This window comes from Dysidea avara, chromosome 2 (assembly GCF_963678975.1).
Source record: "Dysidea avara chromosome 2, odDysAvar1.4, whole genome shotgun sequence".
NCBI lineage: Eukaryota > Metazoa > Porifera > Demospongiae > Dictyoceratida > Dysideidae > Dysidea > Dysidea avara.
Window position 1 is genome coordinate 23,370,927 of NC_089273.1, and position 72,089 is coordinate 23,443,015.

The 72,089-nt window shown below is 38.5% G+C and overlaps 3 protein-coding genes and 6 long non-coding RNA genes across 18 annotated transcripts; 6 read left to right on the top strand and 3 right to left on the bottom strand.

The window, feature by feature from the left end:
- Nucleotides 1–243: 243 nt before the first annotated feature.
- Nucleotides 244–1,037, bottom strand: LOC136243713 (uncharacterized). Its single transcript, XR_010694976.1, has 6 exons — nt 899–1,037; nt 764–846; nt 651–703; nt 460–601; nt 363–410; nt 244–311 (listed from the first exon to the last, which is right to left on the bottom strand). It is a non-coding gene; the product is annotated as an uncharacterized lncRNA (long non-coding RNA).
- A 10,205-nt stretch (nt 1,038–11,242) lies between these two features.
- LOC136246890 (uncharacterized) lies at nt 11,243–14,633 on the top strand. 2 transcript variants are annotated; one of them, XR_010696898.1, is made up of 3 exons: nt 11,245–12,467; nt 13,744–13,815; nt 14,330–14,633. It is a non-coding gene; the product is annotated as an uncharacterized lncRNA (long non-coding RNA). The 2 variants fall into 2 exon arrangements; XR_010696897.1 differs by having other exon boundaries at nt 11,243–12,467; nt 13,744–14,633.
- Nucleotides 14,634–19,924: 5,291 nt separating this feature from the next.
- LOC136243719 (uncharacterized) lies at nt 19,925–23,217 on the top strand. The gene is made up of 3 exons (XR_010694977.1): nt 19,925–20,040; nt 22,924–22,985; nt 23,038–23,217. It is a non-coding gene; the product is annotated as an uncharacterized lncRNA (long non-coding RNA).
- Nucleotides 23,218–26,314: 3,097 nt separating this feature from the next.
- LOC136246891 (uncharacterized) lies at nt 26,315–30,841 on the top strand. 4 transcript variants are annotated; one of them, XM_066038488.1, is made up of 14 exons: nt 26,315–26,915; nt 27,573–27,765; nt 27,811–27,897; nt 27,948–28,062; nt 28,110–28,223; nt 28,281–28,327; nt 28,376–28,414; nt 28,467–28,841; nt 28,887–28,949; nt 28,996–29,493; nt 29,553–29,878; nt 29,923–30,091; nt 30,154–30,358; nt 30,423–30,841. In XM_066038488.1, exons 10-14 carry the CDS (start codon nt 29,260–29,262, stop codon nt 30,743–30,745), a joined length of 1,257 nt encoding a protein of 418 aa, XP_065894560.1. In that variant the 5' UTR covers nt 26,315–26,915; nt 27,573–27,765; nt 27,811–27,897; nt 27,948–28,062; nt 28,110–28,223; nt 28,281–28,327; nt 28,376–28,414; nt 28,467–28,841; nt 28,887–28,949; nt 28,996–29,259; the 3' UTR covers nt 30,746–30,841. The 4 variants fall into 4 exon arrangements, with proteins under 4 accessions (XP_065894560.1, XP_065894563.1, XP_065894562.1 ...); XM_066038491.1 differs by having other exon boundaries at nt 28,467–28,949; nt 29,944–30,091; XM_066038490.1 differs by having other exon boundaries at nt 27,829–27,897; nt 28,467–28,949.
- Nucleotides 30,842–31,366: 525 nt separating this feature from the next.
- Nucleotides 31,367–37,238, top strand: LOC136246892 (uncharacterized). Its single transcript, XM_066038492.1, has 3 exons — nt 31,367–31,507; nt 31,561–32,020; nt 36,220–37,238. The coding sequence occupies exons 1-3, from the start codon at nt 31,373–31,375 to the stop codon at nt 36,732–36,734; spliced, it is 1,110 nt and encodes a 369-aa protein (XP_065894564.1). The 5' UTR covers nt 31,367–31,372; the 3' UTR covers nt 36,735–37,238.
- Nucleotides 36,745–47,635, bottom strand: LOC136246893 (uncharacterized). Of its 2 annotated transcripts, XR_010696899.1 has the most exons (6): nt 47,530–47,635; nt 44,238–44,304; nt 43,775–43,844; nt 39,285–39,383; nt 39,126–39,229; nt 36,745–39,077 (listed from the first exon to the last, which is right to left on the bottom strand). It is a non-coding gene; the product is annotated as an uncharacterized lncRNA (long non-coding RNA). The 2 variants fall into 2 exon arrangements; XR_010696900.1 differs by lacking the exon at nt 39,285–39,383.
- Nucleotides 47,636–49,902: 2,267 nt separating this feature from the next.
- On the top strand, nt 49,903–52,723 carry LOC136246895 (uncharacterized). 5 transcript variants are annotated; one of them, XR_010696902.1, is made up of 8 exons: nt 49,903–49,997; nt 50,057–50,153; nt 50,860–51,080; nt 51,130–51,221; nt 51,627–51,764; nt 51,813–51,901; nt 51,958–52,047; nt 52,282–52,723. It is a non-coding gene; the product is annotated as an uncharacterized lncRNA (long non-coding RNA). The 5 variants fall into 5 exon arrangements; XR_010696901.1 differs by having other exon boundaries at nt 49,960–50,153; nt 52,282–52,722; XR_010696903.1 differs by having other exon boundaries at nt 49,961–50,153; nt 51,677–51,764; nt 52,282–52,722.
- Nucleotides 52,724–54,548: 1,825 nt separating this feature from the next.
- On the bottom strand, nt 54,549–56,934 carry LOC136246896 (uncharacterized). The gene is made up of 2 exons (XR_010696906.1): nt 56,779–56,934; nt 54,549–54,957 (listed from the first exon to the last, which is right to left on the bottom strand). It is a non-coding gene; the product is annotated as an uncharacterized lncRNA (long non-coding RNA).
- Nucleotides 56,935–68,442: 11,508 nt separating this feature from the next.
- On the top strand, nt 68,443–69,165 carry LOC136247940 (uncharacterized). Its single transcript, XM_066039759.1, has one exon. The coding sequence runs from the start codon at nt 68,443–68,445 to the stop codon at nt 69,163–69,165; it is 723 nt and encodes a 240-aa protein (XP_065895831.1).
- Nucleotides 69,166–72,089: the final 2,924 nt, after the last annotated feature.

Consider the following 72,089-nt stretch of genomic DNA (forward strand, 5'->3'; position numbering starts at 1 on the left):
GTATAAAGCATTGAATACATTGGGTGAAATATTTGCATACACTGTTAAAACAGTTGGTTGGAAGGTCATCCCAAAACAGGGATAAAGTGGCTGACACATATAGCATACTAAATCCAGGGATAACGGTTATCCCAACTCTCAATAGTATGACCTTTATCCCGTATAGGTAGGATAAAGGTTATCCCTATGCTATTATAAAGGTTATACCCAATTGTTATTTAGTATTTAAATAATTATTAATGTATCAAATGCTGTTCAAATAGTTAACTCCAACTTCTGAAGTGCTCGTGAGATGTTACGACCAGCATGATCTGCAGCATTGACAAGCAATATAGTTACAGTTATTCAAGCATACACCATACCTTAATATTGTAAACAGCTAACAACACTTCATATGCAGTCCACAGAACCTGCCAAAATGTTATATTTACATAACAATCTGGTACACTCTATGCTTACAATTTGTCGTCGATCTGCATTGCAGCAGGGAATTCCACCTGGGCATTAACAGCAAGACAGATGCTACTATAATTTTCAAGTAACAGGAATAGCTGCCGGGCAATCAATATCCATTACAGTGTGTTATCAAAAGGCAACACCACTAGAATGTTAAGTCGTATTATTAGTATCACAGTTGCTGTAATACTTACATTTTGTATACAACATGATGGAGATGAAATATCAGGAGCATACACACTACAACCTGTAATAATAACATGTGAGATGACGGCAATTCTTATTCAACTATCTACCACGTCCATACCTTGGCTAAATGTCAAGACTCAGTGCAGAAAGCATGTTGATGCTACAACAAGCCAGTCATTAATCAATTACCAGACACAATACCTGCATGGTGTACCTGCATGTATGTAACTGATAATAGGAATGTGTAACTAACCTGTCGGGCTGTCTCCTAGGTTACTTGGCTGCCACCGTGCACATAGCAGAACGTAATCATATCAGCATGCACACTACACTCAGCGGGTAGGATCGGCATGATGTCAGCTGTTCTGTAAAGGGTACATAATGGCAGCTATTCGGGCCACTGTAAACACTCACACTTTGCTGTAACAGCTGGCAAACTGAGGTTAGATACATAGCTTCGTCACCTGGCTGAGTTAGGCATTAAACTTGGCATTAAAGAGATTCAACTATCTGAAATTTCACTATTTGATGTACCAGTCATTTTGAAGCAGCCATGAGACTGTAACTTTAGCACCGTCTTGGCCACTAAGTCCGTCAGCCAGTGGTTCCACAGCACTGTAAATAAACTGTTTGCTGCACTTTCCATATCTAAATTACAAATTACTTTACACCAAGTTGAATATTGCTAGTAGAAACGTTATCTTCGTATTCTTCAGTAGGTCATCTGTTTCAGTCAGTTGCGAACGGCCTTCATGTTTATTAAACGCATTGCAAAACCCTCCCGCTTAGTAAAGCTGCCTGTTCGTGTAGACACAATAAATCACAATTTTTCAAATATCTTCTTTGTCAAAACCAGTTTATTTTATGAACAAACTGAACGAACTTTCAGAGGAATTTTCAGTAATATTCGTTACCACGGTAACTTTCGTCGTTAAGTAACGTACGTAAATGCTACGTCACGGGGAGTGAATATTAAATGGCAAAAATGAAATTATCTCATTGCATCAGTGGTTGCATGCTGCCAGCGGGAGACTCTAAGCAAAGTAAGGTTATAAATACTACAGAGCATTATCTCATCCTGTACTTTTGTAGATCAGAATCATCGAAAATGTTCAGTTGAGTATATGGGTCACCGTTCCTCAACTTCTTCTCCTACTCCATTAGTAATCTACTATGACTAACGCAGTAAAACTGAAAGTGAGACATAAATACTATATTAGTGTTTTTTGATCATGTACAATCAGGGGCGTAGCTAGCCAGAAGGTGATGGAGGGGCAGGCATACCCCACGAAACACCCAAAACCATTCATGATTGCAAAAAAGGCTAATGACCCAATGGTGGGCTAGCCAACATACGGTGTTGTATTATTACAGCTTAAAGAACTAGCTACGTAACTATTTCAGTACTGACTGCTTCCAATCGAGGTAGCTATATTCGTCGAGCAACATCGCACGTGCCACAACTGTACTCCAACAAATTCATCCACAGTCCGGTAGAGCTAATACTTTAGTGTAAATACAGGTTACTTTACGTTAGCCACAGTCTGTGCTGCAGTCCTAGTACACTGCTGACAGGATGACGTATTCACTTACTTCACTCGGCGAAATTGAAATGCCATATATTGCACGAAATCCCACCTGTCTTGCTAGCAGAACTTGTAAGCTTGACTGATCCACCTGACTGACTGACTGACAAAGTAAAAACAAACTGCACTTCCGTACGTACAAAAGTCCAGTGTGATCGACTCGATAAAATAAACTTGGTACATTTATTTAGCTAACACTTTATCACCTCGTAGGCAGTAGGTTCGTAGCGTCATCTGGTCTCCTTTGTCACTTGTGACTCCTGCCGCGGAGAAGCGGGTCACTCTTTTTAGATTCAAAAATGTTCTATCACGCGAGAAATCTAAGCTAAATATAGAAGTATGTCTCTAATATTTTCGTTCGATGGATTCACGAGCGAGTTGAATGTTGTGTGTACGCATTCACTAGCAACCCCGGGTGATACCGCGTAGTAGTGTACATAATTTACAGTCATTTGCATGTCAGTTTAATACTGGTAAACTTGTGACGAAGGTTTTAAAAAATCATTTAGTGATGGGGGGCAAATGCCCCCCTTTCCCCCCCTTAGCTACGCCTCTTTGTACAATCGATTTCAGATTACTTTCTGCATGCAATTGAACAATTTACAATGTGATTGTTCGAACATATGAGCGAATTGTTTGCAACCTAGCTCCTTTACTTATACAACTAAATACTAGTGCTAGCACAATAAATACTCACCCCTTTAATGTTAAACAATGCCAGGAGTGTACATGTAAATACTGCAAGTAGACATTCATATTATCACATTTGCAAGTCGTGTGTGAATTATTCAAAAGCAATCTGAAATCAACTGTGCTAGTACTACCTGAGTGTGTACTGGAGTCTGTTCTGACAGTGTTGTCACAGTGCTTGCTACAATTTGTAACCACAAACAAAGTAATTACAATAGTTGCTTATTTTAAGTTCATCAATTCCAGGGGCGTATCCAGGATATTTCCAAAGTGGCTTCCAGATTTATCAGTGAGGTACAGAGGTCTGGGGCTGTGCTCCCAGTCACTGACAGATTTAGAGAGTGCTTCAAATTTACTAGATTTTTGATTTCATGAATAATAACTATTTCAATTTGTACTTGGTTCCTCATGATTTGTGGCTGGTCAGATATATATTGCAGTGACCAAATACATTTCCAATTATAGGTACTTTAAATTTCAACATTTTTTAACACCCATTTTTAAAATTGTATTCTGTTATGAATATTGTATTAGAGTACTTTTGACTGCTCTATTAGAGTACGTCAGACTTTTCTGTTAGAGTATCTCCATTTTCTCTAAAGGTTTTTCAATACATAGCCTTAATCCACGTTTGAGGACTAATTGTAAGTTTCCTATTAAACTGTAGCTATATTGCATGTTCATTAATAACACATTGGTAACTATTAAACTGTGTACGTGCGTGTGTGCTTGTGTGGCTCACTACTGATAGGCTGGAGTGCTGCACCAGCATAATGGTAGCATATTAGGTGGATGTTATGAATACTACTGATACTCTCTAATAGAGCAGTCAGTGGAAAATGCAATCAGGCACTCCAATGCATTGTCCAAAGCTTACTCTCTAATAGAACAGTCACTTTGTAGTCAATTACTCTAATTGAGCAATCACTGATTAAAACTTTGAAAGATAATTGTAAGAAATGTTTTTGAGCACATTGGGAACACTGAAGAGCATAACAGGCAAAAATTTCATGAAATTTTACCCAGCCCTCAATCCAGGTCAGTCCTTAAAATGGGTCAGATCTGGATTACCTGCCCAAGTGACCCACTGAGCTCAGACAAGATGTGACGTAGATGACCTTATTTCAACCATGTGTGTATATGCTGTGCACGCATGTAGTATGTAGAACTGAGCCAATAATTTCCAAAACATTTGATTATGTGTCATACACTGTTCCTAATCAGGGACGAAACTAGCACTTTAGTGATGCTAGTATACCCAAAGTGTCCTAATTTTATAGGTCTAAATAACTACAAATGAAACTATTAACCGTGTAAAGGTACATGTCCTGATTTCAAGTACTGTATCGTCAATTATGGCCCGGACACTTATTATGTTCAGGCAAGTGTTTACCCTAGCCACAAGACTGGTGACTATAATTTACAAGACCAAAAATCATATTCCTTGGGATCAACTTGAGATATTCTCTTCTTGATATATTCCACATAGATTTCAAGTTTAAAGGAATGCTGTAAAATGCTTTTGCTTCACTGTTTTGTACTAGGAGTTCCTGTGAAACCGGCATTTATTTCTGTTGTACGACTCTATACCGTATCTAGCAACTACAGTGTGTATGATATAATTATATGGGACTGGCCGTAGTGCACCATTAGGGAAAATATGAGTATTATTTTATCATTAAATTTCATGATTTACTTTCTTGTTTGTTTAGCGTCAAACTATGTTCAGCCAATGTAATAGCACTGAGAGAGGTATGGACTATTTCGTATATTTCTTGGATTTAAATGTATATTTTCTTATTCACAAGCATTCTGAGAAACTGAAATCAAGATATTGGGCCAGGGGCTGAGGGGTGCATAAGAACTGTGAAGGAAGAGAACATTTAAGTAATATCCAACTGTCACTAGATGATAATAATACTCCATAATGTGTCCGTGGTTGGACAAAAGTTGTGATAATGTATGTGCTTGTGTAGACTATAACTGACCAAACATGCATGTCATATTACATTACATTGTCAAGCAGCATCATGATGAATCATTTACATACACAAAGTGTGGAACTCTCAAGTTGTTCGTAGATCACCACTGGTTCCCTTTAGGAATTGTATTTACAAAAGGTATTGCTAGTGTACCAAATAGCCCTTGGTCGTTGAAATACAAACTCAATCAAGTACAAGTAACACAAACACTAGTTATGCTATAACATTGTGATCACAAGTAATGTTGTTCATTGAATTATGCAATAATATTTCAGTTGGGTTCCTTGCTTGTGAATAGTTTTCACAACTGCTTGACATGTAGGTGATGAGTTACAAACTTTGATCAGACTCTAGAGTCAGGTATGTTCAATCCAGTTGGTAGTAACAAGCTGCTCGCCTCATTTACCCTGCAACATTACTAATAAGTACACTACTAATAAGTACAAGTACACAAATATTGGCTTTCGCTGATAGTGAGGAAGATGATATAACATGATATGCCTTTAGTAATGTTTGACATTGTTTGTATTTTGTACAAGCAATGCTTCCTTTTTATCATGTCACCTTACAGGACATACACAGTAATTTTGAAAAGAGTTTTCTCTACAGCTAAGTGACTTATATTAGAGTATTATAATTACTTGACTGCTTTATTAGAGTTTCTCACCAAAAAATATTCTTCAGAACAAGCATTGCTATTGTACGACAAACATTATTTACAAGGCAAAGGCTCCTGTTTCATGAAAGATCCATGATTTCTGTATACCTGCGGTTTGAATTTTTGTAAAGGGGTTTCCTGAAACTTGCCCCTGCCTTGGAAGTACAAAACTCATGTAACCTAGTAGATATTTTCTGTTACATACAAGATTGTGTGTAAGAAACTAAAAGTATGCACTGGTCACTCTGAACTATTTAGCTTTATTTCACTTTTAAACCATCAATCATACATGTATATGCAAGGGAGTATCATGCTGGCCTGTGTTGCACACTACATTTGAACCCTCCGTATGCCTTGAGATTTTGACTCATTGCTACTAGTAACAATATTGTGTAGTCTCAAGTCTCATCTTGATTGTATATTGACTTTGGTAGACCATGCAGCAAGTTAGTCTCGTACCATCCACCCCTTCGCAAAAGTAAGTGTCTACAACTGGTGAAATACAGATACTAAATAATCTCAAAAGGAATTCAATTAGACAGTGTATGTAATTGCTAGTTATGTCAGATGATTACCCTTCAAAAGCATTGCATTGCCAAGGTGATTTGTGTGTGAACGTGATTGGCACACACTACTAAATCTGAGTGGTAGAATCATTTAGTATCTGTATTTCACTTTTTGCGAAGGAGGAGGCTGTGGCATCTCCTTGTGCATGTGTGTGTACATGCATGCAAAGTTTTAATAGTTGTCCAACTCACTTTTACATTAATCAAAATATTACTCCATTTTATAGCTGCCACAAAATTTCACAGATGCATATCGACAGGAGTAATATAATGTACAATTGTAAAGGACCGGTTGTATCATATTTCTACCGCTCTTAATCCTCTTACATCTCTGCCCAGTGATCCGCGGCGATCCAAGGGTAGCTGGGTACCCGGGCAGCTGACAAACCACTTAGGTATCCCGTATTTGCTGGTGTTCCACATTATCTCTCTGTACTTGAATCCATTCCAGATCATTAAGTAGATAAATCGTGACACTGGTCCGCTAAAGTACTCGTGCGGAAGCATAGTAACGAATCATATAATAAGCGCCGCATAAAGATGACGCTGAAATCAAGATATTGGGCCAGGGGCTGAGGGGTGCATAAGAACTGTGAAGGAAGAGAACATTAAGTAATATCTAACTGTCACTAGATGATAATAATACTCCATAATGTGTCCGTGGTTGGACAAAAGTTGTAATAATGTATGTGCTTATCATCTGCAAGGCAGATGGATGTGTAGACTATAACTGACCGAACATGCATGTTGTATTACAGTACATTGTCAAGCAGCATCATATTATTTACATACACAAAGTGTGGAACTCTCAAGTTGTTCGTATATAGATCACCACTAGTTCCCTTTAGGAATTGTATTTACGAAAGGTATTGCTAGTATACTAAATAGCCCTTGGTCGTTGAAATACAAACTCAAATCAAGTACAAGTAACACAAACACTAGTTATGCTATAACATTGTGATCACAAGTAATGTTGTTCATTGAATTATGCAATAATATTTCAGTTGAGTTCCGTGAATAACGTGAATAATGTTTGTATGTACTCATTCACACTGCATACTGGTCTAAATGACTGAATTGATGTACAGTGAAACCTGTCTAATCAGGTGTCTGTGTAGTCTTTAAATCCCCAAATGTGTCGTTTGTGTAAAAAGCAAAGGAGGGCAGAAGCGCTTTAGACGCTACCTAAAAAAATATTACCTTAATTGCATAGTTCTGTCCAAAATCTCACATGAACCTCAATAGTCTCAATACAAAACCAGCAAATGGTGGGGTTCAGTGGGGTTTACTAGATATTTAGATCATGCTTCATGTAAGTGTTGGGAAAGTTACTTTGTAAAAGTAACTAATTACATATTACTTGCAACTGAGCTATTTAGTTACAGTTACATATTACCCATAAACTAAACTAACTGTAATAATATTACATATTATGTTACTTTGTGTCCACAGCCCAGGGGCGGATCCAGGAGCTGGCTAGGGGAGGGGCACAAACAGGGTAAGTTGTAGGTGGTTGCATGCATGGGGAGAACCATATTCTCTATAGTTCAGTGCTGCTTTTTTAAAGCAGCAAATAATCACCTCTTAGTGGTGTCTCACTGTTGATATTTGCCATTTTGGCCTTTTCAGATGGTTGTGAAGTCTTAAAACTATTTAAAAGGCTCTGAATGTCTTAAATAACAGCAACACGATAATTATTTTTAGAGGCGCTTAGTACGCACGAAGGTGCTGGGTGACTATTTTACAATTAGTTTGACTTCGGTTCGCTTTGGTCTCAGGTGAATTTGTAATAAATGCTAGTAAAATTTGCATATTTTCGTAAGTTTTAAACTGATTTCGGTTGGCCTGACATAAAATTTACTAGCTGTTTTAATCAGAAGCATGGCTGGCTCCTCCACAAGGTGGAGGGGGGGGGGGGCATTTGCCCCAAATGCCCCATCCTGGATCCGCCATTGCAGCCTTAAGCTGTCACGTGTGAAACTACCACTTTATCATGTGACATGATTGTGTTGTTGGACAATGTGCAAATCTTGGTTATAAGTAAGAAGCTGGTGAATAAGCTTTATTCGGTAGGCTTCGTTACTTTGTTGTGGCTATGCGTTACTCAGAGGATAACTAACAAGATTAGTAACTTTGTTACTTGTAGTAATAATATTACATAATATTAGACTCGTCACAGTAACTATATTACTTAGGTAATGCGTTACATTTGTAAGTAAAGTAACTTGAGTTACATTACCCGTTTTTATAGCGTATTTCGTTATATTACTTAGTTACCACAAAAGTATTAATATTACGTAATGCGTTACTCCCAACACTGTTCATGTAAGGATTAAGGTGATGTAAATAGTTTCACAAAGGCGCTTAATTTTTCAGGCAAAATCAATGAAACACTATTTCGTGCGTAGTGAGTTTATCACTAACCAGGTATGTTTATTGAAAGTAAAACAATGATGTCACGCTTTGTTACATCGTCCACACATTTAGATGATGCTGATAAACAAGTGTTTACATAATTCATTTTAATGGTGCTTAAGGTGTTTACACCCTCCTCTGTGTAAAAAGTGACAGTTTTTTAGGTGTAATAGCTATATGTATTAAATGCCCACCTTTGAGTTTTTACAGGTAATCTGGTCATAGCATGTGGTTCACCTACTAGCAGTAGCAGTTGGATATAGTCATGGTACATGACATAACTTGTGACCAGGCAGAAACTGAGTGTGATGAATTTCAGGTCAGTTTATATGTAGAGGAATTGTACCATCTATTGTGTTCTTTTGTAGTTCTCAGTTGTCAAGTTTACATGGACTGTAGTGACATATCAAGGGTGTTGTGAATTTCCAGGTCAGTCTACATACTAAGGAATGTATAGTTTATTATCTCAGGTATTTTTTCTGAATTTTTAGGATCAGGCATACATACTGTTGTGGTGCGACCAAACTTTAATACCCCGGTCAGCTTACATGTGGTGCATAGTGATATTTTCCAGTACCCAGATTTTAGGCATATTGTATTTAATACCCACTTGTTGGTTTTCGTAGGCCATCTAGTTGTAGCAGTTTAGCCAGTAGCAGTTGGATGTGGTCTTGCATAACTTGGTACCATACAAGAACTCAGATCAAAGAGAGTTTCATAAATTCAAGTTAGTTAACATACAGAGGAATTGTGTTGTTGCAATTCTCCCTCAACTGGACATCTATTATTCAGACACCTCTATTATCCAGACACCTCCATTTCAGAAACCTCTATTATCTGGGAACTTTTATTGTCTGTACAGCCTAAATTATTCATGTGGCTTGTAGTTTATTGACCATAATGAAGTTTGCAGTTGAAAGCTCTTTGATGGCTTGTTTATTCTATTAATGATAACTACCACTTGGTTGCTAGGTGATAATGTATTTTTACAACTAGGGGAGGGACCATGAATGCTCCATAGTGACTTTAATTCTGCACACTAAACTGCACAGCACTAACTGACACTGTGCAAAAAGTGGGATATAATATGGTATTTCCAGTGGCTTATTGAATACAAATAAGCCTTAATATAAATCCTGTATTATACTCATTTTATACTTTAGTATAATCCATACTATACTATTGCATATATGGTTTCAGTTTATTTACCACATTACCTCAAATAGCTTATATCTAATATAATGCCAACACTATACCATCACATATATGGTTTCAGTATATTTAACACATTAACTGAAGTCTTACATGAGATTGTTAGTATAATACAGGTTATACCAAGCTTTTTTGTATTCAATAAGCCACTGGAAATACCATCTTATATCCCTCTTTTTTCACAGTGTGATAGCAATAACACTACTTCACTTTAGTACAGTTTAAGACATTTTTGATACAGTAGTATGTACTGGACTGCCCAGATAAGAGAGGTTCCATTGTCCTCAGGTTTTAGGTGCATTGTATTTGATGCCTGCTTGTCACTCTGTACTGGCATGTTAATTTTTTTGTACATTCTCTTTTTATTTCAGTGCCTGCTTGTTAGGGGACTGGTCTCTTGTGTCATCAGATATCAAGCAAGTTCATTTGGTGCTGGAGGTTAACGAAAGTGATTAGTTCAAGGATTAGATCAGCATCGACACACACTGATTCTCAATGGGTATTTTAGACGTATGTGTAAGCAGTGCCAATTCACTGAGACCCGTCAGGTGAAACTTCTAGTAGCTCAAATTCCAGTATTATCTTGTGGCAGGATTGTTGACAAGGTGTACAAAGCGAATACCAAATAATCGTGGCTCTGTTATCATTTGTGATCTCAAATATTTCCGGATTATACTGTTGTGGTGGGACCAAAGTAATATCGAGGTCAACAGTGAGATTCATCCTGCCTGTTAAGATCTTAGTATTATTGTTTATGATCTTTTTTCCAGGATGAGGCATACAGTTGTGATGGAAATAAACTTAATTCATAGGTTACTACGTCACTATCGCATTTTTATAGTCAGAATTTTATTGTTAATATCACAAGCAATTAATGTGATGTATTTTATTATGTAACATGTATCCCATCCAAAAACAGCTTATAGCTGTAAAAAAAGTGCGCGTCCAAGTAAAGCAGAGTTAACTGCGACAAAAAGTAATGATATCATAATGCGGCCATGTGCGAGGTGTGCAAGTTGTAATATTAGCTAATCAGATAATACAATGTTATTGTTAAAGTGTTAATGAGAACTATGTGATGCTGCTAGTTTTGAAGTGTGTGAGCATCTTCATAAATGCCACATAAATTTAATTCTCAATAAAGCAATGTGTATAGATTCTCTGATAGTAATAAATAGTTTGAGTTTGGCCACCTTTCCTTTGTTCGTAGCATTGCTGTATACAGGAAAGGCGGCCAAACTCAAACTATTTATTACTATCAGAGAATCTATACACATTGCTTTATTGAGAATTAAATTTATGTGGCATTTATGAAGATGCTCACACACTTCAAAACTAGCAGCATCACATAGTTCTCATTAACACTTTAACAATAACATTGTATTATCTGATTAGCTAATATTACAACTTGCACACCTCGCACATGGCCGCATTATGATATCATTACTTTTTGTCGCAGTTAACTCTGCTTTACTTGGACGTGCACTTTTTTTACAGCTATAAGCTGTTTTTGGATGGGATTTCAATACTTTTTGTTAGAATAAGCAATGCACTGTTGATAACAGTAGGTGAGTCAGTAGTTTCCATGGTTTTGACAGAAACCCCAGATTACAGTGACAGAATATTAAAATATAACTGTAATTTTAGTGGCCAGGGCCGCCCACATTGGGGGTAACTGGGGTATTTTTCCCCCTACCACAGCCTGAAAGGGGCCACTTGAATACCTGTTTAAAGAAAGATCGATATACTCTAATAGAGCAGTCAGGATCTAGACCCTTCCTTGCCCCTGGGCCCCTCTTTAACTCTTTTCCCTGGGCCCTCTAATTTCTCTGGACGGCCCTGTTAGTGGCATGCAACTGCAGTCAACTAACACCCATTTTAACTAGTAAACCCTTAACAACACTTTGCCTTTCATCTTGTACTGCATTGAAACGATCAAGATACTCTATTAGAGCAGTCACAAAACAGCTGTAACACAGCCATAGGCGGCGGAAAGGGGGGGGGGGGGGGGGCTTAGCCCCCCCTCAGAATGATATCACACCGAAATTATCTTTCTTGGAGTGGGGCTGAAAACCGTGATAAAGATCGAGATACTCTAATAGAGCAGTCACTCTAATAAAGTATTCAGTGTGTAGCGAGCTATGTAAGGATTTTTATGTAGTTTATCAGCTAGAAATGGTAGCTGGTGAGGTGGAAGCTCTTGTCAGTTGGTTGCGACCTTTTTTTTTTTTTTTTTTTTTTGGTCTCACCTTACTAAACTATAGAAATAAGTCTGGGTCAGCCCAGCCCCCCTCATATCAACTACTTGCTCCACCGCTGAACACAGCAATCAATATTTAGCATAGTTACAACTTCTGCTTAGCATCGGATTGTATAGTTTAAATTACTAGCTACTTACAGACTTTACAATATAAAAATATGGCACTTGTAGAAATGTGACTGTTTTATTAGAGTATCTCGATCTACTTCAAGCATTGACTAATTCAAGTGAAGAAGCTACGCCCCTGCCAAGAGATCTTGTGAAATGAAATGAGAAAAGGCAAGTATGTACAGAGACAATAGAGGGGCGCGTAATTATGTCCTGTTGTAAATAAACGCCTTTAAAATTTATATTACTACTAAATAAACGCACCAGAATAGGCTTGTGTGGCTGTTGTCTCCAAGGTTGTCTCATTATTTGTCTTTTCGTGTTGAAGGGATTTAGTCGCAATTGGTGAGTTTAACTATACATGTATTTGTGTTGTAAAACTTAATTGTAAAAAGGCGATTAGCACATATCATGATAAACATGTATTTGTCACAGTAGAGTCTCTCACGAAGTCACGATTATTATGAGACATTGGACCAGGGTAAAAAATTTACTGCTATATTTAGAGGTTGTAGCGTTTGTATATCTTAGTATCTTAATAAATAATCCCCCATGATCACTAATCACTAATAGTACAGTGAAAACTGGTCATTATTCAGGCCGTAGGGACAAAATTTTCTAACCTTGCCTTTTAAAGAGGTGGCTGCATTATGCGGCCTTAAAAAAAGGTAAGAAGCATGCTGTTCTAACTGGCTATAGAGATGGATTTAGTGTATGACAGCGTATGAGACAGTGAGTGCTGGCAGCAAGGGGGCAGCCAATCTGTTAGAGCACCAAAAGCACTGCTTCAGACATAGGCAGTTGACTGTCAGCCCCAAGTGTAAAAAGTTTCACTGTTGGTCCTTATAAGCTCCTGATGAAGAAAGTGATGAAGTCATTATCCATAGGATATATTTTTCAGAGTATCCATTTCAGTTCTACAATATAGTAGCCAAGCATAAGATGAACATAACACAGCATTCCAGTAGTTTAGTGGTGACCACAACACTGCCTGAGTTAAACTGTGGTGAGATTTGAGACTACCAGAAGCCCTGGAATGTCTTCAACACATGAAATACCAAATATCTAATGCCTGGCTTTCATCCACAGTGGACCTGTCTTGGTGGCCACTTGTACAGAAGGGAAACAGCTAGTTGCCACACCCCTTAATTATCAATTTGTAAAATCGTTAGCAAAATTGTGTGTGCGAGCAAGTGCGATGTGGCAGTGCCGTGTATATGGTTGCTGCCTAGCAGTGACACATCACGAGTATTGAAGTCACAATGCTTTACTGTATCATCCATCTAAATACAATCTCTGAATGTGTCATTTTGTGTAGAGAGCAATCTTCCACAAGAAGTGACCTGCAGGTTTCAGTGTATATTGTTAACCATTAATATTGTTCACAATATTGTGAACTATATGTACAGTGAAACCTCACTTAGTGGCCACCTCTTTAATAAGACCACCTCATTATATTGGCCACCTCTAGTAGGTCCCAAATATAGCTAAGCATTACTTATGACCTCATTAATAAGGCCACCTTGTTATTCAGGCCAAATTTTTTGGTCCCACAGCCTGCCATATTAATGAGGTTTCATTGTACTTATGAGAATTTTTATTTTTCGTAACTTTTCTTCAGGTTTACTGATGGGCACTATGAAGCATTGTTGACTGGTACGTGTATAATGTGGTGACTTGAAATGCTAAAACAGTACGTAGCGTGTCTTGTATGTACATGTAATGTGTTGTAATGTGTCCACACATCCACACATCTTAGAAATAAATGTAATTGTATTCTCTATAAATAGTCAGTTCCATTGTGCCACTGGGTCATAAGTTGGTTGAGTATGGATCATCCAGGGCACTTGAGTCACATTTTGTCCTGGCCAAGTGGATCTCATCCACTGACAGAATATACAGGATCAGATCACGTGTATAAATTACGGTGGAACTTGTTTATTGCCACCTTCACTCATTCAGCAGGTAACAGTGTATAAATTCTCAATTGGAATTGGCTTTTCAAGAGTGGTTGTCTTTCTATACTAGTGGCCATTAAGATAGGTTGTACTGATAGAGTGTACATACTAGAGATGCAACAATATCCTCCACTTAGTGTCGTTTGATAGTGATGCAATGGAGACTATGTATTATTGCATTTAAATACTATACTATTATATTGCAACTCTAGCACGTATTTATAACAGGAATGTTTGTTAACCGTTTAGACATACTGGAGCCACACCCACTCATCTGGATTCTACAAATGGAGTCATACCAACTTGTTGTCATCATACTCACTCGTTACTCCCATTGTGTTTGGATGAATATACATGCCGTCATGTGAGACTTGCTACCATGGCGGGCCACTGGAAAACATTTGCATAGCAGTTATATTACAGTCATTATTGTACAATTCTTACATTATTGTTGTGAAAAGTGTTTGGTATTCATGTGTCTCCTCTGTATGTTGTAATTACATGTGTAATTTTGTGTGGGGGTGCTATAAAATGCAATAATGCATGGTGACAATTGTATTAGGCGATTTTGCACACTTCCTTTTAAGCTAGCTACATGTGCTAATTACTCACAGCTTGTGTCAACAACTGGTAACCGCAGTTGTACTCTTGTGTCATTCTTTAAGCCGCGCCCTTAGAGGACAAATTATGTGGGGGCGACTAATTTCAAAACGAAGGATGGTATGCAGCACCATAGATTAGCTATATCTATGGACTATAATCTATGGCAGCACACTTCTTGGTGGCTATATGTACTGATTAACTACATAGAGCGCCAGTTCATCAATACCCAGAGACCGCAGTTGTGCTCTGCGTCATTCTTTAAATTCCGAGTAAAATTCTTAGAGAGCAAATGACGTGGGGGCGACTAAATTCAAATTTCAAACTAGCCATTCTCGAAAACAAATGTTTCAATCTGAACGAAACTTTCAGAACAGTTTAAAGACACATTGCCCTACATGCCAAGCGAGTATTGCGGAAAACAACAATCTGGGATTTGTATTTGGCCTCTAGGTCGACTGAGGACGACTGAAACTTCGTTTGGTGCTGAAATCACGACTGTAGGGTAATCATGTATGGTGAAATCGATGATGTGAATCTTGAGGTGATTGAGTGAATACTGAAGCGATAACAGGGCGATCAATGTTCGGAATGCACAAAGGAACGCAAGGCATACACCTGCGGTTGCGTCTAACCGCATGCGATAAAAAAAAATAAAAAAAATGAAACGTCCCCTTTCATGTCGGCAATCTCGATCACGAAACAATCGGCATGGATTTGCTTCACTGCTTGTGTGGTAGTTACTAGTGACACGATGAGTTCAACTCCAGAGTTTCAGAGGGATAGCGTAAGTGACGGGTGGATTACAGGAAGGCCAAATTTGAGAACGTTCGTTCTTGTAAAATCCTCACGTAGTGGTCGCGTCATTTATTGTCTGCGGCGCGCGTTTCTGCTTTACTGGCCGCGCGACTCACTACCGTGAGTCTTGATATTAAGTGACATGTATGATGAAAGCCACAATGGGAGTGGTTAGGGTGTGTAGCTAACAAGCTGGCTTGAGCTCTACCTGAAGCTTGAGAAGCGAGTTGACAAGTCACAAATGTTAAGCAAGTTCAACACACCATGTGTGGTGTGGAACAAGAAATATGCTCGAAACACCTTCTCTAGTGACTACGTTCTTCACGCTTTCATACCTTATTTATAAGACATCTGCCAAGTATCAACTCTCGCATGAGGCGTGGTACTAAATGAAATTTAAAAGATTTCTGCTTAAAACGCCTTCCCTAGGGAACTTACGGTTTTGTAAGCTTTCACAACTTGTTTATCAGACAATAGGGCTTGTGTCAACATCGTGTATTTAAAAGTTATTGTAGGGATTAGAGGTTTGATCGATGAAAATACGCGTATATGGACAAACCAGAATGTCAGTGCTATACGGACTGTACAAACACGGCTATGTTGACTGGTATAACGTGACTGTAAGTAGCATAAGGTAGAGAAATAAAGCGAAATATGTGTAAATACGCCTATTTTTATATTTTTTCGAGGTCGCAAGACAATGATGATGACGACTCCTGAAGATTTTTTTTACTCGTAACGCAATACAAATCTATTGAGAGATGTTGCGTTAATCCAGGGCTAATGTTGCGAAACCGTCCCTATACTTAAATAACTCACAATAGTGACCGCGCGTCTTTTAATTGGGCGTGCGCTTCGTAGTTTCTTGGCAGCGCGACTTACCGTGAGTCTTGATAACTTTGAATTTTTTTTCAGTCACCTGACAGTTACTATATGAATCATGACATTTGGCTGGTAGTTACCCTGTTACATGCTTACCTAATATACTCATGCTGTCCAAAGCCAGTGTTTCTCCCACTGTAGCATTAACTTTGAAATATGTTTGATTTTTTTCAGTTGCCTGATAGTTACTATTATATAATATAAATCATGACATTTGGCTGGTGTCATGATTTATATTATATAATAGTAACTATCAGGCAACTGAAAAAAATCAAACATATTTCAAAGTTAATGCTACAGTGGGAGAAACACTGGCTTTGGACAGCATGAGTATATTAGGTAACCATGTAACAGGGTAACTACCAGCCAAATGTCATGATTCATATAGTAACTGTCAGATAACCTTGTTACATAGTTACCTAATATAACCATGCTTCCCCAAAACTCATGTTGATCCCGCTGTGGCATTATAACTTTGAATTTTTTTAGTTACCTGACAGTTACTATATGAATCATGACATTTGGCTGGTAGTTACCTTGTTACATGGTTACCTAATAATACCATACTATCCCAAATTCATGCTGCTCTCACTGTGGCATTGTAACTTTGAATTTTTTCTTCAGTTACCTGACAGTTACTAATTAATTCATGATATTAGGCTGGTAGTTACCTTGTTACATGGTTACCTAATATAACCATGTTTCCCCAAACTCGTGTTGCTCCCACTATAGCATTATAACTTAGAATTTTTTTCAGTTACCTTACAGTTACTATATGAATCATGACATTTGGCTGGTAGTTACCCTGTTACATGGTTACCTAATATACTCATGCTGTCCAAAACCAGTGTTTCTCCCACTGTAGCATTAACTTTGAAATATGTTTGATTTTTTTCAGTTGCCTGCTAGTTACTATTATATATAAATCATGACATTTGGCTGGTAGTTACCTTGTTACATGGTTACCTAATATAGCCATACTTCCCCAAACTCATGTTGCTTTCACTGTGACATTATAACTAAGAATTTTTTCATCAGTTACCTGACAGTTACTATATAAATCAAGACATATAGCTGGTAGGTACCTTGTTACATGGTTACATAATATAACCATGCTTCCCCAAACTCATGTTGCTCCCACTATGGCATTATAACTTTGAATTTTTTTTCAGTTACTATATAAATCATGACATTTGGCTGGTAGTTACCTTCTTACATGGTTACCTAATATAACCATGTTTCCCAAACTCGTGTTGCTCCCACTATGGCAGTATAACTTTGAATTTTTTTAGTTACCTGACAGTTACTATATGAATTATGACATTTGGCTAGTAGTTACCTTGTTGCATGGTTTCCTAATAAAATCATGCTATCACAAATTCATGTTGCTCTCACTGTAGCATCATAACTTTGAATTGTTTTCTTCAGTTACCTGACAGTTGCTATGTAAACCATGATATTTGGCTGGTAGTTGTTACCTTGTTACATGGTTACCTAATATAACAATGCTTCCACAAACTCGTGTTGCTCCCACTATGGCATTATAACTTTGAATTTTTTCTTCAGTTACCTGACAGTTGCTGTATAGATCATGACATTTGGCTGGTAGTTACCTTGTTACATGGTTACCTACATGTAATATAACCATACTACCCCAAACTCGTGCTGCTTTCACTGTGGCATTGCAACTTTGAACTTTTCAGCTACGTTTCATGCTGTTCCTATTGTGGCATTATAACTTTGAATATTTTCTTCAGTTACCTGACAGTTGCTGTATAAATCATGATATTTGGCTGGTAGTTACCTTGTTACATGGTTACCTACTATAATTATGCTAATTCATGCTGCTCTCACTGTGGCATTGTAACTTAGAATTTGTTTCTTCAGGTACCTAACAGTTACTGTATAAATCATGATATTTGGCTGGTAGTTACCTTGTTACATGGTTACCTAATATAACCATATTACCCCAAGCTCATACTGCTTTAACTGTGGCATTGCAACTTTGAACTTTTTCAGCTAAGTTTAATGCTGTTCTTACTGTGGCATTATAACTTTGAATATTTTTCTTCAGTTACCTGACAGTTACTGTATAGACCATGACATTTGGCTGGTAGTTACCTTGTTACATGATTACCTAGTATAACCATGCTCCCCCAAACTCGTGTTGCTCCCACTATGGCATTATAACTGATTTTTTCAGTTACCTGATAGTTACTAATTAATTCATTATATTTGGCTGGTAGTTACCTTGTTACATAGTTACCTAATGTAACCATGCTAACCAAAACTCGTGTTGCTCTCACTGTGGCAATATAACTTAGAATTTTTTAGTTACCTGACAGTTATTATAATTATATTATTATTATAATTCCTGATATTTGGCTGGTAGTTACCTTGTTATATGGTTACCTAATCAAACCATGCTAACCAAAACTCGTGCTGCTCTCACTGTGGTAATATAACTTAGAATTTTTTAGTTACCTGACAGTTACTATGTAATTCATGATATTTGGCTGGTAGTTACCTTGTTATATGGTTACCTAATCTAACCATGCTACCCCAAATTTGTGTTGCTTTCACTGTGACATTATAACTTTGAATCTTTTTTGTCAGTTACCTGACAGTTACTATATAAATCAAGACATATGGCTGGTAGGTACCTTGTTACATGGTTACCTAATATAACCATGCTTTCCCAAACTCGTGCTTCTCCCACTATGGCATTATAACTTTGAACCTTATTTTAGTTACCTGACAGTTACTGTATAAATCATGATATTTGGCTAGTAGTTATCTTGTTACATGGTTACCTAATAATTATAACCATGCTAACCAAAACTCATGCTGCTCCCACTGTAGCATTATAACTTGTAATTTTTTCTTCAATTACCTGACAGTTACTGTATAAATCATTACATTTGGCTGGTAGTTACGTTGTTACATGGTTACCTAATATAAGCATGCTGTCCCAAACTCGTGCTTCTCCCACTGTGGCATTAACTTTGAAATATATTTGGCATTTTTTTAGTTACCTGACAGTTACTATATAATATTATATATATATATATGGCTCACACTGTGGCATTATAACTGAATATTTTTCAGTTACCTGATAGTTACCATATAAATGACATTTGACTGATAGTTACCTTGTTACATGGTTACCTAATAATTATAGCCGTGCTACCCCAAACTTGTACTACTCAGGCTGTGCATTAATTTTAAAACATATTGGTTTTTTATTCAGCTACCTAACAGTTGTTATGTAAATCATGACATTTGGCTAGTAGCTATTTTTATTGAATGAAATTTTGACAGTTATTAGTTAGGGTTTATGGCAATGTGATGTTGCATATAATGGTTACTTAATTACTTTGGTTACCTAGTAACAATGGTATAAAATGGTAATAATATATTCCACATATTAAGCCATTAGAGCTTTGGAGAGATCCAGGGTCCGTGAATTTTCCCGCAACATGAAATCCTAAGACCAGAACAAATATGTAATACGCGCTTCGCGCGCTGTGCGCGCGAAGCGCGTACATATTTGTTCTGGTCTTAGGATTTTGTACTTTATAATTCACGAATTATGAAATTCGTAATCCTATGCTGTATGCTGATAGGAGTTTCTTCTTACCGCGCTGATGTGTGAGGAAAATGGATTAAGGCGATAGCAAGTAAGCAAAAGCAAAATACATAGTGGTTTTAAATAATGCGAGTGTCACGGAACCTGTTTATTCTAAATAATGATCACCGTTGTTAGAATGTTGTTTAAGCTCGTGTTTAAGGCCTAGGCTGGTTAGGCAGGTGGCGCAATCGCCTACTTATGTGTTTGTTTTTAAGTTCACCCAGCTGTAGTTCTGAATGTTACAATGCTCCTACGCCCCCACCTTCTCCATCCATCCTTCCGTCGCACTATATATTTATTTGATACAACCAAGTGTTCCATTGTTGTGCTAGTAAATCTAATCCTTATTCCAAGTACTGGTTGCAACAAGGGGACTCAATGCAGTGTAGTGAGGGGCAACTAAATTATGCTTATTTATGCTTGTCAATTGTCCCATAGTGGGACAACAGTTCCTAGTCTCACGTGGCCAGACCGCTATTTTTGTGCAGGGGCTTATCGATTGGAGATTATAAGTGCCTGCACGAAAAGGGTCTGGTCCAGTTTGCATTCACAGAGTCAACAACATGGTGTTGGATGTTTATTATTTATTTATTTATTTAATGCTTTATGGTGTAAACAGAAAACACCAAAGGACTGCTGATTGGGTCACGTCACTTAAAGTCACTACATTATTAACATACCCGTTTGATGTTATTAGATAATTAATAATTCTGAATGTAAAATGATGTATCCATGGTCAACGACACTCCAGGTGTTGACGAACGTGCTGAGACCTATACGAACTGGACCAGACCCTTTTCGGTGTGGACGCTTATAATCTCTAATCGATAAGCCCCTGCGCGAAAAAAGGTTTGGCCACATGAGACTAAACAGTTCATGTTGATTCACCTTAGCCAAAGAGTTTGGGGGTGCCCAGTGGAATTATTAACATTAATAATAATATTGCCTATTCATCAAAACATCACTATGTCTTGCGACAACATTCCATCATTAGTGTTATTACATGCTGTAGTATCCCATTGGTGAGTACCACAGGTACATGTGGGGGGAGGGGAGTGGGCGGCTGGGGAAGTAATTGCTAACCATCCTTTGGTGTCAGTAAGTGTGTGCACCTTCACATATGTAAACTAGTCCCCCTGAAATTTGTGCACCATTGTGCAATGCTTTAATTGTAAAATAATATGAAGGTATATATTATAATACACTGAAGTTCAGACCTGAGAGCAAAACAGAAAAAAAGAAAGGCCTTACCAATTTTAGAGCTAGTGGGGTAGCTTTCTTAACCGATTCTTCCCCCAATCAATTTAGTACTGCTCTACCGAAAGAGCACAGAATGATTAGTGAATACTCGAATATTTCTTTGTGATGAATGCTCTAGTGAATGTTCTAGTATAGTACATTAATCTTGAAGCTAACAAGGTACACTATTCCCAGAAATAATTCTAACAAGGTATACTTTGTGTACTCCTGTATACCCTCAATTTGAGCTCTGCCGTTATGCTAGTATGTTCACATTGGAGCTGTGTTACACATTGTTATTCACATGTAAACAGTTAAGTTTTAGTGAGTCTATCTAAACATTGATGCGATGGTGACAAAAAGGAAATAAAGAATAGAATAATGGTGGCCTTACAGGGGAGCCTTATGCAATTACTTATCGAAACTTCAATTCAGACAATTCCAAAATTGATTGCTCTATTAGAGTAGTGAGTGTTCTATTGAGGAAGTTGAAAAATTAATTTTTTTGCTGTTCGTAATACACTGATTTGAGCTGATATTGCGCAAATTTTCAGAGCTATGATATCCGACACACCTGCTGGTCCCCAAGGGCTTGGATAATCGAGATTCTGCCGTGTACATGCTTGCAATTCTGTTTTTATTGGATGTAAATTATATATGACAGCATTTGTATGGCATAGTATACTTTTTAACAATACAAAAAAATTTGCTTGGTATCAATGGATTGTATAATATTTTTGGGTAAATGATGACTGTTTTACCAACCTGTGCTAACGGTCACCTGGATTAAGTGGTCGCCTCCGTATAGCGGCCAAAGTGCAACGGTCCTGAATGTCTTCCCATACAAATGCATGCATTGCGGTCTGTATTAAGCAGTCACCTGTCTAACACGTCCAAGGATTCCCATGTGAATCTTGGTATACATAACTTTGACTCTCATATAGTTATAGCGATCAGGCAGTGGCTTGTTTAGCCGACACCACAAGACCAATAATACTGAGCACCACAATCGACCATTGGCACCACCAATCTATTACGTGTGAGGCGCAATTATACAATCGGTGCAAGGCTTCACTGCTTAAACGTATTCCATAGCCATTAGCAGTAACCTGAGACAGGTTCCACTGTAACTTTGGGAATTTAAAGGTGGTCTTTTATACAGGTGCCCATTAAGACAGGTTCCACTGTAACAGAAAACTCTCATGCTTGAAATACTTATACTTTCACACATTAATGCATTACACAGATTGGTTACAAATCAGCAGAAAATGTCATTTCAACACTGCTCAACTTCTAAATAATCCTCATCGAAATATAGTGGAACCCTGTGATAATTATTATGGAGGCTCCTGCCAACTGCAACCGGTTCCATAGAACGAAAGCGCTAGTAAAAAGGTTCACCTTGTAAGTTTGATGGGCACCTGTATAAAAGACCACCTTTAAATCCCAAAGTGGACCAGTTATACACTAATCCAACTGTATGAAGCAGTTACCTGCTTATTAAGGCCAAGAAAATTTGGCCCAAGGGTGACCGCCTTAGACAGGTTCCACTGTATTCACAAAACCTCAGAATTGGTGTTTCTTCCTTGAAAGTGTTTAAGCTTCACATGTATGTGACATTTGATGTGTGTTCTATTAGAGAAACAAATGGTGGTACCCCTGAACCATTCATTTTTGTATTGGTTTTCAACAGGTGAACTGTACATTAGCGTGCACACTGTACATTGCGTCGTGATTTATTCAGAATAGTGTCCGGTGAGCATTTTATTGAATTAACTAGTGTTTGTATCAAATTGTGTATTCACAGGCAGCATCGATAAAGAAGAAAATAAATGTAACTGTTGTGAAGGAATTAAATTAAATTATCGCGATGTGATTAAAAATGTATGAGCTGTTTATAATAACATGTATCTGTCGCATGGTTTGTATTTAGCTTGTGTGTTTTGCGTGTGTTTAAGTGCAGTTGTGTCAAAACGATAAACAACAGCAGGCCTCGAAATAATGTTCAGTCACCGGACAACACTGATCAATGTAATTGTTGTCTGGACACATGGTCCGACATTGCTACATCACAGCTGAGAACAGGAGAGTAGACAGTAATGTTAGTTAGGTGACTTGTTTATGGTTTGTGGTAACCACAAGTTTACAAGTTACATGCTTCTGATAAACTTTGAGGTTTGAGTACCATATCCTACTTGTACCCGCCATGTATGAAAGTGTAATATGTATTTGTAAGCAAATGTTTTAATGGTGACTTTGACTTTTGAGATACATGAATCACCTTTTGAAGCATCCTATTTCCTTACTAGAAGCAATGTGCACATTTTAATTTATAACAAAGTTGCACTACTTTGGCACTTCCTCAGTATATTATTCAAGTGTACGTGTCAAACTAGAAGTGTAGTTGAGCACTGTCAGGACAAAATAATAGCTGACTGATCATCCCTCAGTTTGTCCTGCCATTTGACCGAACAAAATGTTTTCACTGTTTCGAGGCCTGAACAGGCCTAAACGATCTTGACTGACCACAAAAAATCCAGCATGGTGTAGGCATGCGTGCATAATATTTTACTAGGCCGGTTGAACGAATGGTTTTATTATGATAAAGAAGGACTCCTGTCGATATGGTTGGCCACAGTGGTAACAAAATTATTGTTGTTTATTATGCACTTGTCAATTTCACCCCCACCCCTAGGGATTCAACATTGATTTTTGTACCCACATCAGAGGAAACTGATGTTTGTCAAAGTCCGATTCGCATGTATTCACCTTGGTAGCTGTAGCTGCTACACGTATTTCTAAACAATAAAAATCGCACTAACCAAAAGGGGCCATAAATATTGGTGATAACGAAGTTAGTTTACAAAATTAAATGAATAAACTAGTGCCATGTGTGGTGAGCCCTCAGACACGCACCGCCATGGAAATCACCAAGTGTTTTACAAGGTTTTGCCGGTTACTAGTGGCATAAATCACATTTAATATGCACAAATAAGACTTGCATGTGATTTTTGTGATGCATGGTATCGCGAAGGTTTATGATTTGTACCTGCTGGTGACATACATGTGTAATAGTAAAATTCTTTATTGCTGGAATTAAATCATTAGCATTATACAGGATTGAAGTGTTGTCAAATCCCCTACGAGGGGTGGTGGGTGAGGATTTGGCAGCTGATTTGTCCCAGTAGTGAGAAATTGGCCATGGGCTCAGATTTGTCAAATCCCCTGTATTGCACTACTCCCAAGGGGCTGGGTGGAGCATGAAATTGGCAGCCAGTGGCTTTACCAAACTATCATATCAGAAGATGATTTCTGCACTAAATTTTTCAATACAACCCCAAAACTGTCACTCAAAGTACGTGATCGTGCCTGATCACATTCAATTGTGACCGGATTTTGGATAATCACTCTTAACGTCACATTTGAAATACATAATACATTGTGTCATCACTAATGTGGTTTTGTACGTGTAACATTATTTTTAGGTACACTGTTATTCAGTGTACTAACTACACATTCCAATCACAGTAAAGAATCGATTATTCTAAACCATTATTAGCTATGTTTATTTTGTTGCATGGAGAGCTTGTCCGATTACTCTAACAGAGCGTACACTTTTGATGGAATACTCTACTTGTGACTGGATTTTGGAAAATCAGTCCTAATGTCACATTTGACAACTAAAATATTTACAACCAAAGTGGGAAAGTTAAACTTGCAATCAACTTCATTGTTTCCCTGCAACAGAAAACTTTTAATTGCTACTGCAAGCCATTATGAAACCATATAATTAATTCTTCACATTACGGCAATGACATTATGAGCGTGTGTTTCTACTTACTTAACGCCACCCCGCTTGTTAGGATTAAAAGCGGACACAATTGTTGCAAGCGGAAATGGAAATAGCCAAAATGTCATAATTATATAAAGCCTGTCGTAAAATCTTGCTTAGTGATCACCCATGAGTCTATTCAAAGGCCACCTTTTTACTAGGACCATATTAAAATTATGTATCAAAGAGCTTGACATGAGAATTATAATATGACTCTAGCTACGTACTAGAGCACTCATCTTTTACTAACACCACAACCCATGCAAGTTATAGATTCATCTACGTAATTTCCTTCTTTTGTGCTTTTGAAGCAACATAACTTTGCAAGCCCAAAATTATGCTGTCGCAGCTCCTTACAAGATAGACCTCTGATACAGTAGGTGGCGACTCTTAGATCCAGTGGCACTTTCATTTTAAGTGTCACATATACACATTAGCTACGTACATTTCGTATGCTATTATGAGTGCAAATAACAGCGAAAAGCGATGACCACTCTATAAGGTCAAACACTAGCTACAACATACTACTGGATCATAAATAACTGGAAATTAAAGTTACTGCAATGATAGGTCTTTTTTATGAGGTCATGAAAAATATAGGAACATTGCATAGTGCCACCGGGCATGGATTCCCATTGAACACTGTACCATCAAACTAAACAATGAATCACTTAGCTACAATATAAAAAAAGCAATTTACGTAATTACTATACCTATAGCTATACGCTGCAAAAAATGCAGCCATGATTTGACGCATATGAATTGGTTTCTATGTTTTAACCAATCAGAATGTAGCATGTTTCTTGAACATTAATGTGTATATTACAAGCGCATTATTAAAATAATGGTCTTGGTTATTTTAAAACTGTCAAGCGATGATGACATCATAAGATTGTGACAATGTAATAATTAAACTGTTACTTTGAGAAGGAGATCTACAATAAACTCCAACAAAAAATGGTCCATTCAAAGTAGCTATCTCCATCCACAAGAGCTCATTACAAAAGCAATCTAAATCAGCTCGATGCGATACTTGGAGATCTTGTCGGAACTTGAGAACACCACCACCATGTCGAGAACGATCCTTCCAATATAATTGCATGGACAGAATTGATGTATCCAAAACGTTTCAGTAATAGCTAAAATATCAACATGATGACAACAAAGGTAAGCAAACGAATCAGAACATCTGGAAACAATACTTCCGAGAATTTAAACACAAACAGGAAACAGAGGTGACCTCTCCTGAACCACCAAATACACTATTCTTTAAATACTAAAATCATAAGGTGGAGCAGTGACACCTTTCTCAGAGGCCAGACTTACTGATCGACACTTAATCATCTGGAGAATTCACGAGTTCATCATAACAAGTTTTCAGACATCTGTGGATCACAGAAAGTGTGAACCCAAAGGTCGCAACCATCACAACAAATTGCCTTGCAAAACGAGCTCGTTGCACAATCCACAAGGAAGAAATATCAGGTTATGGGTTTAGATGAACCTCTCCGCAAAGAGATAACAGTAACTGAAATACAATAGAACGAGAGTTCCAATTAATGATCACCACCCGTGGCGAGCAAAATTCAGTAAACACGCTAAGTAGAGTCGAATACGAGTCACCAGACACAACAGCTTCTCTAATAGACGAATTCTGGGTCCGCCACAACGAAAGCAAGACGAAAACAATCCAAAACTTCTTACAACTACCGTAGCTCACGTAATAGGTACTCAATATAAACCACAATCGAATTCAACATTTAGTATTCAGATGTGGCGAGCTATATTTAGACCTGCTCGAGGTGACGGTACCATTCTTCCTTTAGTACTACCGACGAGTCTACTCTTATGAGGTAACAATAACCCAAATTATATATTGTGATATCTGTATACCAACTTCACAAGAATTTCAAGACCATTAAAGATTTATAGTCGAGATAATATGTCCACAAATTTGACGGTCATTTTACTAGGAGCACGAAACCAGCTTAGAACAGGTGGAGCTTATTAGCTTCACATCCATGGGGGAATATATTATCTATGATACCACCGAGGATTTCATTCACTTTGTCTGTTTGTTTGGTTGTAATTTGTGTTCATTTTCTCATTGTTTCAATGGTGGTTTCAAAACAAAATAAGTATTAGTCTCACTTGGCAGATCACTTTACGAAGAGAAAGCTTAAAAGTGATACGTGGCCACCGGAGTGGAATGCCTTTCTATATGCTGCATTTTGCGTACCCATGTAGCTGAGAACAGTATTAAGCGCCATCGAACCATAGAGAAAACGGTACACTTCATGGTAGTGTACACTCAATACTATCTATGGGGTCCCCACTGTCATAATACTATGCTCGTGAGATATAAATGGGTGGGTGTATGTTATTTTGACAGGGTCAGATAGTGAAAGTTTAAACACAATTGGGCACACATTTTGGGCAGTTCTTGGATAGCTAGTAGCTACCTAAGCTGTTGTCAAGTTAGTTTGCATGAAATATTTTTTTTTTTGTAGCTGGCTACTTGCTTCTTTATAGGAGGTAGCACCGAGAAGACAAGTTACCAAGAATACGGTTACCATCAATGCGGAAGGAAGAGGCGCCTCAAGTGCAACTGAACTAGAACAAGTATGCCATGCCTCTGAAGTCACTATACTGCCGTCAAGCTTCTGCTGCCGACATAGCATTTATCATTCGCGTGATGCCAGTGTGAGTTATTTGCTTGTGGCAAGCTTGGTACTTATTTATCTTTAGAATTGTGTTCCTGGTTAGTCGTGCAGACTTCGCACAGGCAGGCGCAGCTAGGAGAAGCATGACAGCTCCTAGTCAAGGCGTTGTAAAGTTAGTTTCCATTACAATTAAATTGTTCATAGCTACTCGTGTGTTTTTAGCTGGCAGTTGTTCCATCCATTCTTGATGATTTTACGATTACTACTGCATGCTGTAACTTCATTGATGCAAGAAGAAAAGAATGACCCCATTCAACCACACAGTTATACAGAACAGGTACGCCAGTGCTATTTCATATTCAAAGTGTCACCAAATTACTGCAGGTCGAAGAGTTTTCACTCCTCACGTGGGAGTCCGTAATAAGATTTATTTTGGTGTCCATTGTAACTTCATTACAAGAACGAGACTCCGTGTATGTGTGCTATTCTATCTGAGAGGTAAGAAATTTCTTCACACATGGTATGTTCTTTATTGCTATACTTTATGCAATCAAGTTCGGACTGAAGATGCATGGCTAGAAGAGTGGGAGTCTTTAGCTGAGGTAATATTTTTATCTTGTTGTCCATTGTAACTTTATTACATTTAACAGAACGAGACCCGCTATAATATGTGTGTGCAGTTCTAAGAGGTACAAAATTTGTTCACACATGGTATGTTCTTTATTGCTACACTTTATGCAGTGAGATCAACAAGAGTCAAGCTCGGTTGATGATATAGAAGGAGCTTTTGTGATGGCTATTGTGACGGAGGGGCTCAACGCTTCCAAGAAACTATGTACTCTTGTAACATCAGTACTTTTAAATCAAAAAATTGGATAGGTTGTGGGATAGATCTAGAGTAATTTTGCGTTAATTAGTACCTTAGCTTGTTAACACTGTACTGATTGCCATTGTGTTGTTATTGGTGCATATCCAAATGTCACATTGAAAACATCATGCTGTTTCCAAACATTGTGGATTTTGTGATGTCACCATTAGTGCTCTTCTTACTTGTGCTTACAGGACTGCTCTACTGAGAGTACAGTACGTTGCGTTTACAGGACTGTTCTACTCAGAGTTAGGGACCAGCCTATTATGCTGGCATAATTTTGAGCATAATAGGTGCCTGAATGCTGCTAGGGACCACAGTCTGGAGTACTTGCGACATTCTGGCGACACCTTTAGGTGAAAACGACCCATGTAAAGCTTGAGATTATTTTACACCGTGCAGGAATGTTGATGATGACAATGGGTATAGGCAGGTACTGAAGTGGATGACCTTAAGTCTAGTTCAATAATCAACTGAAGGGTTTCCATGATGAAAATCAATTATTAGCCATAGTCTACACTAACCACAATTGGCATGGCTTCACATAGTTGAATGTACACCTCAACACTTCAATGAAATTCAAACCATTCAGTACTGACACCTCAAGGGTTAATATAAGCAACAGTTAATAACAGTTTTAACTCTTGATATATGGAATAGGGTGTTATGGCAACTAGAAAAATGGCTTTGGATGATTTTGAAGAGTTTGTTAGGCACAAAGTTGAAGTTGAAAAGATGACTCATCCAAAATTAAGAGACTTGTTTCAGGAGCAGTTTCCAGGAGAAAAAGGATTTTCTCTCAGATCAATAGAAAAGTTTTGCAGTGAAAGAGGAATCAAGAAGACTACTAAAATAGACGATGATGATCTGGATGAAATCGTTTCTCGTGCTGTTTCATGTGTGCGTAAACAAAATAACGAGGACTATGATGAAAATCAGTAACTTTGTTATAATTACAGGTTGGACCGACGTATGGTCGCAAGATGATGACAGGGCTTTTATCATCTCATGGAGTACAAGTCAGCCAAAACAGAGTAGGGGACTCCCTAGGAAGGGTGAACCCTGGATACCAAAGTGCCAGAAATACTGCAACATCGCATCAAACAAATCCTGTCCCATATCATGCTGATTACTTTGGGCACAAGTTACACGTTGATCAGAATGAAAAGCTGGTCATGTATGGTGTAACCCATGTAACAGCAGTTGATGGTTACAGTGGTATGATTGTGGGATTTACATCCATGCCCATTAAAAACAATATAGAAATCTATTGCAATCTTTATAAGTAAGCAACGTGAACAATGATTAACTGCATGCTATATGTATTAGCTACAATGCTGGTTTGCATAGACCTATTGTTTTGGAATATGGACTCTGGGATCAACGTCGCATTGATCAAGGAAAGGAATGGGTGTTGATGCTACATGTACAGGAGACTTTGGCGCACCTTAGGCATAACACTTGTCGCCCTCCACACCTTCAAAGCACATCTAAACAGGTGTGTAATGGTTACCATGTTGCTATAGGTTAACACTACACATGTTTGTATTGTATACAAAGAATCATATAGTGGAGCGGATGTGGGTGGAGATTAACACACGAGTTAATTACCCTATTAAATCCTGCTTGGTGTCATTGGAAACTGCTGGGGACATCGACATGGATTGTCCACACACAAAATATTGTGTGTCTTGGTTTACCCTTCAAGTAGTTAATGTGGGAACAACAATTGTGGTACAATCATGGAACAGTCATCCAATTTCAGGTGATTCATGTGACTTTGTTGTTCGAGTATATGCATAAATTACACAACTGGCATGAAATTGCAGGTAGGAGATCTAGAGTTCCATTTCGTGCTATGATTGAAAGAAACTGTGCTGTACAAATTGATCCCACACTACTTCCTGATGGTGATAGTGCTGTAAATAACTTTGAGAGTTATGGAGGACAATTGACAATTTTTAGTCCTTTTGGTGAAGACCCCCTTCGTGATCACCCTGCCCTGGTTACCCAAAGGGAAGCAGAGTTTCACAGACACCATCCAATCTTCTCTGATTTTTTCCACACTGTTGTAAATGGTGACTTTTCATTATTTCGTGAAGGCATCTTATCATTTATTGACATCAGCAAAAATTTATCAATGCAAGTGTAAAAACATTTGGTTAGCACTTGTAATTTATTTAATGTTACGTTTTCTCTACATGAATGTACATCTATCATTGAAAGCTATGAAATGTGAAGATTCCAATGCATATACTGAATTACATGCATGGCATCATAAATCTTGATCAGCAGTCAATATACACTACTACAGCCTGCTGCATGAGGTCATGCAGTCAGTGTGGGGTATCATGGTAATCAAAGACTTCATGACACTTATGTGAAGCCATGCCAATTGTGGTTAGTGTAGATTATGGCTAATAATTGATTTTCATCATGGAAACCCTTCAGTTGATTATTGAACTAGACTTAAGGTCATCCACTTCAGTACCTGCCTATATACCCATTGTCATTCAACATTCCTGGTGTAAAATAATCTCAAGCTTTACATGGGTCGTTTTCACCGAAAGGTGTCGCCAGAATGACGCAAGTACTCCAGACTGTGGTCCCTAGCATCTGCCTCATTAGTGTTTGTGGTCGAAAAAGCATTCGCTTCGATTTGAACGTGGCAAGGTGGTTTTGGCCGATCAAATGCATCGGCTAATATACGCATGCGCATATAGCTAGCTATAAAAAGGCTGGAGCTTGTAAAGGCATCACATTGTAGTCAAGAAAGACGATGAACTCTTATCCGCAAATTCAACGTGATGGTCCTCGAGATCGTTCTGCGCGGTTTACGTTGCAGAGGTATAGCAAGAAAGTGGATCTCAGCTTGCAGCAGATTACCGCGGCGAACATGCGAAAGATATTTCAGGTTTGCTTAAACAGCGTGGTGGTCTGCATGTGTGCATTCCATTCTGCCTTTAGGTGGAGCCAGCAGATTCCTGGTTAAGAAACACGAGCGACGATTCTGGGTACCTTCCTGATCAAGACGGGAACTTTGATTTGCAGGGAGTATCACCCAATAGCACCCTGTCGGTCGAGGGAACAACATTACGTGGTCTTGCAACGGGTGCATTCCTTTCTACACCCTCCCGTATTTCAGGTGTCAGGCAGCCAGCAACAACATCACCAGGGCCTCCAATTTTTCGGCCGGTGACTGCTTCAAACAAAAAGAAAATTTGGATCAAAATCAAGAAAGCGACGCTGTCCTATGGGAAAAGGAAGAAACCGGAGTTCGATATTTGTGGGGAACTATATGTTGAAATGACTGAGGCTACAGCCAACGTAGGACATGTCTGTGAGGCGGTACGCAGTCAGTGGGGACAAGAGTATACCGTAGTGACCGCCGAGGGCTTTGAAATTGTGGACACTGCAGCTACACAAGGTTTGCAACCTGTAATAGCCGCACCTTATGTAGCGATGTCCAACAAAAATTTAAACTTCATTGCTAGCACCTCAAACTTATGTCAAAGTATTGTCATGTGCTTGGAGAAATGCAGTAAAATTTTCAGGTCAATATTATATTTGTATGGAAATTTATAGCTATTTAAATGTTAGCCACTGTTGTACTCATTTTACGTAGGAAAAATGGCACCGAAATACTGATTTTTGGATTTAATGCAAATATTCTGACTTTGGAAAATATTTCATGATAATGATGCTACAAATAAGAAACAAGCCATAATAACACATTTTCACACTTCTTAACACAGTTTAAAAATAGGGTAATAGAGTCTATACAGTTATAACTATGAAACAACCTCTAAATCTCCTAAGTCAAAATCCTCATGCAAGTTTAGAGTTAGAACATCTTCTTCACCTTCATATTGTACATTATACCATTCTTCTGTACCTATAACCTTGCTCAAGACTTCACCACAATACCACTTTTCACAACCATTTTCATCTCTCCACTTATGCATGATCTTCTTACCAACAAGGGACTCTTGCATGTAGCTAGCTCTTTCTTGCACTGACCTTTTGTCACATATCAACTTTGTAAGGTTCTCAACCAGATTATCAGCAGAATACTGCTTCCCATTTTTAGAAAACAAAAATACATCTTTATCAAGATAACTTTTCTGGTCCAAAACTTGTTTTCTAAAGTTCAGTTGAGCCTTCAGAGCATTAAGTTTTGCTGTATTAGATCTTTGTTTGGCCACACCTCTAACAATGTCTTCTTTCGTCTGCCACAAACCATAACGGACGATGTCTTCTGTTAACTTTTCTTTTCTTTTCAAGCCTCTTCTGCGGGCAGCATCTAAAGCATGTTGCTTTTCATGAAGTGCTTTGATACGTCCTTCAAGAATATCCTCTCTACGTTGCTTAAAAAGCTTCTTGAACTCTGGGGCCTTTTTTCTGGCTATCTGCAGCAGATGTTCTACTTCTTCTGCTGATTTTGTGTTAAGCCATTTCATAGTTTTATTGCTGGAAAACAAAACCATTGCCTCTAAAGACAATGTAGTAGCATTTGGCTTCTCACGTAGTAAGCGATCAAGTTTGCCAAAATCCCTCTCACTCACTACATTGCTCTTTGAAACTGACACAGTCTCAACAGTAAGCTGAGCACTGGGAGCATAATGTGTGCCACCAGGCAAATGATCTTCTACCAGTCGGGAGAGTAGAGCTGAAAATGAATGGCATAATACCTCTAGGACTTCTTGAGTAACATAATCAAACTCAGTTGGCGTAATCAATTGGTTCCAAATCTCATCTTTCTTTGGCGGATAATCTGTGTACAGCTCAGCATATCCTTGCAGCAATATACTGGCATCTTGTGACCAGGTATCAAGCTTTCTTATTAAAGTATCAAAGTAAGAATTCATTTCTAGAATGGTCACATCTGAACATTCAACCACACGCCAAAATGGACCAGTTATGATCTTATTAATCAGACCTAATGCACGGCAACCAGCCACAAATTCGGGAACTTGTATGTCACTGAAAACAGCCTTAAGTAATTGGTTAGGGGTTTGCCACACTTCCTTAAAAAAAATTACGACATGCTCGGCAATATAATACAAAGCTCCAGCATCATAAAAAACTATATTGAAACGATTGCCACGGAAAGACACCAAAGGATTCTTGTTTATTCCTTTTGATTTCAAAAAGGAAGTAAATGGCTGGTATACACCACTTTGCTCACTGGCATGCTTACAGAGAGCCTTGCACGCTGTTCTGACAAGACGAATCACACCAGATTCAGACTTCTTGAAGGAATTTGGAAGAGCTGATGTACCGACACATTCTTCAAAGTGTGCTTGTTCCCATTGCAGCAGGGCAGATGATGCGGTATCTGCCATCCCCACAAGCAAATGCAAACCACAAAAGAAATTGTTAAGTGTGCCAATACTCTGTTGCTCATCAGTGTTCATTTCATTCCAGTTATCGATCACACTGGGCAAAATCTCTAAACGATATCCTTCCAACAAGGTATTAAATTTTTTTCAACAATGTGCCAATCTGACATGGTGTTCTTGATCTTTGATAAAATGGCATTGCCTGACCCTGACTCTGCTACTACTTCCACATCAGATAAAATTTGTTGAAAGGTACTCAATACCTGAGTAGCTGTTCCGCTAAGCATTTCTGCTAACCCTAGGGAGTATGTGCTATGTGATGTGGAGACTTGAAAAGAATAGTAATGCTGGCCAAACTTGGACGTCCCATCACTATGGAGAGTAAGGTTATTTTCTTTTTGCAACTCTTCACTCAGCTGTTGACAAGATAACCCTTTCATTTCAGCAAACATACGAATAAGAGTGGATTTTTGTGGCAATTCTTTAATTTCAAAAGATGCAATATGCTTAAGAACACACCTGATGATAGGTTCAACATTCTTGACCCCAACATTTAAACTCAGAAGTTCAATGCAGCACTGTCTAACATTGTCTAAGTATTTCATTTGGTGCACTTTTGATTCAAATGTATTACATTGTAGCTCTTGTAGTCTCTCTAGCATGCAATCATATTTATTTTCTGAATCGCACAATGACCTTGTAGCAAGCTCTAATTCTTCATTAAGATCTTTAGTAACCATTTGCAAGTGATCACATTTCTGAGTGATGGAATCGTATTTATTTGTGGCTACCGTTAATTTGTTCTGATAACTTCTAACGCGTGTTGTAGCCTGTTGTAAGTTGTGTTGCAATTTCTCCTTATCTTTAACTTGTTCTTTTAATTCATTTATCTTTTCATCTCTGCGTTTTAGTTTCTTATTGGTATTACGCACACTCAATTTGCTCAACTTGGTGGTGAGGTCATCTGTTTTTGATACTTCATGCTCCAATTTATTTTGAACTTTAGACAGCTCACCAGCCAGCTCTTTGTTAACAGTTGTTAACACTTCTAATTCATGGCTATCACTACATGTCTTTGCTTCAGCTAGCACTGTCTGATCAGTGCCAGTCAAAACATTACTGCATGCATGCTCATCGTCTGGCCCAAAGGAGCTGGAGGAGTCCTTGTTGCATGCTGTAATGAATGGCTCACTTGTCAATATAATTATATCATCATTATGGTGGTTTCGTTTTAGTTGTTTGACCTTGTTTTCTATCCTGTATATAGATGATCTAATCACTGATAATGAAGGCAAAGTGGATCTTGAATACAGTGCAATCATCCATGCATGAAAGTGATTCCATGACAAGTTATTACCTTTACGAAACTGGTTCAACTCAAGTACGACTCCTTTGGCAATCTTTTTTTGATCAATAGTTGGCATCAACCCAATTGTATCCAGTACCAGTATCTCTCCACAAAGGCCAAGCTCTTCACACAGAGGTCCAGGACTACTGACATCCATGCTGTAAGAACAACAGCACCCAGTGCATTGATATTGCTTTACCAGCAAACTACAAGGGCTATTAAGGCACTGCAATCATTTAGAATTTCACAACATTTTCCTATGGTACTATCTAGCTGATTTCTGATATGAGAAACATAAACCATAGATTACTGACAATCACTACATTGTGCACAGTTATACCATGCATAAAACGACTATATAACACTGCGCGGAGTAAGAACATGCTTTATTCATAGAAAAAATCACATTAACAGATTAAAAACATGATGACAACTACAATACCAGCTGAAACATTCCCATTATATCGTCATGTATACAAAGTAACACCAAAAAACCAGCGTTTTCAGGTGCTATACTAATGTTACCTTAGGTTTTAGTGTTTTACGGCTGCCAAATTCGAGATCAGCGTCGTCAAAAACCTATAGCACGAGTAAACCACTCAAACTCCAGCTGTAATAGTCCGGAAACGATAATCACTACAACATGTCGCAGGTGCCACGACCGTAATACAAATTGTTTCTTATTATTCGAGGCCTAAAATTTCTACAGGAAAATTTTATTTCGTATTTTTGAAATACTATAACTTTTGAAATACAAAACGGAATTACGCGCAGTAAAGTTTGTTAGTTGCAGCGGTCATCAGGGTTTCACTGTGCAGAACAAGAAACCATCCAACAAAACGATATTGAGGCAATGCAAGATTGAATCTTCAGCGTGCTGATATTACGAGGTTGGACATCGCTACCTTATGTATCATTAAATTTATACCAATATAGCCATTGAATTCTGGAATTGTCCCAGGAGACAACTTTATGCTGTCACTTATGGTGAAATTCAGGGATCCTCTGGATCATTTGATGGTGATTACTCCTCTGACGAAGATGCACGTTTTAGAAACGGAGAGCTACCTAGCCGAAAGAGAAGGAAAGGCGATCAATTGCAAGGATTGACTGACGAAGTTGTGGATATGAAGGGGAAGCTGGAAGAAGTCATCCGGCAACATACTATTCCAGCCAACTGGAGACGGTTGTTATGCGACAACTTTAAGTGCCATATCTGCCAGGCCATCATTAGTCCTCCAGCAGTTGTTACGAGGTGTTGCAAAAACATCTTGGGCTGCAAAGAATGCGTTGAGCAATGGTACTCTGGCCGAGATGCTACATCCAGGAGCTGTCCAACCTGTCGAGCTGAAGATGACAACGATACAATGATTCTCCTCGGCCTAAATGACCTATTGCAAGAAATAAGGAGGCTGTACAATGAAGTTGACAATCAGCCAGAAGAACAGTGACCACATAACATTATCATAATATTGCATTATAATTATTATGTAAATTTTCAAAGAACACAATGAACAAAAAAATATCACAGTACATATTACAAAAGTCGTATGTGGCTTCTTATGTTGTTCAGTACTATAGTATGTTCACGTTGAGCTGGATCCTGAAAATGAGTTGAAAATTAAAAGTTGATTATTTCTCAAGACAAGTAACATTTCAGCTAACCAGGTGATTAGTGATGGCAGTAAAGGTGTCAACAACAGACACAAGTGGTTTGATGCCAATACAAGTTCCAGAAAGGGCCGTAATAGTACCTGCACTTTTAGGGCTTCTTCATAGGAAATGTATGGGGATAATTTTGATTGGCTGTAAATGTTGTGCTGAGCATTCAAACGAAGCGATTTGAAATATTTTTAGTGGGTCAAGGAGTACTACAAATGAGCCAAATTTCAACTTCTTGCAATTGTGTAATTGCATTCATGAGTTATTAAATGCTTTTGAGGATCCAGCTCAATGCAAACGTACTATATATCTACTAGCCACCTGCACTCTGAGTAGAGCAGTCCTGTAAGCACAAGTAAGAAGAGCACTAATGGTGACATCACAAAATCCACAATGTTTGGAAACAGCATGATGTTTTCAATGTGACATTTGGATATGCACCAATAATAACATACTGTACGCACAAAATTTAACACTGTACACACAAAATTTAACACATCGTTTTTAACCATGAAACTTTCATCCATGAAATATTGTGTGTGTGTAGTGTAGTGATAGTGTGGGTTATATGCATATCTACTACACATTGTGTGGTTTTAAAACCTAGCTAGCTTTATTCTCACTATCACTGTCATTATAAGCTCTACGTTGTCCTTTCATAGCAAGAAAACTGATGGGAATCTTCCCAATAACTTTACTAAAGCCAATTGTACACAGGAGCAGTTATGTACTGCTCTTGATGTTGTATGACTAACAGCCTGAGTAGCCCCAATCTCCGTACGAAATCATGTGGCTTCCAATGAGGAGGGGATGATGGTCAGGTCCTCCTCCATGATGGTCATCTGTCTGGTGCATAGGGAAGGCAACAGAGAATGGTAATACTTTATTAGTGGTTATATGTGTGCATGTGTTTGTGTGTGGGATTCTGGTAAAGGACAGTAACCACCAACAGAGATCGAGATAACGCATTACAAAAAAAACTTGTTATGTACTTTTGAAAATAGTAATATAACACGTTTTATACAATGTTTATACGTGACCTTTGTTTAGCAAGCCACAGAGAGTGATTCAGTTGAAAGTAACTAATGGAAAGCTGCTTTTCGTAAATGAGTAGGTGGGGACTTAATTCTACTGGCTACAAGAAATTGGTTGGACATACCTGTATTATAGTGGAAGGAAATACAGCTGGAACAAGTTGTAGCCAACAAGTTATATGACAACCTTGACAACGTGGAGTGGAGCTTGAAGCAGTGAACATTGACCGTTTATGCACCTCTAAGATTTTTATTTTTTGTTATCTGTCATCACGTATTACAGACTGACAGTACTCAAATACCTTTTCCTATTATATGATCCACCAAGGGCGGTTCTAGGAAAAAAGCTGAGTGGTTTCCAACTCTACACATGGAGGTGGGGTCCATAGCGGAGGCATAGTTAAAGCGTTCTATTTAGCTCACTGCACAAAAAGAACTACTACTTCACTGTAAAATTTACAGTAAGATGTGATCATTTTGTACTTGTACTGAGAGATTTAATGCATAAACAAGCAGTTAAGCTATTAGCTGAATTAATAATTTTGTAGAGGCTCCTAACTCACTTTAATTTGCTGGTAAAGAATTCAAGACAATTTCACATATTTCATGGTGGCAAGAAGTTATTATATGTTGTACTATAGACTTGAATTTTGCTGGACGTACAAATTTTTTTGATGTTAAAAAGGTTGAGTGGTTTCCGAAAACCCCAGAAACCCCCCTAAAACCATGCCTGTGATCCACAATTGCATGTATGTATGGCCAAGCATTGGCTTATATAATTCATAACTTGGGTCTTTATGGTTAACCTGAAAATTTTACCCATGCAATTTAATACAGTATGCGTATGCTTACTCTAGCTGCGCACTTTAAATGCAACATTTACATTGTTCTTATCCTTACATAATAATTGTTCTTATCTTATCCAATGAGTACCTGGAGAAGCAAACACCAACGGTGCACATTTCACATAGCAGGTAATCGTCCAGTTGGGAGGACTTTTGAGTGCCCACGCCTTCACCCATGAGACATGGTACCGCCTCCTACGGGTTCTGTTCCAAGCAGTTGTTTAGTGCTCAGGTGTCCCAGTGTTGGTTCACACTGGGTGGGTGTACGTTACTGATTGTTTATATGAGATTTATTACCCACCTGAAACAGTGTAAATAGTAAGTTTAACTTTAATGTGGTTTCATAAGGTACCCTTGAAGGCCTTGATGGCAGCTACACATACCCAGTGATGTTGCTAGGGGTTACTGCATGTATGAGAAATAACACCAATTGACATCAATTGCATACAAATTTAATTACATTAAACAAGTGTACATCCATCATCATACACAAAACGTGCTTTAGTCTCCTATGTGTTCTTGTCCTAAGCTGACAGCTTAACAACTGAGAGGTTGGAATCTGTAAGATTAATATGGATGGTGCACACTGACATCAGAACAAACAGATACACACATGCTCCTACAATCTTTAAAGACTGTAGGACCAGGTGTAATGTTCCGTAATTCACGGACTCACGGAGTAAGCTGCCAACAGCTTTATATAATGATCCAGGCACTATCCAACACTTTACACTTATAAAAGTGGCAGGTGCACTAATTGACAAGTACCGTATAGCAGGAAATTTTTGAAAAGTTATTTTTTCGAAAAACTGTTCATGAAAAGTAAGTTCGAAAGAAAATTTTCGAAAACGTCATTAATATAACCGCACCCCACATAATTAATTTGTGTATTGACTGCGAACCCTCACAATGCAGTGACGCGTTTTGTCGTTGATAAAGCTATCTGATTAGCTATTTAAACTACAACTTTATCAATGGCGGACAGCAGCAGTATAACGAGCAGTGCGGTATATTCAATGGACTCCGTTGTTAGAGGACACCATTGATGTCGATAAAGGTCCGTCTGGCTTTGGTAGTACTGCTTCTACGTAAGGCTCCTATTTGGTGATTATTAGTTTCTCATCCACTCTATGTATTAGCTAAGATGCGGGCAGGAGGGTATTACCATTAGCCATTATTACCATATATGGCAAGTTTTGACTTCATCGTAGTGGAATTTCAGTAGTAAAACCTGCTGCAGTAATTTGTAAAGGAAAAAGACGATCCGTATTGCACTGTAGCACTTAGTTTACATCGTTTCACAAGACGATTTGGTATCACGTAAGATCTGAGCATGCATAGAGTAAATAATGGCTTATCATGCAGATGGCCAAAAAGGATGCGGGTGGTGGATGAGAAACTAATAATCACCGAATAGGGGCCTAACTGCTCAGTTCATCCTTCTTTGGCTCCTTAGTAGCAAAGTACTTCCACAGCGCCGTCTGCTTCGCTATTGTCACATTAAACTAGGGTAATTTTCGCCTTGATTCTCCAGTTAGCTAGCTGTTTGTATTTAATTACGAAAAAATGTTTTCGAAAACTTAATCGTACTTTCGAATTATTCAAAAATTTAACTTTTTGAAAATTTCCCGCTATACGGTATATAGGCTACTGTGTTGTTGTGTCAAAGTTGCTTAAAGCACCGCTATGCTCATACAATATGGAAATAAAAGTACGAGGGCATGGGCAAGAGACTAATACAGTACGAGCCGAATTACACGTGGCGGTGCTTTAACTAATACATGTAACACTTTGACACCTCAGATCAGAGGAAATCTAGGGTATACATATCTGCTATTACCCTGTGGAGAGGGCAACATTTTTATTATGCCCTGACCACCGAGCGCAGGCTAATAGCCTGCTTGTGCCAGACTAAGTGCAGGCTGATAGCCCACGCTGGCTGCACAAAGTGACTAATCATTCCTAGCTAACAGAATGACACACCACTGGATTTCTTTTATAGGTTTACCAAACCATTTCGATGATGGGTCTGGAAAACCCAACTTTGCTGTTATGTGCACGGAGGTGAAAATGTCATGAAAATTCTTTCTCTTTTACCAAATCAGTTCAATTGTGGGTTTGTAATTTAAACTTTGAAATACACACTATGAACGTCTACTATGTGAAACTACTCTTGAATTACTTTGTTTAATTAGTTTGTGCTACTTATAATTTGTGTGGTGCATGTAACCATCCGGGGCGCACACCATGTTCTGTATTGTTGCATGGTGCTCGAGGAAACGCTCTTAAGTAACTTAAGTGTTACATAACAGTTGCAATATGGGCACTCCCTCTGCCCTCGGGCATTGGGTGTACATATCAGGCAGACCCTCATGCCCATGTTATAACTACTAAACACATAGGTTGTACTTGGGATGGAATATTTAGTGGAAATGGCGGAAACAGCTAAAAATAGGTAAAGTAGTGTGCTGCTGCTTCTAAAAGCCAGGTGCCCAAGTGTGCTGCAATGAATACTAACCATGGGCGAGATGCATTTCGCGGACTCACGGATTGTACTCGTGGACTAACACTCGCCAACTGAGCTGCAAACAGTGATCCAGTGATTATCCATTTCTTTCAGTACTGGAAGCACCTATAGCTGGTTCATCACTAGCCCTAGCACTATTGTTACAGCAGCAAAGAGGAACGTTAACACCTCTCATAAGCGTATTCTAATTGCAGGCCCGTAGGCAAGGGGGGTGCGGTGGGTGCAGACGCACCCTCCTCTTCAAAAAAAAAGAAGCTCCACAATTTCAGTAAAAAGGTCCACAGTTTCAGTAAAAAGGTCCACAACAGTCATACTAACTCACCATTATTCAGTAATAATAGTATTGGCGATACTACGTAGCCTATATGCTGATCTTATGATTGTGGGTTTATATTATTTTGCACGTGATCCGTACTGTCAAACAACGTGATGGGACATGCAAAACAAAAAGAACGTGAAAGGACACTCCAATAGATTTAGATAAAGTAGTAGATACTTTTGCCAGGCAGCATCCACGTAGACTTGAACTTGAATTGCTACCCTGAACTGAAATATATTTAGAAATTATGACACACAATATTTGTAATACAAATACAATATAAATTACGTATATCACTTCTTTTGTACAATGTGTAGACCATCACCATAGGGTTGGATTGTCAATAACTTACTAACGCATACACTGTAGCTAAACTTTTATTGTTTATGTATAGAATTTGTGTATTTTCCCTATGAAATTTCCTTCTGCAATATCATTTCAGTAGTAAAATTTTGTGCAGTTTTAGTGGCTGAAACATCACCAAATTCAGTATTTTAGCATCTATTTTCAAAATTTTCCTGGGGGGGTGGGGGGGGGGGGGAGGGCATGCCCCCAGACCCCCCTAGTTTTGGGTGTGCAAAGCACACCCCCTCGCATGCCCCGCACACACAGGAAGGTCCACCTTTTCTGGAAAAAGCACCCACCCAGGTAATGGGCTGGCTACGGCCCTGAATTGATTAGTGCACACATCACTTTTTGTAAACATAGCCGTATCACCATCTGTAGCTTGATAATAGTGTTTTCAGTACTGAAAGAAATGGATAATTACTGGATCACTGTTTCCAGCTCAGTTGGCAAGTGTTAGTCCACGTGTACAATCTGTGAGTCCGCGAAATGCATCACATCACGCCTGTACGCCTGTGGTTAGTATTTGTTGCTGCACATGCACCTGGGCACCTGGCTTTCAGAAGCAGCAGCACACAACTTTACCTATTTTTAGCCGTTTCTGCCATTTCCACTAAATAAACCATCCCGTTGTACTTTGGGTGTAGTGTATGATAACAGGTGTTAACAAGTATGTAATATAGAAATTCAACCAACTGGTAGGGGGGTGTTCTTATATCCCAATCTACATGTACCTGAATGACAAGGGTAAGTTTTTAAGCCATTTCTATGTACAGTATTTAGACTTAGTTCATGCTGTATATTATAGGGTAGGTAATAATCTAGTCTACTTATTAGGTAACTTTTCACAGTTGAGGGTAGACTAATACGTTATAAACAACAAAGAAAACAAACAACAGTACCACCTCAATCGACACTGTCAGTTACCTTGCTTCACATTGTAGTACCCCCACCCTCTCTATACACACTCACACACGATTACGGAACACACTTACAGGCCCAAATAAAGCCTACCAAACTCTTGCAAAAAACCCTGGGAAATTAAAAATAAACTTAAGATTAGATTAAACAGTACTATCAAGAGTTAGGTTACTATCAAGAGTTAGGTTACTCTTAAGGCTGCAGCACATGTTGCTGTCAGACCTTCAGTGCTGGTCACTGTAAAGCTGAAACAAGTAAACAAGAGCTCGGTACATACATGTAAACGACTAATGTTTATATGGGTGCACTCATGCAATTAGAAAGTTTGGATGTATTTGTGTACCTCTCCTAGCTAATAGAATGTACAAACACTAGAGTGCCATCCGTTTTCCCCAGGGGGGGTAGGACATGACGCGTGCATGACGTAATCAGTATTGCACAAGTCCTTGAAATATTTCACGTGAGCGCATAGTCTCTGTACAAAAGTAGAAGTCGGGGCGCGTTGGGGCTCATCACTTATTTTGATTCTACTTTGTATACTGTTTACAATGGTGTGAGTCACAATGCTACAAACGCTACCGTTGCGAAGTAATTAGGCCTACAGTGATAACGATGTATAGTGGGGACGAATTCCACATCAACAGCAGCAGTAAGCATCAGTGATCATATTGCAATCCTTGTATTGCTATTTATTACTTTTGACAGATAGTACAACTGCGTTGAATAAAAATATTTTTGTTAGCGCTTTATGGTGCACGTGGTCGTGTCCTACCTTCCCTGCGTTTTCCCAACCACACACACACAGACTATACAGAATGCAAGTCACACAAAAACTCACCAGAGGAGTGAAATCTTTGCTTTAATGCTCTTTCATCTCCAATCACACTATCTCTTAGCTGCATCTGTTCCTATAGAAAACAACCACAGCTATACAATGATCACTCAGACTTGATGCTCAGAGATTGAAGTGGGCGGTGTATGCTAAAATACATAGAAGGGACCATACAGAGCTATTGATCACTTTCGGAGTGATTACCACACACACATGCCCACACACTACACACACCTTAAGCCTAAAGCCTTAAGTCGTCCACAACATAACCTGTGATAACAAAGCCTAAAGTAGCTATAGGTTCTTAGAATGGATACTCTTGCAGAACTACACCACACACACACGCATGCACACACACATTACACATACACACTACATGTACAAACACTACACGTACACACACACGTACACACACACGTACACACACACACACACACACACACACACACACACACACACACACACACACCTGGCATGAAATCTTTGCTTTAAAGTTCTTCATCTCCAATCACACTAGTACGTTGCTGCATCGATTCCTATATGAAACAACCACACTTTTAAATGACTACACAATGATCACTCAGCACCTCAGCAGAGGTTGGTCATGCTTCATCAGCCTATGATGTCAAACACACCAATCAAGCTCTGTTCTCGGTGTTAAGACTTGTTTAGCAGCTAGCTAGGAAAGCAGTGCATTGTACTGAGAAAGTTTGCAATAGTGGTAGGCTGCCCTGGCATGAGATATACAATCGATCTTTTAAAATATTAAGAATTGTGAAAGTTGGATTAGTCCAACACGTCCCTTGAGATCACAAGATGAACAATGACACATGACCAACCTCCTCTGATCACTCCCTCTGATGATCACTCAAACTGGATTAAAGTAGGTGTGTATGTTACATAGAAGGGACCAGAGCAACAAAAGTTAGTAAAACAAGAGAAACATGAATGATAGAGCTAAACGACTTTGTAGAATGTCATTGAAGTATAAAGGTAGGGATTTCCCCATACTTTGCTCAATGCTTTTATTTAATGCTCACCACATTGCAAATAGTACTATTGCAATTAGGGATGTGTGAAGGATAGCTAACGTGATAATGAACTTTTTACGATAACGATAACTTAGAGGTGTTGTACTCGCCTGTTCTGAGTGCTGCAATGACCATTCTATTAGAGTGTCTTTGTCATTTACTTTCCCTTTATATAATAGCTCAAAAATAAGCTTCATCACATTTTACATATTGCTTGCAACTGAATTGTATAACAGTGGAACCTGTCTATAAGGGCCACAATTTCTTGGCAGGTGGCTGCTTTAGACATCTCATTTGAGAAATTTTAGGTGGTCTTTATAGAGAGGTGACGTGGCCAGTCTACATAAGTGGCCGTTAAGACAGGTTCCACTGATATTACTTGGCTCACGTGTGCAACTACCATGATATAATTGTGCTGTGTAAACGTTTATAAGTAACAAGATGGATTCATCGCTTCGTCTTGGCGAGGCGTTATGACCATGGCTCACGTGTGCAACTACCATGATTTACTATGATGTAGCAACATGATGGATTCATTGCTTCGTCTTAGCGAGGTGTTACTTGTCAGTCAGTAACAAGACTACTTTGTTTTACAGCACATTTCATTGTATTGCTAGTTACCACAAAAAGTAATATTACTACGTAATGAGATACTCACGCAATGAATTACTCACAACACTGGTATTAACACAGGTGGCACACACCCATTACCGAGCTCTTTTGAATATTTAACATGAAGCAAAGAAACCAACAAAACTTCTCAGTATCTCATGACCGTGTGTACACTGAGGTGTGAAACTTTGTTACATGATCACAGTGACATATACATCAATTTTTTTTTGTATTGTTAAAAAGTATACTATGCCATACAAATGCTGTCATATATAATTTACATCCAATAAAAACAGAATTGCAAACATGTACACGGCAGAATATTGATTATACAAGCCCTTGGGGACCAGCAGGTGTGTTGGATATCATAGCTCTGAAAATTTGCACAATATCAGCTCAAATCAGTGTATTACGAACAGCAAAAAAAATTAATTTTTCAACTTCCTCAATAGAACACTCACTACTCTAATAGAGCAATCATTTTTGGAATTGTCTGAATTGAAGTTTCGATAAGTAATTGCATAAGGCTCCCCTGTAAGGCCACCATTATTCTATTCTTTATTTCCTTTTTGTCACCATCGCATCAATGTTTAGATAGACTCACTAAAACTTAACTGTTTACATGTGAATAACAATGTGTAACACAGCTCCAATGTGAACATACTAGCATAACGGCAGAGCTCAAATTGAGGGTATACAGGAGTACACAAAGTATACCTTGTTAGAATTATTTCTGGGAATAGTGTACCTTGTTAGCTTCAAGATTAATGTACTATACTAGAACATTCACTAGAGCATTCATCACAAAGAAATATTCGAGTATTCACTAATCATTCTGTGCTCTTTCGGTAGAGCAGTACTAAATTGATTGGGGGAAGAATCGGTTAAGAAAGCTATCCCACTAGCTCTAAAATTGGTAAGGCCTTTCTTTTTTTCTGTTTTGCTCTCAGGTCTGAACTTCAGTGTATTATAATATATACCTTCATATTATTTTACAATTAAAGCATTGCACAATGGTGCACAAATTTCAGGGGGACTAGTTTACATATGTGAAGGTGCACACACTTACTGACACCAAAGGATGGTTAGCAATTACTTCCCCAGCCGCCCACTCCCCTCCCCCCACATGCACCTGTGGTACTCACCAATGGGATACTACAGCATGTAATAACACTAATGATGGAATGTTGTCGCAAGACATAGTGATGTTTTGATGAATAGGCAATATTATTATTAATGTTAATAATTCCACTGGGCACCCCCAAACTCTTTGGCTAAGGTGAATCAACATGAACTGTTTAGTCTCGTGTGGCCAAACCTTTTTTCGCGCAGGGGCTTATCGATTAGAGATTATAAGCGTCCACACCGAAAAGGGTCTGGTCCAGTTCGTATAGGTCTCAGCACGTTCGTCAACACCTGGAGTGTCGTTGACCATGGATACATCATTTTACATTCAGAATTATTAATTATCTAATAACATCAAACGGGTATGTTAATAATGTAGTGACTTTAAGTGACGTGACCCAATCAGCAGTCCTTTGGTGTTTTCTGTTTACACCATAAAGCATTAAATAAATAAATAAATAATAAACATCCAACACCATGTTGTTGACTCTGTGAATGCAAACTGGACCAGACCCTTTTCGTGCAGGCACTTATAATCTCCAATCGATAAGCCCCTGCACAAAAATAGCGGTCTGGCCACGTGAGACTAGGAACTGTTGTCCCACTATGGGACAATTGACAAGCATAAATAAGCATAATTTAGTTGCCCCTCACTACACTGCATTGAGTCCCCTTGTTGCAACCAGTACTTGGAATAAGGATTAGATTTACTAGTACAACAATGGAACACTTGGTTGTATCAAATAAATATATAGTGCGACGGAAGGATGGATGGAGAAGGTGGGGGCGTAGGAGCATTGTAACATTCAGAACTACAGCTGGGTGAACTTAAAAACAAACACATAAGTAGGCGATTGCGCCACCTGCCTAACCAGCCTAGGCCTTAAACACGAGCTTAAACAACATTCTAACAACGGTGATCATTATTTAGAATAAACAGGTTCCGTGACACTCGCATTATTTAAAACCACTATGTATTTTGCTTTTGCTTACTTGCTATCGCCTTAATCCATTTTCCTCACACATCAGCGCGGTAAGAAGAAACTCCTATCAGCATACAGCATAGGATTACGAATTTCATAATTCGTGAATTATAAAGTACAAAATCCTAAGACCAGAACAAATATGTAATACGCGCTTCGCGCGCACAGCGCGCGAAGCGCGTATTACATATTTGTTCTGGTCTTAGGATTTCATGTTGCGGGAAAATTCACGGACCATCCAGGCCATAAACTCTTTCATGTGAAATTTCAGGCCTGCAATTTTCTTCGTCTGGCTGCAGGAGCTGCAAAAGTAACCTGTCTGAATGTTCTCAATTCTGGGACAAAAAATTGTATTATCGGTCGAGTGGCACTGCTCGTAATGCTTTAAACTGATCAAGTCTTTCTGTGCTTGATATGAAAGATCATCTCTTATATTCTCCAAATACATGCATATATTTGGCTTAGTCCTTATTGACTGTGAATTACAAAGCTCCAAAGTCACCTCTGTCATGCAATCTTAAATTCGACCACATGTGAAGCTCATGCAAATTAAATAGTCGCCTAATAAATCAAATTCAAAGCTATTTTTTATGAACCTTGAAAGCATCATCTACCGTTCAATAGTAAATAGATACATGCATGATGACGGCACCTTGATTTTTGCTGGAATAACTACATTGCATTTAGGCTTGTCTGACAGTAGCAGCCTGGCTACTGCACCCAGCAGAGATATATACAATCCAAACCCATTTAAGTTGCGATTTTACTATCTTCTGTCTTAAAAATGTCAAAAGTTTCTCTTCAAAATACCCAGGACATTAGCCAGATAGAAATACTCTAATAGAGCAGTCAATTACTCTAATATAACGATCAGCAAATGTATTATCACATAGACGTCTATTATAATCAGTATTTAAACATTGTAATCATCGAAATTAATATATTAATACTCTTATGGAAGTTAATAATCCTGGACGTAGCTCTCAGATTTTCTGACAGCTCCAATTGTATAATAAATGACTGTTCTATTAGTAGCGATTTCCAACCAACAAATTTTCATACATATTTTTGCTACTTAAATTACACACCTTCAATAAAAGTTTCACAAGCTGCTATTCCAGTTAATGTTAGTCTGTGCTTCGTACTTCGTAATGCACTTTACTGGATTAAGCTCCAAGTGGTATTTATTGAAATATGTCAAATCAAAGTTTGAGAAATAAAAATCACCATAGGAATCCCATACAAATAATTTCTAATTGGAAGAATACGGCACTGGTGATAGTCAAAGTTTCCGAGTGTTTCTGCATAAATCTGAGGCAGATTAGGATGAAGAAAGTGTTCCCGGGCAAGCCGTATAATTATGCTGATTTCGATCATGCCGTGTTTTTTAATTGGAGGACGATTGACGTTGGATTACAACGAAAATATGGCCCTTTAAAAGGCAAATCGCCATCTAGCATTGTTCAGAATTCAGCATTACAATCACCCTGGGTTTCAAGGCATCCCTCTGCATCGATGCAAGTATAGTTTGAAGGTGAGCAGTTTGTTGTCTTATGCAGAATTGCAATATAAGGTTCAAGGTTGAGCATAATCTTTTCAAAAATGGAGACTGACATGTGATACCTAGGCACCGGCCGATTATGCCGGCATAATTTAAAGCATAATAGGTGAGTGACCAAAAGCATCAAGCATAATGCCAGCATAATAGGGACGATGTTTGAAAAATTAATTAAATGCGCAATACGCACTCCTGAAAGAAAGCAAATATTCACTGCCAATAGTATTATTAGTGCGTTTTATAATCGAAAACACGTAATATAACTTATTAAACCGTTTCTTTGTTGGTTATTCACACTTTGCAAAAATAAGATCGAGATACTCTAATAGAGCAGTCAGGAAAGGCTGATATACTCTAATAAAACAGTCACTTCTAGAGCATAATCTTGATTTTGAAAGCATAATTTTGAGCATAATAGGCTTAATTTTTGAGCAATGCTCAAAAGCATAATAGGTAAAATTTCGGGCATAATAGGCCGGTGCCTAGTGATACCAACCTTGCATGGCTTCACACTTACCTGATGTTATATTCTGGTGTATTTACAGCTGTTTTGATCCAGCTTCAGTGATTGTAATTTTAGTCAGAAAATATTTATAATTTCTCTTTGTAATATATAGTGATGTCATTGTGTTATATAATAATCATTATCCTTAGTGCTTACAATATGACAAATAAAGCTAACAGTGTCTAAACAAATCTATTTTAATAATATTATTGGTCTTACATTTTGTTATCTGATTGTCATGTTTCCAAAGTAATTGTTAATTGTAACTTGTGATGCCATTACTTACCATGTTATATCAAGACACACGGTAGTGTGTCGTGCGGCCCAAGAAGGGGATTGACTAAGTTCACCCAATCCCATGTCACTCACGTGACTAGTATTATGTAACCACAGTAGATTGCGGGTGAATCACGAGGTGACGTAACACGTACCTCACAACTCTTATTAGAGCGCTTTTACGATGATGACTTGCAGGATGCTTGTAAGAGAAGAACAGTGGTTTCTTTGTTGGGACTAGACCAAGTTTCACTGGGGTTAGCTACTGAACAAAGAAACTAGAGTACTATAAATGGTAAGTAGGAATGTATTGCATTGTACTGGTAGCTAGCTCCATAGTAAGGCTACAGTCCACTAATGCTTCCACTGTGGCCAAATAACTGGGCTGCTTACAAAGCGGCCGTAGTTCTTCCAAGACAGTACAGAGGCCAACAGAAGTTGTCAGGCTATGGTGCATGGCTGTTAAATACTCATTCTGTATTCTGTTAGTGCTGCTGTTGGGTATGCCCTAGTTGTTGCATGCTGCCACTAGAATTTACTTGATTGACACAATAACAATATACTCCAACATACTGGGCAAGGCAATGTTTCTCATCATCTACCAGGCTGTGTTCCCTTTATCAACTGTCCCTTGTCATCCTTGGCAGTATTTAGGTCGTTGTGGAACTTCAGGCCTGGCCACTATTTGTGACACTTGGACAGTCTTGCCTGAGTAGCCCAGTGATAGTTTGCTGGGCAATATGGCTGCCAGAAGTGTGCGTATGTCTTCGGTTGTGTCCGGTCGTATTTTTCTTCAGTAGGAAACTATTACATTGTTCAAGTGTACCCAGCTGTTTAAGTGGGGATCAGCTGCCAGTTAACACCAGATCCCCATTAGATTAACCCAGGTCCTGACTTTAGTTACTATAACTGGTTGTACTGATTTTTACTGGGGAAGAAATTCCCCAGGTATATATATATATGGATGTACATAGTACATGTTACATGATATCTGATAACAGGCCTAGGTACTGCATGATACATGACGGAACCCTCACTTGATGAGAGCACTGAGATTATTTGCAAGAAATCAGTTTTTGTCATTGGAATGTCTGCCCGGATTTGGTGGTTGGGCCAAAAAACTTCTGTTGAAGGTGTTGCTAGTACACCACAATTATCTACTGGTGTTGTAGCTGATTCTTCTGATTCTTTTATTATGATAAGTAAAACTGTGGACACTGAGGTGAACTATAAGTAGCTACCCCTCAATGGCATCATTCATTGATCCATAGTTGCTGCCATGGAAGGCTTCCCTACAGGAGAGCTCTGAAAATTGTCCTTTATATCAATAGGATCTCGGTGGGTTGAACAATGTACTATTAAGGTAAGAGCTAGCTACTTAAGTGCAGTGGAACCTCTTAAGTAAAGGACACTTGGGGACCATGCTTGCTTGTTCTCTGTATGGAGGAGTCCTATGCAGGAAGGTTGACGTTATTTTAACTTGCAAAATTATTTTAGCAATTCTTTTAGCTAATATTCTGAAGGCTGCAACACACAACTTAGCAAGGAAGTGTACACACTACATTGCATTAGACACAAGTATGGCTTAGACAGCAACTAGCTAGCTTTACAGTAGACTGCATGATAACATAATGTAACTACTTAGTTTCTTACATACCTATTTATTCATAATCACCGTAAATGTTCCACAACACTCCTCCCAATTTGTACTGACTTAAAGACATAAGAGTATTGTAATAATTGGTGCAGTGCATGTTGTCGCTAATAGTGTGGAGGATTGACTTTAAGGAACTGCAATTAAATCAATATGTTATTTAGAGGTAAAGGCATGTATTCAGTGCACAGCAGGGGTACTCATAGATTGTCCATTACTTGTTATATAGAGGTGTACAAAGGTTACCAAATGGTAGGGGCCCATGATGTAGTGTCCGTAATTAGCAAATGTCCATTTCAGCGAATGTCCATTAATCAAGGTTCTACTGCTGCTAGATTTGTATACAACCAATTGGTAAAAGTTGCTAGCCGGTTCTTCCTGCTTCACAGGTAAGGTACATACACATACACTGTATATCATCCTGATATGATGTGGATAATTTTAGGTCGTAAACAACAAGGCATAGGTGTTCTCAACCAGGTGTTTTAACAGGTGTTGATTCACTGAAGTTACTGCTGATGGTGCATATTGACAGGTACGATTAGGCCTTGCAACAAAACTGTTTATAAAGGGGAATTCTTTAGCATTACTTTACTAACTGCACTACAGCCAACTAACCTTATCGTATTTAGTGGAATTGCAATTATTGGGCACTAATTAAGTTGTCCGGGTGCCTATATATGCAACTTATGGGACCAAATTATATAACCTTATTAATAGGGGTGCTACAGATAATTGGTTTGAAATGTTATGATAACTATTCATGTAGGAGGCATCTGATGACCTCATCACCAGCCATGCTTACAAGGTTATCATGAGCTCTTAAAGACCAAGCCATCCTACACTGTAGTATTGGAATGTGACAATGAATGGCAAAGTAGCCAAAGGCTATGGAGACAAGAGAAGGCAGCTAGAAAGAAAAACATTGGTCATACTTGTTTAGTGTTGTACAGTCATTATGTTCCCTTGTAGTGGCAATAATATCTGAAGAATACGAGAAGCCGCGAGAAATAAACAATAAGAGAAGCCGAGAAATAAAGAATAATGACACAGCTTGTCTAGACAGCATCCTAACATTCAACTATACATGAATTGAGACCTTCCATATGCAGAATAACTCTACTGTAAAACATGGTATGCATAAAATCTTTTGATCTTTGGGTCTTTAAAATCACTAAGAGACCTCTGGAGAGTTCACTCAGATCCTCATGGCTTTAAAAAACTTTGACGTCACCTTGGATTTTTATGTATCATCCTTAGTGTTTAAAACCACAAAGATCCTCATGGTAGGTCTCTAACTATTACTTAGTGTCTGTAAAAGTACTGCTTACTACAGTAGAGTGGTTAAACGACAAATTTTGATGAAATTGTTCACTATTGTGATGTGATAAAAGCACCAAATTTTATGTACAAGTTGAGTAAGGTATACTAAATCATTTGAGATATGGTGCGACATCCAAATCACTGCAGAAAGCCATACAAGTGTATTCAAATCTTTGTTTTTGTTTAAATAGCATGAAATGTAATTTCAAATTTAGTGCAATCAGAAAATGTAATCAACTGTACTTAGTCACTTCTAAAGGTGCCAATATTTCAGTGTAAAAAGTAGAGACACAATCCGATAGAAACAGTATCTATGGTTTTGTATACCTTCATTCTCCATGCTTCTTAACATTGCAAGCTAATGAATGACCTGGATGGACACCTCAGCTTCTGGATGTGTTGTTTATGGACACCTCCCTTGATCAGCTCCTGGCCAGATCTTTAAACTCGACATAGACTACAAACGTTTTACAAAGCATTCCACACCCAAATTCCTTTAATTATCTTCCAATGACCAGAGAAACCAGGCAATATCATTTCATGCCTCCAACAACACCTACAACAATTTTTACATCATACCAAAAAAGAGAACAGTACAAGAATGGAACTCGTTACCACGATTCCTAATCGAACTAGATGGCTTTGATTCATTTTCTATTTCAAATTACTGTACCAATGTGAATGTATGATTTTTTCTTCCTGAGCATACCAGCATTGACAAATGCAGATGTAAAGTGTCAGTATGTTCACCTTTATGGCTTCTTCAATACATTTCTGTTGGTTTTACTTTTCAGGTTCTTTGAGCATTATGATGGTTACTTTTAATGGCACCATATCTTAGTATGAATCAAGCAAATATGTGATCAGATTTGTGAAAAGGGGTCTTCCACACTTACCAACTTTGATGGTTAATGACTTATGATAGGAAAATGCTACTGACTTGACATTTGGCTAGTAGTGAGTACCAACATAGCTTTATGGATGGAGAAATTTTCAGGTTTGTACATTAGCTGAACACTAAGTTATGAGCTGATCTCCTGAGTTCATACAAATGGATGTGTGTGGAACACCCCTTTCGCAAATCCAGTCACATTGTGTATCAAGTTTGGAGCTTATATCAAAAAGTGAACAATTTTTTTTTTGCTTAGCCGCTCTACAATTATGGACACCAACTAATAGTGTCCTGATTATCAAGGCTTCCTGCTTTTCCAGGTCCGTCTATGTACTATGGGATACTTTGGGATCATTACTGAGTGTCCAGATTGCACAGGTGTTGCTGTAACAGGTTAACGGATTCCACTGTACCAGGTACTAATGACTATTGGTCATTAAATCTCCATCTGCTGCAAATGCTTTAAGGTGTGATATTATTACATGGTTACTTGTGTACAAAGTGACCTGCTAATTAGTAAGGGTAAGTGAAATTAAATTAACGCATTCTTTGCTATCCAAACTTTCTCATGGACAAATTTAGACAAGTCTTATAACTTGGTATTATTATAGTCATGAAGGAAATGATGATTTCAAACTGTCTAGGTGAAGGGGAGCAGTGTAATAAGCAGCACACACAATAGTGTAAATGTGGTCTAATTTTATTTGGTGATTTTAATTGGGAGACTGCATTGGTTTTGTAACCATGGCATGGAGGGATATTGGCAGAATTTTATTTCAGGGAATTTTGTAGTTTAAATTTCACACCAATGAAACCACATATCTGGTAATTCATTATATCCTTTAATTATACATTAGATAATCACACATAATAGCTGTATTGGCTTGTCAGATCAGTATTGCTCCATATCATACTTCAGACAGCCATTCCTCCAATATCTCCTGTATACAAATACAGCAGTAATACCTATTTTAAGCGTCTAACTCTCCACTAGCTATGTAGACAAGGTCTTTAGCCTTGCACACTCCCTAGCAGATTTTTCAGGTCCAGAGCTTATAAAGATCAGAATGGATGGATGGATCAGTGAGATTATATCAACCAATCGAACTAACATAAGTTGGACACTGACTTTGCCCTTCTTCATCACATTCCACAAGTAGATAGCTTCATCTTTAGGAGCTCAGGACAACCCTTGCGAACATGGTTGGTGATGAGATCATTAAATGCTTCCTACGTGAATATATTTATCATGATACTTCATCTATTTATAAGGAGTATCTCTGTCATATAGTTTGGTCCCATAAGTTGTGAACATAAATTAACATACATGGGCATCTGGACAATTAGTGCCCAATACCTCAGGTTCACAGTACACAAATAAGGCAAGCAAGATGGTTCTATCATTCCATCACACAAACTGGCTCACACCAGGTACTTCAGGGATGTGCCCAGGTTTAGAATAGTGGTGGCTACAAGAGACAGGGATGAGTCCAGAAATGTGTGAGGCCTTAACTCGTGCATGGCAGAGGTGAATTTGTAGTGGTTGTTGAGTGGTAGTGGTGGCTATTTCATTTGAGAGGTCATCGGTACCGACCGCTGTGGGCTCATCCCTGCTTCATGGTTTGTAACAATGTTTAGTTTAGTACATGGGCCATGTGCATAAACAGTCCAGGTGGACCTAATATCTTGCAAAAATGGTCCAACTAGATCACACGTGACAACAAAATGGTTGTGATGATATACATAAGATAGTTGATTACTTCACCCAACAGTATCACAGTTAACATCCCACCCATGGTACACCGTACATGTTTCCACTCAAATAGATAGCCAGGCCATTTGTTAGTCTATGAATGGAGCCATACTAGTATATAGTGCTGTGGTAAGCTTTCTGATCGGCCAGGCAAAGTACAGATAATTTGTTTCTGATTGTCCACTTAATACCTCAGCTTCGATACAGGGTGGGTTAGGAATTTAGGAGTATGCAATAATGAAAAAGACTATATCTCAATAACTTTCAATAATGAAACCAATTATCACAATAATAATGAGTCTTTACAGGTGCAAAAAAATTGTTTACGAGCAAGCAAGTAATTATTCTCAAAATGGTTCAAACAGCACTGCCACAACTGGTTGGAGAAATGTCTCACAAGTGTACCCTCAAACTGCCCTTGTTAACAGTATACAAAGGTTTCTATTATCTCAATAATTAGAAAATCAATCACAGCTGTAAGTCATACAGGTGTATAAGTGATTATTGCACAGCACTAATCTAGGTAACCAAAATTGCAACAACAGCAGGCTATTTGTCACTACAAAGATTTGAAAGACATTCTAATCACAATTGCTTATAGACCCTAAGGAGTGGTCTGGCTAAACATTGCTATGGCTTCGGATTTCATGATGTTTTATATTTATGGGGAAACTGAGGGCAGAAGCGTTGAGTGTTCTATTACAAATACAAAGTGGAATAACTAGACATGGAACAAGTCTTTTACCTAGTAACTTACTTTTCAATAGCAATACTTTACCTTTCAGATTCCTTTACATTAGCATTTATAGAACATATACATTTTTTGCCCTATAAAAAGGTGGATGCACTTTTCACGGCATGTATTAAAGTGCCACACCCTTGTGCGCACAGAGTCTATACTGTTATCGCTTTTCTGAAAACATTTCATAGATGTAAATGATGGTTTGTCTATCGTAACATCGAGCTTGCACAAATTACGTAATATATTTTAAGGTGGTGGATGTAAAGTGAGGTAGGCTGCAAAAACTAGGGCATACCCAACAGCACTACCAGTGAATACAGAATGAGCATTAATAGCCATGCACCGTAGCATAATTAACAAGCTGACAATTGGCTGTTTCTTCTGCTTGGCCTCTGTACTGACTTGGAAAAAGAACTACGGCAGCTTTGTAAGCAGCCCAGTTATTTGGCCACAGTGGAAGTATTAGTGGACTACTATGGAGCTAGCTACCAGTATAATGTAATACATTCCTACCATAGATATTCGAGTGTATTCTAATATCTATGTTCCTACTTACCATTTATAGTACTCTAGTTTCTTTGTTCAGTAGTTACCCCACTGAAACTTGGTATAATCATTGGAAGACATTTGATCACTTACACTGATTTTCAAAACAAACCGCTGTACAAATATCCTGCAAGTCTGAAACGTAAAAGCGCTTTAAGGTTACGGGATACTGTAAACCCCACATGTACACTATCGATCATTTTTCATGATTAGGGGTTTGATTTTTCTTAATGCATTGTTATCAAATATTTATGCATTCTTGACTTCTCATTAATCGACATGGAATTCAAATGTTGTTATGGAAATATGAGTTGTCCCCATGCCAATTAGTGAAAACTATGAACCAAAAATCAGACCAATGAAGAAACATGAGAACTTACTAACAATTCTAAGGTTTGAAGAACATCACTTGTGAGGGACTGACAAGAGGATTTGTGAATAATGTGTATAGTTGCTGAAATATGACTACAATATGGCCTAAAGCAAGACACTGTGGTCACAAAATTAATTTTTAAATTGATATCACAAGCACTAGAAACATTATTTCTAACAAATGGCTCCGTCAGGACCTAGACAAGAAGCCAGACTAGTAGTCTGTTTATACAAAATGTTAACAACTAGTTTGACAGTCCTGATTTTTGGTTCAGGAAAATATCGCCATTAGTCAGCAAAACTACGCATGCGCTTACAGGTGCGCCAGTTGCTAAGTGTGTTGTATCTATGTTATCTTGTACTGTTACGTGTGTTTTCTTGTACCTTGTAACTGTCCAGTCAGCACGCTATTATTCTCCCAACAATTTAAGCCTGTTACCAGCTGATACAAAACACAACAACACCAAGCCCGCCTTAATTACGTAATAAAATTTTTGTTTGACAGTCGCTCAGTATCCCGTAACCTTAATAAGAGTTGTAATGTACGTGTTACGTCACCTCGTGATTCACCCGCAAAATACTGTGGTTACATATACTAGTCACGTGAGTGACATGGGATTGGGTGAACTTAGTCAATCCCCCAAGAAGCCGGCGCGCAACCCCGTGAGTATATTGACAGGAAGAAAGAAAACGCAATTTTCGCACCACCGTAGCTCTGTGCTGCCTTGATGAAACAAGACAAATTTTGCTGTGTACATTTCCTCCAACTTCAGTACTTCACATTCCAAATTTGAACGAAATCGCTTCAGGCATTCCTGAGATATGTGACTTCAAAAATTGGCTTAGTTTCTTCGTTTTTTTTTCTTCTTATTTTTCTTCCTCTTTTCGCACACTTACAAAAACTGCTATAAAACGCGAACGCATTATCCGATTGCCTTGAAATTTGGCACACAGAAGGGGGGTATAAAGGCGCATCTCGGTACCAACTTTGGCTGGAATACCATAAACAGGCAAAGAGTTATGAGCGATTATGCACGAAAAATAACACCAATATGTTGTCACGCCTACAGGGTAAACCGCGTATGGGAAGAAGCTGAAAATCGGTGGGTGAATAGGTTAACTATTGAACCTCAAACCTTTTGTGGTTTGAAAGAAATCGAGCTAAAAACCAGGAAGATACAGCGAAAAAATCAACAGTGTGTAACAATTACGCAATCGAGATTAGCTAATTTTTAATTTTATTATTATTATTATTATGCTTGCCACGCCTACCAGATAAACCACTTGGGGTAATGCTTTGAAAATCGCTGTACAGATGGAGTTATCATCTTAGAAAGGCTCTTCAATGGTGTAGAAGAATCAGACTTAAAGCCACGGAGTTATAACACGAAATTCAACTTGGTGTAGCAAGTGCGAGATCGAGATACTTTAATAGAGCAGTCACCCTGAACAGAATTCAAGAGATCAGTTAGAAATAAGTAACCTGTATAGAGATCAGCTACAAACAAATCACCCTGTAGAGAGTTCAGCTACAAACAATTCACCCTGTTCAGACATCAGTTAGAAGAAGTTTTCTTGTAGAGAGTTCAGTTACAAACAAATCACCCTGTTGAAAGATCAGCTAGAAGATGTCACCTTGTAGATAGTTCAGTTACAAAGAAACCACCATGTAGAGAATTCAGCTACAAACTAGTGACCCTGTAGATACATCAGCTAGAAGAAGTTACCTTGTAGAGAGTTCAGCTACAAAGAAACCATTCTGTAAAGAGCTCAGCTGCAAACAAATCACCTATACAGAATTCAGCTACAAACAAATCACCCTGTAGAGAGATCAGCTAGAAGAAGTTACCTTGTAGATAGTTCAGCTACAAACAAATCATCCTGTAGAGAGATCAGCTAGAAGAAGTTACCTTGTAGATAGTTCAGCTACAAACAATTCACCCTGTACAGAGCTCAGTTAAAAGAGGTTTCCTTGTAGAAAGTTCAGCTACAAACAAATCACCCTGTAGAGAGATAAGTAAGAAGAAGTTACCTTGTAGATCGTTCAGCTACAAACAATTCACCCTGTAAAGAGATCAGCTAGAAGAAGTTACCTTGTAGAGAGTTCAGCTACAAAGAAACCATCATGTAGAGAATTCAGCTGCAAACAAATCATGTATAGAGAGTTAAGCTACAAATAAATCTCCCTGTAGAGAGATCAGCTAGAAGAAGTTTCCTTGTAGAGAGTTCTACTACAAACAAATCACCCTGTAGAAAGATCAGCTAGAAGAAGTTACCTTGTAGAGAGTTCAGCTACAAAGAAACCATCATGTAGAGAATTCAGCTGCAAACAAATCATGTATAGAGAGTTAAGCTACAAATAAATCTCCCTGTAGAGAGATCAGCTAGAAGAAGTTTCCTTGTAGAGAGTTCTACTACAAACAAATCACCCTGTAGAAAGATCAGCTAGAAGAAATCACCTTGTAGAGAGTTCAGCTTCAAAGAAACAATCATGTGAGAGTTCAGGTACAAACAAATTGTCCTGTAGAGAGATCAGCTAGAAGAAGTTACCTTGTAGAGAGTTCAGCTACAAAGAAACCATCATGTAGATAGTTCAGGTACAAACAAATCACCCTGTAGAAAGATCAGCTATAGAAGAAATCACCTTGTAGAGAGTTCAGCTACAAAGAATCTATCATGTAGAGAGTTCAACTACAAACAAATCACCCTGTAGAAAGATCAGCTATAGAAGAAATCACCTTGTAAAGAGTTCAGCTACAAAGAAACCATCATGTAGAGAGTTCAGCAACAAACAAATCGGCCTGTAGAGAGATCAGCTAGAAGAAATTACCTTGTAGAGAGTTCAGCTACAAAGAAACCATCATGTAGAGAGTTCAGCTGCAAACAAATCACCTGTAGAGAGTTAAGCTACAAACAAATCTCCCTGTAGAGAGATCAGTTAGAAGAAGTCACCTTGCAGGGAGTTCAGTTACAAAGAAATAAACCATGTAGAGAGTTCAGCTGCAAACAAATCACCTGTAGAGAGTTCAGCTAGAAACAAGTCACCCTGTAGAGAGATCAGCTAGAAACAAGTCACCTTATAGCGAGTTCAGCTAGAAGAAGTCACATTGTAGAGCTACAAAGAAACTACCATGTAGAGTTCAGCTGCAAACAAATCACCCTGTAGAGAGATCAGCTAGAAGAAGTTACCTTATAGGGAGTTCAGCTATGAACAGATCACCCTGTAGAGAGTTCAGCTACAAACAAATCACCCTGTAGAGAGTTCAGTTACAAAGAAACCACCATGTAGAGTTCAGCTGCAAAAAAAATCAATCACTCTGTAGAGAGTTCAGCTAGAAGAAGTCACCTTGTAGAGAGTTAAGCTGCAAATAAATCACCCTGTAGAGAATTCAGCTACAAACAAATCACCCTGTAGAAAGATCAGCTAGAAGAAGTTACCTTGTAGAGAGTTCAGCTACAAAGAAATCACCATGTAGAGAGTTCAGCTGCAAACAAATCACCCTGTAGAGAGATCAGCTAGAAGAAGTTACCTTGTAGGGATTTCAGCTACAAACAAATCACCCTGTAGAGAGTTCAGCTACAAAGAAACCATTCTGTAAAGAGCTCAGCTGCAAACAAATCACTTGTACAGAATTCAGCTACAAACAAATCACCCTGTTGAGAGATCAGCAAGAAGAAATTACCTTGTAGATAGTTCAGTTACAAACAAATCACCCTGTAGAAAGATCAGTTAGAAGAAGTTACCTTGGAGAAAGTTCAGCTACAAAGAAACCATTTTGTAAAGAGCTCAGCTGCAAACAAATCACCTGTACAGAATTCAACTACGAACAAATCTCCCTGTAGAGAGATCAGCTAGAAGAAATTACCTTGTAGAGAGTTCAGCTACAAAGAAACCACCATGTAGAGAGTTCAGCTGCAAAGAAATCACCCTGTAGAAAATTCTGCCAGAAACAAGTTGCCCTGTAGAAAGATCAGTTAGAAGAAGTTACCTTTTAGAGAGTTCAGCTACAAAGAAACCATTCTGTAAAGAGCTCAGCTGCAAACAAATCACCTATACAAATTTCAGCTACAAACACATCACCCTGTAGAGAGATCAGCTAGAAGAAGTTACCTTGTAGATCATTCAGCTACAAACAATTCACCCTGTAGAGAGAGCAATTAGAAGAAGTCACCTTGTAGAGTGTCCAGTTACAAAGAAACCACCATGGAGATTTCTGTAATCAATATATGTGACCGGATTTGCGAAAAGGGGTCTTCCACACACATACAATTCCGTAAACGTTGGAGACCATAACTCAGTGTTCAAGTAACATATTAACCTGAAAATTTCACCATGTATTCAGTCCAAATATCAAGGCAATAGCTCTTTCCAATCCGAAGTTATCAATTGTCAAAGTTGGCAAATTGGATGTGTGTGGAAGACCCCTTTTCGCAAATGCGGTTAAATATGTATTATACAGTATATATAATTTGTACATTTTCTGATAAAATATTTAAAGTACATCTACTTCATCTTTTCTTCTTCCTGTAGTAAAGAAAAAAATGCAGGTAAAAAGTCCCAAAGCTGGTATACAAATACAAAAAGAAATGAAATCTAATCCAAAACAGCCAAGCTGTAAAAAAAGTGTGCGGCCCTCAGAAAGGCTATGGTGAAAAAAGATGTGAAATCCAAGGTGGCGGCCAAGAAATGGCTGTGATGGTAGGTTAATGGTAAAAATTTTAATAATGACAATTCAGGTAAATTTTGTGAAGCGACACAAAAATTCACCTGAATTGTCGTTATTAAAATTTTTACCATTAACCTACCATCACAGCCATTTCTTGGCCGCCACCTTGGATTTCACATCTTTTTTCACCATAGCCTTTCTGAGTGCCGCACACTTTTTTTACAGCTTGGCTGTTTTGGATTAGATTATAATATTACTGATTTTTCTAGCTAGTTATCCTTGAAAATGCATTGGATACCTGTGTATACTTAGTGTATACACAATATGCATAGTTTTATTTGTGAATCATTTGCTTTATTCATGTAATATTCTGACTGGTCTGTCTACAAAGAAGTGGTCAATCTTGAGAGATTTTACCTAGCTGATATGCTGTTCTCCGTAAAATAGTTATGTGGTTAAAATTTCATGTCATTATTAGTTTCCTATCTAGATTTATGACACTTTGAATATTGTGTTTGATGCCATGCGATATGTGTAAAAAGCATTGAAATACTGTACACAAAAATCATCACACTATCAACTTCTTTTGCTCATATTTTTTGATAAGAACCACCAATTGGGGGGGTTGCACTAAAATTACCCTGAAAAATAGCACAATATTTTCATACCAATGAATACATGGAATGTTAATTATTTGGAAATCTCCACTATTAGAGTGTTTTGATCTAACTAATGTTCTGGACATTTTAGGAAAAGAAACTTTTGACATTTTTAAGATAGGGGTTAGTCAAAACCCTATGTAAGTGGATTTGGATTGTGTACATGTGTGCTGGGTGCAGTAGCCAGGCTACTACTATCAGAGAAGCCTAAATTCAATGTAGCTATTTGGGAAAAATCAAGGTGCGGCCATTGTATATGTATCTATTTACTATTGAACGGTATCTGATGTTCTCAATGTTCACAAAAGTAGCTTTGAATTCACTATAGGTAACTACTTGATTTGCACGAGCTTCACATGTAGTTGAATTTAAGATTGCACAACAGAGGTGATTTGGACCTTTGTAATTCACAGCCAATAAGGACTAAGCCAAATATCTGCATATATTTGGTAGGGTCCCAATGACACTGCTTGAAGTTCCTAGAGTGGTATATCCCCAGTATATGGAACACACTGTTAATATAGAAGTGGTCATAACACACCAGCACAGGTGTGATATTGCTGTCCAATCTGGCACATCTTTACAAGGGTAGTACGCATACCACATCAATCACACTAATAAGAGTGTGACCATAAGTTTACAAATGACAAAAAGCACTTAATGGATTTAGGAGTGGGAGGCATGTCATAACAAGCTATTATCAAAGTCAACTACTAATCTCAGTACTATTTGTGAAAAGCTGCATCATCTACAGTTTCGCAATTGGTGTTACAATCCTGGAATGTCAACAATCTACAAACAGTACACAACACTATGTGTCAGTCAGCAACTTACCTACTTTAACATCTCTACTTAAACATTGTTTTTAAAACCTATATCAGCCAGCATGGAGTTTCATTGTGGGTTTTAATTTCACTCAACCAAGGCTTACATGTTCTACAGTATGATATGTACTGGCCCTACTGATCATTAGTACACAGTATTGTTATCCCTTTACTGTTGTTTACATTCTGATGTCTGATGACATAATTGATGTATTTTATTTAGCGATGAGCTAATGGAAATTAATTTTGTTGATACAAACATATATACCAGCTTTGTGCATTGATCTGAACTGCCTGTGTGTAATGGCTTAGCACAAAATGAGTTTATTGTCACAATTATATTTTAAACACATAAATTCAATGAAATTGATACTTTGTGATCCTTCTTACAACCCCTCAATGATAAAGGATGCCACAAAATACCTCTTTTAAATACTGGAATCATCTATAATGGCAGAGAATAACTTTTCATGTATAAATATTGGTGTCATACACACCAATGTACAGTCACACTGTTTGTCTTATGTGCTTTACACACCATATCCTGAAAATGTGACTGCACCCCTAGGGTGTGCTGCTGTTTAAGTGTGCTATGACCACCTGAGTTTTAACAGTGCAGTTATTTGTTTGTTATTTTAGTAGTTTTTCAGTAAACCCGCATCCACTGATGTTTTACTGAGAATTTAAAACTTAGCTAAACAATTATCTTCCATATACTTCAAGTTACTGATATTTTTCTATCAGTATAACTGGGTACAACTACAGTAAAGCAGCTTAACAAATTAGTAAACTAAGAACCTTCAAGCAGTGTGGAAAAATCGCCTTTCTCCAAACACTTTCTTTACTACTGCAGGATACTTAGCTTGTTGTACTGATATTTGAACCACAACAAATAAGAAGCCGCAAATCTTTTAGATTGAGAAATCGGCACATCGTATTTTCGGGTATTTCGTGATTTGCAGTAAAAACATGGAATTGTAAGTGCAGCTTCTTGCAGAGGACTGAGTCGAACATTCTAATTAACTGTATGTTATCTTAAGTTGTTGTGCTGTGTAAACATGCATAGTAATGGGTAAACGTCTAGCTGGGTGGCTTACAATGGATTGTTTTTCTGTCCGCAGAATCATGAAAAATGTATTTGAGTTTCTCTGGCTCCTACCACGCGAGAAGCCAAATCTTCCTCACAATATGGCCATGAAATTGGATGTTCCCTCCATCTATAATGCAAGTTTGAAAAGAATCTTAAACTGTATGCTATCTGGCTGGTGACGACGCTATATTACGGTGATTTTACGAAACAATATACAGCCCACTGCTTGTGCAATTGAAACTACTTTACTGATTATGGATTAATTGTGACACTAACCACTTGCACTTTAAGTATATCAAACCGGATGGCATGAAGCTGCAGCTGCTTTGGTGGCAGAGATCGCCGATGTCCCAAATTGGCGATAAAATATTTCATTATAACCAGCCAGATAGCATACATCCTTAGATACCTTCCATTTTTGCAGTACAGACTAAGTAAACATCCAACCGTTTCACCATGTGGTGAAGAAACATATCAAAACTACTCTGTACATTTTGTCAAATCACAGCCATCACAGCAAAAACCTCAATGGTCAATTTTTTTCACAGAAATCTAAGTTTTACCCTTAATTCTAAAGAATTAAACATTAAAAAGATGTAATATCTACTTTATAACCCTTTCACTACCTCAGGTTTGTCAAACAAGCTGATTAAAAAAACCTTGTCATTCCTTGTAATTCCCTTGTCCAATACAAAATACATGCGTTTTGTAATATATTCAGAAAACACAAAAGTACAGCCATTAGCACCCATAATTTCTACAGCACATTATACAATGAAAGAAAGCCCATGAATTGCCCTATACAATGCCGCCCGTACTGGGATTGTAACGTTACCACAGTGTCACTTATTCATTGTTGATTACGGCATAATGCGCACTCCATACAAAAGCCTATTGGAGAAATTGATTACGCAGGTGGACAAATCCCAAAAGTACAGGCTGTTATCCTCCACCAAATCCCCAAAACTTGGTATCATTGTATGTGTTGAAGCGTACTGATTAAGAATCCACCCGTACTGAGTGTTTAACTGGTAATTTTACAGAGAAGTACTCGAAAAACCTTGTTTTTCCAGCATTATTTTACGTACCTCATGATGCGTAATTCACCAGAACAAGGCTCTCTCTGCCCTTCCTGTTCGTCTCAGAGCAAAATCTGATATACCACAGGACTCGCCTGACATTACCGAGTTCGATAAACCAAACGGTGTTTCCGTAAACTAAAGTATGCGGAAGTTATAGTGGTTTGTTTACGAGGTGGTGTAATTTTTACCGGAAACGGGAAAAACCTTGCGGAATCCGGTAAATTTGACATTTGTTTTGATATGATCTGGCTTCTCTCGTCGTAGATGGTAGTGCGCTCAAAACATTTATTTTTTACGATGCTTCTTTGAAGAAAGCAACCTTGTGCAAGCAACATAGCCAGACATTTATCAATAACTATGCATGTTTGGAGAGCCGAACCAATAATCTGGAGCTGAACCGACTAGCTGACCAGCTCAGCTTTTTTTTTTGTTGTTGTTTTTTTTTTGAAACTATCAGAATAATGATGAAATGACAAAATTACATACAGAGCCTCGGACACATGCGACTACAAAGATAAGATCCGCGTAGGCATGGCAAGGATACATACAAAAATAATTAACTACAAAACTTAACTTAAAGTGTCCAGGTTGGATTACTACGTGCATAAAAGATTCTCTGAGAGGAAGTTATAGCCACAGCAGCTGCTCTATCAAGCAATGCTTTCGTCTTGGACAAACTCAGATTTGAAACTCTTTTCATAGATGTTACTGTCTCTGTAAGGTAATGGCCAAGGCAACCAATTTCAACTGTGTGGTAATGACTAACAAAACCAAGCGGTCAAGCTCAGCAATAATTTGCAGATATTCTGGCTTCTCCTGCTTACGTTCTCGTGCAGCAGAAAGGTCAGCACGAGAATTAAATGGGCAGGTAAGTTCCAGAAGTACAACAGATTTCATTTCTGCATTATATATAACAATGTCAGGTCGGTGAGAACACACTAGTACAGCAGGGGGAATGGTGGCAGGAGGAGAGTCAGACGCACGTTTGCCATCCAAATCAGCAAATATTTCTACATTATCCAAACAAGCTTGCAACTCAGACATCAAACATAATAAAACAGCATCATGACGAAAAGTAAACCTGCCTTGCTGCAAAGCCACAGGACACCCATTTAGCACATGGTGACAAGTTGGACGAGGTGACAAACAAAGTGAACAAGTTATATTACTCACATGCAATCTTTGGACGATCATATCTACATGTATAGCTACGTGCAGTTTACAGATGCTATTGAAAATGCACGACACGAGTAGTTACCTAGTTTCTCAGCCTATCTATACTACACGTACCAATTACCTTACAGAGCATATAGCATTCGTATCGTTTTGTACAGAAATGATTGTGAGTTCTATGTACAGTATCACGTGTGCTGACAGTTGGCATTTATCACGTATATATTTTTTATTATTATTAGCACTTTACAGTGACCAGCACTGAAGGTCTGACAGCAACATGTGCTGCAGCCTTAGGATTACCTAACCAAATTTCAGAGACTTAGACCTAATGACTTGACTTACTGGAAAAGTGTAACAGAAAAGGGGCCAAAGTAAGGGAAAAAATCTATCCAACCCCAGGATTCGAACTGCTGGTCATCCAATATCTAGTCGGGGCCACACTCAGTCTTCCTCCAGGAGGGATGGATTTTCTTCCTTGAACCTAAAGTATTTATTATTACCACTTTACAGTGACCAGCACTGGAGGTCTGAGAGCAACATGTGCTGCATCCTTAGGATTAAGTGTAAGGCAGGTGCCTTCTTTCATTCTAAACCAGCACACTTATATCACAATTCAATCTTCATAAAATAATCATTAGTATTCTTTGGCTTGTCTCTCTTGGCTTCTTTTACTGGGCGAAGAGCTGGCAGTGACAAACCAGGTGACTCATTCCGCGGAAAGAAGCTGTACACCCATACATTACATGGCGGCCATCTGGATGATATTTTGAGTAGAAATCACTCCTCTTCAACTACCCACTCGTCCTGTCGAGATACTGAGCAAACTCTCAGTCTCACCCACATCGCGCCATTTTCAAATACTGATTGGTCTCGTGACTGTCCACCAGTATATTCACATGATGATCCGTTCACTTCCTACAAACCAGTATAGTAGTATACTGCATTTTTGTAGCTATGTAGTGTAGCTTTTATTGTAGCTGACTAGCTATTTGAATTCACTGTATAGCTATACAGCTAACTGCCTAATCGATTAATTATATCCTAGGGGCTATGCTGCATGTGAAATCAGGGGACAAGCTGCAAGTTTCTATCTAGTCAAATTTAGCATCAACTTTAAGTTTTAAGGCGTTCTCAAGCCTTTAAATTGAAAAATTCTGCAGCTCCTGGGGGTTGCACCCCCAGACCCCCCTTGATAACAAATCACTTTGTTGAAATAGATTTCCATTCCTACAATCTAAATAGATAAAAGGGATCCTAGGTAGTTTAATAATGTGTTCTTAGTGCTTTTCTTAAATTAAATCACATGTATAAATAATGGTCTAAAGAGAAAAAATGTTTGGTTTTATAAATGAACAAATCACTCAGTTTGTAAGTTAATTGTTGTCCCATGCAATGTGAAACTGCTACATAGTCTGATGTAACTGAGTGTATCTCCTAGACAACAGAAGCTATGAGTATGAAATTTCACAGCAAGAAGGATTTATAGTTGCTTCATCAGAATGTGCAAAAAAAATTTAAATTCTCTGAAATTTTCAATTGAGTTTTCCCACAAATTTTGCTTGTGCCCAAATGTATGGCTTTCCAAATTATGGTCACATTTGTACTACATTGATGATTTAAAGATGTTGTAGTAGATTGATTTTCACGCATGCGCACATTTGTAACACGCGCTCACTGAGTGAGTGTTCAGTTCAGTTGACGGTGTGCATTAAATGGTAGTTGTTCAAAATGATATCCATGTGAATCATTAAACTGTTGCGTTATCACATTTTGCGACGAGGACTATCGTATCCTACGCTACGTAATGGCTGTGTCCTTTGGAAAGTTGGAAGAATTTAACACTGCAAATGGCGACGATTGGGTGCAATACATTGAGCGCATGGAGCATTATTTCGTTGCAAATGATATTACAGACTCTACCAAGCAACGTTCAGTACTCATCAGCTCTATGGGAGCCAAGGCATATAAGGTCCTTCGTAATCTTGTCGCACCCAACAAGCCGACTGACGTTTCGTTCAAGAATTTGGTGAAGACAATGACAACTCATTTTTGCCCACCTCCGTCTGAGATTGCTCAACGATTCCGCTTTAATACCAGAGTAAGAGAATCGGATGAAACTGTCGCGGCCTATGTTGCTGAATTGCGATCCTTATCGGAGCACTGCAATTTCGGTGAAACGTTGGATCTTATGTTGCGCGACCGACTGGTGTGTGGTATCAATGAACCACAAGTTCAGAAGCGACTACTGGCTGAGGACAAGTTAACCTTCAAGAAGACCTTCGAGGTTGCTTTAGCTTTCGAAGCAGCGACTAAAGATGCAAAGCAGCTTCAGGCTGCAACGGCACCCACCAGTGATACTACAGTTCCAGTGTATAAAAACGAGAAACTGCCACGATCATCTGTCAAGTGTTACCGATGTGGAAAGCCTAATCACAAAGCGCCAGATTGCTGGTTCAAGGAATCTGTTTGTAGTAACTGTCACAAGAAAGGGCATATAGCAGCAGTTTGTCGCAGCCGCAGCTTCTAACAACCAGTCGCTCCTACTACAGAAGGAAAACCAACAAATACCATAGTGGCTCAGACTCCTCTGTCAGAAGAATACCATTTGTTTGCTATCAACCAGAATTGTTCCAGTGCTCATCCTGCTCCTTTGACTACACCAATCACAGTAAATGGGAAAACAATATCAATGGAAATTGATACAGGCTCTGCAGTTTCCATCATATCGGAATCTAGTTACAAGGAAATTTTCCAAGCTAACTCGGAAAGCTGGCACACTACAGATGTCAAGTTGTGTACATACTCAGGGGAGCAGTTACCAGTTAAAGGGAAGGTCTCTTGCGAAGTGAGTTACAATAACTGCACACACAAATTGTCATTGATTGTGGTTGCTACTGACGGCCCAACCATCTTGGGTCGAGACTGGTTGCAGTATATCCGGTTAGACTGGCCTTCAATTATCCCAGTCAACTCGGTACAAGAAAGTTCGTTACAACACCTATTACAGCCATTTTCTGAGCTTTTTACGGATGAGCTAGGTACCTTTAAGGGAGACAAGGTATCCATTCATGTGGATCCAACAGTTCCTCCTAAGTTCTGTAAAGCCCGCTCCATACCATATTCCATGCGAGAAAAGGTTGAAAATGAGTTGGCAAGGCTAGAAAACCTTGGTATCATAAAGCCAGTTAAAACTTCCAAGTGGGCTGCGCCAATTGTTCCAGTCTTAAAAACGGACAAAAAGTCTATCAGAATATGTGGCGATTATAAACTGACCGCCAATAAGGCTTCCAGGCTTGAGCAGTATCCAATTCCTAAGGTAGAAGACCTGTTTTCCTCGCTAACGGGTGGTATCGCTTTTACAAAGCTAGATATGAGCCAAGCATATCAGCAGCTTGAATTAGATGAACAGTCCAAAGAAGTCGTGACCATTAACACCCACAAAGGGTTGTTTAGTTACCAGCGTTTGCCTTTCGGAGTGTCCTCTGCCCCAGGCATTTTTCAGAGGACAATGGAAACATTGTTGCAAGGAATTCCCAGAGTTTTGGTGTACTTGGATGATATCCTCATCACCGGTACATCCACAGAGGAGCACATGTCTAACTTAAAGGTGGTGTTGTCAAGACTACAAGAGGCAGGTCTTCGTCTACGCAAAGACAAATGCGAGTTCATGGTACCTGCTGTTCAATATTTAGGCCATGTCATTGATGCTAGTGGGTTGCATCCCTCTGCAGCCAAGCTTGAGGCTGTGAGAGATGCACCCACACCACAGAATGTCACAGAACTGAAGGCTTATCTGGGGTTATTAAGTTACTACAGTAAATTTTTACCCAACATGGCCACGACTTTAGCGCCCTTGTATCACTTGTTATGTAAAAATGTTAAATGGCAATGGTCACCGACACAAGCTAAAGCTTTTCAAAATTCCAAAGAGCTCTTAACCTCAGATAGCCTACTGGTCCACTACGATCCCAATAAAACATTGACTTTAATGTGTGATGCATCTCCTTATGGCGTTGACGCTGTTTTATCCAAGATTGATGAAAAGGGAGTAGAAAAGCCAGTTGCTTATGCGTCAAGAACGCTATCTCGACCAGAACAAAACTACTCGCAACTCGAAAAAGAAGCTCTCGCTTTGATTTTCGGCACTAAACGTTTCCATAACTATTTGTATGGGCGTAGTTTCACACTTTATACCGACCATAAGCCCCTGAAAAGTCTACTGAATGAATCTAAAGCTGTTCCCACCTTAGCTTCTGCTAGAATCCAGCGGTGGGCGTTGACTTTGGCGGCCTATCAGTACAACATTGTGTACAAGAAAGGTTCAGACATTGGAAATGCAGATGGGTTAAGCCGTTTACCCTTGCCATCACAACCACAGAATGTCCCAATTCCAAATGAACTAGTGTTACTAGTAGAACACTTGAACTGTGGCCCTGTTATGGCTACTCAGATTAAGACTATGACTCGCCGTGACAAAGAATTGTCAAGAGTACTTCATTTTGTTCAAAATGGTTGGCCAGAGTCAGTTGATCCAGCTCTGCGTCCATATGCATCCAAAAAACATGAGTTGTCGTCACTGGACGGTTGTGTTCTATGGGTTACTAGGGTAATTATTCCACCAGCAGGACGTAAGAGAATCTTAGATGGTTTACATGAAGCACACCAAGGAGCATCACGAATGAAGGCAAGGGCAAGGATGGTGGTATGGTGGCCACAATTGGATAAAGCTATTGAAGATATAGTAAGAACCTGCTCAGCATGTCAGTCGAGTAAGCCTTTGCCACCATTGGCTCCACTTCATCCATGGTCAATTCCAGAGAAACCATGGTCCCGGCTTCACATGGACTATGCAGGGCCACTGCTTGACCACATGTTCCTGGTGGTTGTGGATGCTTTTTCTAAATGGTTGGAAGTTGTCCCTGTTAGAAATGCCACATCTAGAGTCACGATTGATAAGCTTAGAAGCATTTGTTCGATTCATGGGTTACCGGACACTAATGTCACTGATAATGCTACAGTTTTTACAAGTTCAGAGATGAAGCAGTTTTATTTGTCGAATGGAATCAAGCACATAACATCTGCACCATACCACCCAGCAAGCAATGGCCTGGCAGAGCGTGCTGTGCAGACTTTTAAATCCGCATTAAAGAAGTTTAAAGATGGCTCATTGGAGACAAAGATCCAACGTTTTCTTTTTGAATATCGAATAACACCGCACAGCACAACTGGAGTCCCACCTGCCAACCTACTGATGAATCGTCAATTGAAATCCAGATTAGACTTGGTTGTGCCAAATTTGTCTAAGCGCATCACAGACGTCCAAGACAGACAAAAGCAGCAGCATGACCAGCATGCCAAGTCTTGACCTTTCAATGTGGGAGACAAAGTCTTTGTTCACATCTACAGTGGTCCTATTACATGGATATCTGGGGAAATTGTGCAGGTTACGGG

Excerpts from the sequence above, each read along its gene's own strand:
- LOC136246891 (XM_066038488.1), top strand. The coding sequence starts at position 29,260 with ATGGCAACTAGAAAAATGGCTTTGGATGATTTTGAAGAGTTTGTTAGG. Across the intron at positions 29,494-29,552 it reads TTTCTCGTGCTGTTTCATGT|GTTGGACCGACGTATGGTCG; the intron begins GTGCGTAAACAA and ends TTATAATTACAG. Across the intron at positions 30,092-30,153 it reads TTCAAAGCACATCTAAACAG|AATCATATAGTGGAGCGGAT; the intron begins GTGTGTAATGGT and ends TTGTATACAAAG.
- LOC136246892 (XM_066038492.1), top strand. The coding sequence starts at position 31,373 with ATGAACTCTTATCCGCAAATTCAACGTGATGGTCCTCGAGATCGTTCT. Across the intron at positions 31,508-31,560 it reads ACATGCGAAAGATATTTCAG|GTGGAGCCAGCAGATTCCTG; the intron begins GTTTGCTTAAAC and ends TTCTGCCTTTAG. Across the intron at positions 32,021-36,219 it reads GGACACTGCAGCTACACAAG|CCATTGAATTCTGGAATTGT; the intron begins GTTTGCAACCTG and ends ATACCAATATAG.
- LOC136247940 (XM_066039759.1), top strand. The coding sequence starts at position 68,443 with ATGGCTGTGTCCTTTGGAAAGTTGGAAGAATTTAACACTGCAAATGGC.